This window comes from Azolla caroliniana, unplaced genomic scaffold (assembly GCF_043228905.1).
Source record: "Azolla caroliniana isolate FFs.n. ecotype wild unplaced genomic scaffold, voAzoCaro1.0.p SCAF_13, whole genome shotgun sequence".
In the NCBI taxonomy this organism is placed as follows: Eukaryota; Viridiplantae; Streptophyta; class Polypodiopsida; order Salviniales; family Salviniaceae; genus Azolla; species Azolla caroliniana.
Genome location: NW_028230448.1, coordinates 14615342 through 14675626, shown reverse-complemented (window position 1 = coordinate 14675626; position 60285 = coordinate 14615342). Strand labels below are relative to the sequence as shown.

The following is a 60285-nucleotide window of genomic DNA, read 5'->3' as shown; positions in this document are numbered from 1 at the left end:
CATGACCATATAATATCCCGTGGTGAGAATTTATCGTAGTATTCTATATACATGGATAAGTGTGAGGGTTGAACGAGAACGTAAAGAAGGGGAGGATTACGTATTCAAAAGATGATGAAATGAGGGTAGTTAGGCCTCTTATTTATAGCGATACCCAAGACCCCTAGGCAAGTTCACACTTGGCCTTATGGGTTGTCTCAATCCCGAGGATTAAAAGTAATCCTCCCCTTCTTTACACTCTCGTTTAACCCTTACACTTATCCACATGTATAGAATACTACGGTAAATTCTCACCACAAGATATTATATGGTCATGCCTGTAACATGATGACTACCAAGAGTATTGATTACTCATAGTGAGATTATCATTAATCACATTACCTTGTTTTACAACGTTGATGTTCTTCTAATTGAACTCGAGATAATAGTGATATTACCCACATATTATATTTGCAAGTTCAAACATCTAAGCAAATGAGTGATTCAAACCTTTTTTTTTTGCAACGTGGCTCGATCTTTTGTCGTGTCCACTGGAAAAAAGAAATTTCCTCCACATCAACCCTTTATTTCATTCAAATGCTATGTTTGAACCACGTTTCATTTAATAACAAGTGTTATTTATTAAATTATACACAATAAAGAGGTTAAATATATAGAGCTTTTGTTGTGTGTATCATATATATATATATATATATATATATATCATAGAGAGGTATTTTGCATGCATTTGACTACACCATACCTTTCATTAACAAAGTCTATTTCCTCACGAGTAAAAGGTTGATGTTCTCCACATTTTGCATTGATTCCTTTGGCCTACAAAGACAATCTCAAACTTAGCCATAACTATGAACATACATATTTCGATTAAAAAGGCCATCATGTCATACAATACATAGTTCAAGGTTGAGTGTTTTTTTTCAATTGATACTTAACCTCCTTTTGTTAAAACAACCCCCTTTATTGTCCAATGACCCTTCGCGTCTATTTTAAATCCATAGTTAGGCATGGGGATTAGGAAGTCTTCTTCATCCTTAAGGAATACTTGACAAGAGATAGATTACTTCATTAATAACACTCACAAAGTTGCACCTAAACCCTAAACCCATTAGATGACATGAGAAACATAGAGAACAAACACGTGGGCTATTGAGTGTAAGATAAATAAGTGATGTAGCCCATGTTGAAGTAGGTAATGACTACCCGTTAAAGGGACTAAAGTTGTATTTTGTATGTCATTTTAACTAATGGAGTATATTCTTATTTGGAAAAAAAGAGATAGATTACTTTTATTAAATCAGAAGCCCTATTGTTGAAATAAGCAAGCTCGTTAGTATATTAAAATTCAAATATATTGAGTTTTTATAACTAGGCTATAAGTTTTATTTAAGAAATAAGTAGATATTAGGGGTAGCCTACTATATTATGAAAAATATAATAATATAGTAGTTAATACTAATATTTAATATATGTCATAAAGATTTTATATTAGACATATATCTATGTATTTACTTTAAAAGTAGCGGGCAATAAAAAAATAAAAGAGTATGTAATTCTATGGTGGAGAAAAGCAGTGTGCATGAAGGAAGAAAAAGAGGAGCAAAGCAATGGTCAAAAAAATGCGAAAAAGATGAACCACTCAAATTAGACATCCAATTAGAAAGACACAACCTTTCCTATAAAAGGCAATGCATAGATATAACATAAGTGTGCTAAAAATAGAGAAACACCCTCCTCAAGCTAGAGTTAGCTTATGTTATTCCTCTTCTCTCATAAACCATATAAGCTTCTTCTTCTTCTTCTTCTTCTTTCCAAAAAAATCTCCTTTCATTAGTTATAAAATTTTATAAATGAGACGATTATGTACAAATCCTTGAAGGGACGCGATAGTTCCATCTTATGTGGATGCCCACTGACTCAAGAAAGGGAGAGGACAACCATTGTTGGATGAATGCTATTCGTTGTCTTTCAACTCCCTCGGAGCCGCCCTTAAGGCCATCATATTGGCTCTTCAGAGTAGCTACAATTTCACTCCATATCGCTTGCAGTAACCTTGTTGGATGTGTGGTTTGGTTGGAGAAGACTTGCCTACATCGTTGTTTCCATAGAATCCAAAGAGTTATTGGGCTGACCAATTCCAACACCTCTTGAGATTTGTCATTAAGAGGAGTAAAGTGGACATTACCGTTGGAGGAAAAAAAGACCTCTTGTGCTTTTATCACCAAAGTCATCCCCTCCTCCTTATGCTCGTATCTGCCAATTGCGGCCTGCCATGATAACCAACATATATTTCCCCACTTGATTGAGCCTTGCACATGGCATAATTGCAACAAGCGGCCACCCCCCCGCCATATTTGATGGGACGTTAGGCAATCCCATAGAGCGCGTCGTATTGATTCTACTGCATGTGGGCACTTTACACAATTAGGAGAGCTAAGGTTCCCACGTTGCCATGATCCCACCAGTAGGGACTGTTGGGGATGAACAAGGCCGTTAGTGCGGAAGAGGTCACTCAGTATGAATCTGTGAGGAAGAAATACCTGCGTATGAGAAAAACAAGAACAATATACGCACAGAGAGAGAGAGAGAGAGAGAGAGAGAGAGAGAGAGAGAGAGAGAGAGAGAGAGAGAGAGAGAGAGAATATCTATATTCATAAAAGGGCAACATTTACAACCATGAACAACCAACCTTTACAAAAGGTTACAAAGTCACTTTATATAGTGACTCACTTAGGGCAACTGCCCTTTATGTTATTTACAGAAATCGCCTGAACTTGGGCTCTCTAAGAGGATAGTGTGAATACGTCCATTATACATTTGTATTCGACACTCCCCCGTAATGGGCGTATACATGGGTTATCAAAAAAAATAAAGGTATAGGCATAGGTTCTCGGACGGGTCAGTTTTGTTCGAATCGGCATGATCCGTAGACAGAAGACCGAACTGGTCGAGTCGGAAAGGCTGAAGCCGATCGTCAGTGAACCGATGTTTGTTGTCCGAAACCGTCCTGCACTGTGCCCGGCTTCAACCAGACCGATATGTTGTTACGCCCATCTGTTGCCAAAGAGATCGGAACCGGTCTGCCGAAAGACACTTGGTCATTCCATCTACGACATTATCGGTTGTGGATATCTTCTCTAGACCGATTTTCTCGGAAATGACGCAGTCCCGAACAAAGTGATATCGAACTTCGATATGCTTGGAGGCGTTGTGATGAACCAGATTTTTCAACAAAGCAACAACACTTTGACTGTTGCTGTAGACAACTGGGGCCGAGTCGGAGTTGACTTGCCGAAACGTGTGCGCCAGCCGACCGAGCTATAAAGCTTCTTTTGCTGCGTCAAAGGCAGCTACATATTCTACTTCGGTTGTTGAGGTGGTTGTGCACTCCTGAAGTTTCGACTTCCACGAGATTGCTCCATTGCTGAATTTAAAGCAATATCTGGTTGTTGACTTGCGATTGTCCACACAACCGGCGAAGTCCGAGTCGGTGTAACCGACTACGCCTGAAGTTGAGTTCGGACCGAAAAGGATGCCGTGGTCTTTTGTGCCAGCTAAATATTTGAACACATGCTTGATTGCGTTCCAGTGCGATCAGCCGGGATTGTGCATAAATCTGCTGATGACTCCTACGACGTGAGAAATATCAGGCCGTGTTGCGACCATCGCGTACATCAGAGAGCCTACTGCCGGTGCATACGGTACTGACTTCATATCTTCCCCCTCCGGATCGGATGTCGGGCAGTCTCGCTAAGAAAGCCGAAGATGAATGGGGAGCGGGGTCGAAGCAAACTTGGCCGATTGCATGTTGAAGCGTTCCAAGACACGTCCGATGTAGTCGGTTTGAGACAAAAAAAGTTGTCTTTTGGAGCGATTCCGACTAATCTTCATTTCGAGTATGTGTCTTGCCGGACCGAGGTCCTTCATGGCAAACTTCAATCGCAGTTTCCGAACGAGTTCGGTGAGCTCTCCGGTATGCCGACCGGAGAGTAGCATGTCGTCCACGTAGATGATGAGGAAGACGGGAGAACCGTCTTGAGTTGTTTTGGTGAAGAGGCAGTGGTCCTCATCGCTCTTGGAGAAGCCGACCAACTGGATGAAATCGTCGAACTTCTTGTACCACTGTCGGGGTGCCTGTTTCAGGCCGTAAAGACTCTTCCTAAGTCGGCAGACTAGATGTTCCTGATCGGTGGCCACAAAGCCTTTTGGCTGCTCCATGTAGATGTCCTCCTTTAGATCACCGTGGAGGAATGTCGTTTTCACATCTAGCTGAATCAGCTCCAAATTGTCAGCGGCCACAACACCGAGCAAGAAACGAAGGGTTGTCATTTTCACCACTGGTGAAAAGATTTCATCGAAGTCGACGCCATATTCCTGTCGAAATCCCTTCGCAACTAATCTAGCCTTGTACTTTGGGGTGGTCGAGTCGGACGTCTCCTTTAGTCTATAGACCCACTTGCAAGGAAGAGCACGTCATTCCTTCGGTAAGTCGACCAGATCCCAAGTCTTGTTGGCGCAGATGGAGTGCATTTCCGACTCCATTACCAGATGCCAGGTGGCTGAATCGGCAGTTGCCGATGCTTCTTCATAGGACGTCGGTTCGCCGACGTCGGTGAAGAAAATTCCGGGAGAGTACCTCTCCAGAGATTGCGACAGTCTCTCAGATCTTCGAGGTATGACTGGACTGGTCGCACCGGGTGTCAATGTCGGATGGTTGGAAGCCGAGCCATTCGGCTGTGCCGAATCTGTGGATTCGGTGCGAGAGAAGTCGGTTACTTGTGAAACCGGTCTCGTGTTGTGTGTTGGGCCGTCATGAAGGGTTGGCACTTCGGAAAATATTACCCTTCGGACTTCAATAGGCCTTTCGGCCGTTTTGTGCATAGTCGACTCGTTGAACACGACGTCCGAACTTCAGACGATTTGCCCGTGCTCGGGGTCCCAGAGTCGGTATCCGATCTCGTCGTCGGGTCCGTACCCGAGGAAAACGCATTTCCTTGATCTCGGTTTGAGCTTTCGGCGGTCATCTTTCGGTATGAGGGCGTATGCCTCGCAACTGAAAATCCTCAGCTTATCATAATTCGACTTTCTGCCGGTCCATATTTCCTGAGGTATCTCAAGTCCTAGAGGTCTACTTGGCGACATATTGATTATGTGTACTGTCGTGAGTAGAGCCTCTGCCCAGAAGCCATCCGACAGTCTGGAGTGTTGGAGCATGGATACAACGCGTTCTTGAATCGTCCGATTCATGCGTTTTGCGATTCCGTTCTGCTCCGGACTATATGGTGTCGAATATTCACGTCTAATGCCGCGTTCTCGGCAAAATTTGACGAATTCATCAAATTTGAACTCACCTCCATTGTCAGTTTGGAGACACTTCAGTTTCCGACCGGTTTGGTTTTCGACCATTGCGAGCCAATCTGAGAAGATCGAGAACACCCGATCTTTGGTTCTGATGGGGTAAGCCCACACCTTCCGAGTCGAGTCGTGAATGAAACTGACGAAGTACGAGGCACCACTGAGTGACTGATGTGGCATCAGGCCACAGACGTCCGAGTGGACCAAATCGAGCGGGCTCGACTCTCTTGGTGCTGATGCCGGGTGTGATGCGGCTACCTGTTTGCCGTACTGGCAATGCTCGCAAAACTGATGGTCCGAGAAGGAGAGTTTCGGGATGTATCTGGCTCTGGATAGGTGTGTGATGCCAATCTTGCTGAGGTGTCCAAGTCGTCCATGCCATAAGGATGACACAGGGATATCTACCAAAAATAAGTCACCCTCTCTGAGTGTGACATACAAAGGGTACAATGAGTGTACCTTCGGTCCTCTAGCAAGTAGGAGGTTCCCTCTGTGGAGTGTCCACCCTCCTGATCAGAAACCAACACAGATGCCAGCTTCATCAAGTTGTTCGACTGAGATCAAGGGTCGTGAGAGCTCAGGAACATGTCGGACGTTGTGTAGTACGAGTGTAGAGCCACCCGGAAGGTTGAGCTCTACGGTGCCAATTCCGATGATAGCACAGTGCTGCGAATTTCCGACTCGAACTGAGTCGGAGTGTCGGTCTGAATATTGCCGAAATTGTGATTGGTGAGGTGTCACGTGATGCGACGCGCCCGAGTCCAGAAGCCATGTGCTCGATTCTTCAGTCGTAAGCATAACTTCTGATGCGACTGGATTCTCTATGGACAATATGTTCGGGTTGGTCGTAAGTATCTCGGCTGAAGAGCCGATGTAGTTGACTTCCTCATGTCGGTTACTCCTCTGATTAGCTCTCTGAGCTTTGTCTGTCTTTGACTTGAGTACCTGGTAGTCGGCCTTGATATGTCCCGGTTTCTTGCAGTAGTTGCAGATTCGGGTTTCCCGGGACTTGCTGCGACTTCGCTGATTTGTCGGCGGTCGGGAAGAACTTCTTCCCATGTTGTTCAATCGGTCGGTCGAACCTTGTACTACATAGGCTTCTTTTGCTGAGTCTTTGGTGAAAGACTTTCTCCGAGCTGCTTCAGTCAGGATTGCACTTGTGACTTCGGAGTACTTGATGGCAGTCGTAGAAGCGTTGCACACAGTTGTAACGAAGGTTTCCCAAGAGGAGGGGAGAGTGCTCATGAGTATCATTGCTCTGAGTTCATCCTCGATTGTCGTCCCTTGTGACGAGATTTGGGAGCTCAAACTTTCGTACTCGTTAAGGTGTGCCTGAACCGAATCGGAGTCTTTCATCCGCAGGTTGTAGAGGCGCCGAATCAAATACATCTTCGTTGAGGCGACCTTCTTTTCGTAGGTTTCCGACAGCTTCTTCCAAAGTTCGAAGGCTGTCGTGCACGATTGCACTGTGAAGTACACTGACTCCGACAGGTGCATCCGAATCTTGGCGCAGACGATTCTGTCCAGCTTCTACCACTCATTTGCCTTGTATATTTCTGGAGCAATTTCATTCTCAATCGGATCGATCTGACCCTTGACTATAAGATAGTCCTACATTTGCTCCTTCCAAAAATTGAAGTTCGAACCGTCGAACCTCCTTAGACTCATTTCCGATGAGCCGGATGTTGATGCCATCAGATTCGGTTTCGGTTGACGAAGCTCGGTTCAGAGTTGACTACGAACCTTGTTGGAGTGCAGCCGGTCGGCTCACCCGATATCGTTCTAGTCGGATTTGAACCCAAGTCGGTTCAGTTTCGGATATGTGTATTGTTGAACTTGCTCGAATTGACTCTGGTAACTCAAGGGACAGAACCGACTAGTCTTCCCAAATGTTACCGAGTCGGAGTGAGCCCGGTTCGCTTCCGAATATATATGCCAAATACCGATTATCTGGACCGATTCTGCTTCGGGTGACTGCAACGACGAGAGAGACGGATCCAATTGACCCTCCCGAATGTCGATCAACCGAATGAAGCACGAATTGGGGTTGTTGTCTTTAGACCGATTTGCACCGAGTGGTTACAACGGGCGGCGAGCAACGTTCGGTGACCTGTTTGGATGCAGTTTAACTGAGTGGAGCACGATCGTGTCAATGTTGCACAAGGGGATTTCACCTCGAGCGGTTATGATCATGAGGAATAGAGTACAACCGGTTGGCTTACTCCAAGCGAAGATGATCTAACGCGATGAGATGCAAGCCTCGTTTTTCTTCTTCTTTTCTCTTCTCTGTTTCTTCAAATACAAAACAAAAAGAAACAGAATGTTGTGATCCAAAGATTCGAATGGCGGCCGGCAGTGGGATGAAGGAAATCCAAGCTCTGATACCAAATGTTGGGGATGAACAAGGCTGTCAGTGCGGAAGAGGTCACTTAATATGAATCTGTGAGGAAGAAATACCTGCGTATGAGAAAAACAAGAACAATATAAGCACAGAGAAAGAGAGAGACACACACACACAAAGAATATATCTATATTCATAAAAGGGCAACAATTACAACCATGAACAACCAACCTTTACAAAAGGTTACAAAGTCACTTTATATAGTGACTCACTTAGGGCAACTGCCCTTTATGTTATTTACAGAAATAGCCTGAACTTGGGCTCTCTAAGAGGATAGTGTGAATACGTCCATTATACATTTGTATTCGACAGGGACTTATGTATTAATAGCCATTGGGATGTGGTAATTTGCATCGTGTGTTGTTTCCAGATTTTTTGCCAAAACTTGGTGATTATTGTGGGAGGAACTTGAAATGTGTGCTAGACCTTCGTAGCAGCCGGCTCTCGGGCGGTTTGAGCAGTTAGAATGTGGCGACCCAATCTTGTTGTGAATTAGAAGAAAGGGATGGGTTTGCTTCCTTGCCCCGCGTAAGGATCATGCCATGTCCATTGCAAAGGGTCCCAATTGACCTTACGTAGTCATGTGTTTTCATGAATACATATGTGCCAATCGGGTTGTACTTTGATCGGATCAGGATCTACAATCCATTTATGACCAGTATACGTGAGTACTCGAATTGCGTTATTCTGTGTTGGTGTCTCAATGTCTCGCAATTCAGAGCCTTCGAATATGTTTGGTGGTCCCCTACCTCTCGGGATTAGAGATCCCTCCTCCTCGTGGCCTATCCATTTCTCCATTGTCGTCCTTTGAGTAGTAGATTCCCTAATCAATAGAGTGTTAATGATTTCCGATCTCATAGTCTATCCGCCCCTGATTCCATGGAGTATGTTCGCCTGATCTTGTAGTGGCAGTGACATAAACCGTCGCCAACATTCTATACTTTTTCCTGAACCTTCTGCAATGTATCCCCATGACAACCCCTTACATAATCCCATTAGTTGATTAGATTCATCCTTGATACATGCCAGGTTCGGATCTCGGTTGATCACACTTGAGCCCTCGACGAATGTCACACCATGCCTTCCACATGGATGCATTGAATCTATCCTCCAATTGGCAGGAGAAACTAGGTTTGAGATCCATGTTTAGAATCCATCCCGTTTGCGGGGCCCAATTGACCCCTTTTCGTGGCCTAAAGTAAGCGAAACATAACCTCACTAGCATTTTCCAACAGTCATTTCCTGGTTGGAGTCCTCGCACCACAAATTTGGCAAGTAAGGCTTTCGATTGTGAAAGGGGATCAATAAGACCCAATCCCCCTCTTGACTTAAGCGTTATGAGTATAAGCCACGCCACCTTGGCGCGAGCTACATGGTCTTCCTTACCAGACCAAATGTAGTTGCGAACCAGTCGTTAAATCTGATGTATACTTTCCTTGGAGATTGTCCAACATGATAGACTGTACCATGTTGTTGCGAGTAGTACCTGATTTGTCACTATGATGCGACCTGTTGGCGACAGTTTTTTCGAGCTCCAATGTATCAACTCGAATAGAATGGATAACAGGTGCAATCATAGTCTCTGACGGTATGTTGAAACCAATTTGGAAACCCAAATATTTGGTGCTCGCCCCTTGATTGATTCATTTGAAAGCGGGATCTGGGTGCCACGCCGGATGTGTTTCTTGAGAGAGCCATATTGCGCAGGATTTGTGCTAATTGATCATGACGTTGGATCTCTTGCAAAATACAACTAGCCCACTTTCTAGCTTTTGGAGGTTTTCCAAGTCCCCTTGTAGGTAGACTGTTGTGTCATTTGCAAATTCTATATCCAAGATGCTTTGGTGAGAATGAGGTACTGCGAAGACCATGTAGGTTGAGATGCCGCGAATTGAGAAAGCAAGAGAGTGCTTCGGTGTATAATAGAAATAAGGATGGAGTTAGTGGGCATCCCTGCGGTACAAATCGAGATATTCGGAAAAAGGGGCCCCTTTCACCTACCAGTGAAACGCAACTGTTGCCATTCCTATAAAGTCCTGCAATGCCTTTGATCCATGTCTCTTGAAAGCCGAGTTTCCCCATCACACTTTCTAGAAAGTTCCAACATACCCTGTCATATGCTTTCTCAAAATCTAGTAGCACCACCGCTAACTTGTTGTTGGTACGCTTGGCAAGGGCTATTGCTTCCCAGAATGAGAAGAGGTTGTCTAGGATGCTCCAATTTCTAACGAAACCTGTCTGGGACATATGAATGAGTTGAGGGAGAAGTGGTGTTAAACGGCGTGCCACGATTTTTGCAAGCAACTTATAGACAATATTGAGAAGAATTATGGCCCGCCACTTGCTAATGTTGTTGGCATTCCCACCACTTTTAGGAATAGAGATGTATCATCCCTTGTCCAAATTCCTCCGACATGCTTCCAGAGGTGATGATCTCCTCATATGCCTGGAGGAGGTATTCTTTAATAGTGTCCCAAAGGCATGTGAAAATGTGCGGGTTGAGGCCGGCAATTCTGGGGCAACTATCGACATCTAAATCAGTGAGGGCCTCCCATATCTCGATGATTGATAGGGGACGCACGAGCCATGTATTCATTTCCGGTGTGACTTTCTCGGGTATGCTTTGGAGGATAATATCTTCTCTTATGTCTTCCCCTGTAGCTATAATGTCTTTAGTAAGTAGGCGGCTATAATAACTTGTGGCAATATTCCTCATTTCGTCACCATCCTCTTAGTTGAGGCTGCGCATCACAATTCTAGTGTACCTCGGGCCTTTGGAGCGGAAGAATTCCTTCGTGGTTTTGTCCCCTACTTGAATCCATCGCGCCATGCTTCCATGAAACTCCATGTCATGTATTTCCTTTTCCGCCATGCTAAGTTCATGTTTTGTCGTGGCGACTTGTCCTTCGATCCAAATACAGGACAAGTATCTCTATTAGAGTTGTTGTAAGGCTATTAGTCCCCATTTTGTCCGTTGTCGTTTCTCCTGAGCATCCTTGCTTCTGGTCCTGACAATCTCATGTAGGAGAGTAGAAGTTCTTGTTAATTTAGTTAGAAGTTTGTCAGATGCTGATGAGTCATTGACGGGTAATGACCATTGGTTGGATAGTTGGTCCTTCACGTCTATAAGTGTGTAAATAGTGTGTGGGATGTGAGTCTGGAATGGGCCCCATTTTCGGTGCAATTGAAAATGACCAACTACCGAGTAATGGTCAGAGAAAGTCGTGCCTGGTGTTATGCGGCACCACCCTCCCTTCGTTTCTAGAGCCTCCCCCACATAAATGCGGTCAATGCGAGATAGGGTGGGACCACTATTCCGATCATCTGATCAGGAGAATAAGAGAGAATCCTTTTTTCGTTGGAAGTTGTCAGAATGCCAGATGTCTCGCAGGTTTAGGTGGACACATAGCTTCTCCCATTGTTTACGTTCCCTTCCTTGTAGAACTATGGGGTTGTTGTTGGAGCTATCGTGAATGGATTCGATCATATTAAAATCCCCTCCAATGCACCACTCTTCCGCACCCGCTACTTGTAAGTGGACGCGGTCCCAGAATGTTGCCCTTTTTGTTATGCTATTTGGAGCATAAACATTCATGAAGTTCCATCATTGCCCTTGGATGGCCAACATGCAAAAATGTGCCCTACTAGGTATAAGTGATTCCTGGTGTATTAAGCCTTGGGCTAGATGTTCCTGAATCAAAGTGCAAATACTACCATGATTTCCATCCTCCCCAATTGCTGGCTCCCAAATCGTTCGCCATGATCTCGGTAGAAGGTCTCCGACTTCCTTTAACTACGTGCTATTGAGGTGGTGTTCCTGCAACATGATGATGTCAACACCATTCCCTAGTAAATATTCTTCAGGATCCCTTCTCAGTTGCCATCTGTTTTGCTGGTCTAGTCTACTTCTAAGCCCTTGCATGTTCCATGTTATAATCTTCATACTCATGGAATGGGGTGGGAGATTGCCAGTTGTTCTTGGTGCTTTGCACAACATGTCGTGAGTGGGGAGCACTCACCATTTAGACATCCAGTCATTTCCAGAGATGGAATAGTGGTCCACATCCATGAGTGGAGTTTGTGGGTTATCCTGTGAGCTTCAATCGTCCCTTCATGCTTCTCATAGAAATAGAAAAACCTTGGAGTTAGTTGGGCGTCTATGATTGTCCGCAGGTGGATGTGGCAAAGATGAGTTTCCTCTTCATCCATGGTGCACCAGAATTCAGTGTTATGCCAATGTTGCTTTAGTTCGTTCATGAGCTCTTCATCTCTTATTTTTGCTACAAAGCATGCTGCTTGGCTACATAACGTATCTTTAATCTTGGATTTCGACCAATCTTCTTGTGTCGGAAGCAAGAGTGGAAAGGAGATTGAGGCGTCAAAACTCCGTTATTGTGTACTGCTGATACATGTACCCTTATTTTTTCCACTGTCTTGAGCCCTATACCTAACCATTTCAAGGCATTTTGCAGGTGTGGTTCAAGGTCTTGGCTAGAGGAAGCACACTCATTTGTGTTCCGGAAGACTATGATTTGAGGCGTGACATTCAAACTTTTGCCTTGGTTTGTTGCTTCTACATTGGGTGCCGTTCCACTCAAGCTTCATATTAAGGTCTTAACATGACTTATTCTTCTTCGCTTCCTTGTTTTGTAAGTTTTAACGAGAGCTTTCTATTGTGTGCTTGGTGTCACCTTAGGTCATTCCTTGGGGCTTAAGAAAGAACTAGGGGAATGCTCGTCTGTGGGGGGGGTTACGAGAGTGGGTGCCCAACTACTCGAATTTGTGGTTGGTGGGTTTCACTTGTCAAACTGGGGGGGGGGGGAGTGTCAGTCCCACTCCTCGAACTGCTGGGGGGAGGGGTTTGCCCCACTCCTCGAACTGAGGGGGCGTGGAAACCCTCAGTGCAGGTGAAGCACTCAGTGATCAGGGTGAAGCAGCGACGGCAGGGAGGCTGTGACGACACCGCCTATGGGTCGTTTGTAGGAATGAGCAGCGAGAGGCTACTGTGCCCCACGTCTGCAGATCACCTCCCTATGTTGGCGTGGTTCAAAACCTGTGCTGGCTCCGTTTCTGCACCTCTTGCTCCGTTGCGCCGGGATTTCTATTGACGCCGTAGACCTCCGCCCAAACCTCCACCCTGCACTAGTGCGCTACTCCGCTGCTTCTCCTCCGCCCTGCATTGGCGCGCCGCTCCTCCTCCTTCATTGTTGCGTCGCTCCTCACTCTGGAATAGTCTTCTGTCCATATAAGCTATTCATGTTTATTCTCCACGTATAAGCAATAATTCTCTTCTAATCAAATCTATTTGATGTATATGCTTGTCTAATTACACGAGTTTCTATCACTAATTAAACATATATTATGAATTACAACTGGTCTACTACTCTTCTAGCTATGTGAGAATAACATAAATTCTCACACTTATGTACATAACATCATCCTTTCTCATCGATGGTCTTAAGCATTCGCGAACCAACACGACATACTTATATATACCCTTATTTGTTAATCATCTCCATGACTTGAGAGAGAGCCTAAATGGATGTAGCTCAGTTGGTAAGGTTGCCCAACGGAGACCAGAGGTTATAGGTTCAACCACTACATTCCATAATGTTGAAACGTAGGATGTAGTGCTTGTCATGTAACAATTTACCACTAGGGTAAGCTAATGACGAGAGAAAGAAGGGATGTGGGCTAGTTGGTGAACATAACCGACAAAGACAAGTAAGGTCATGTGCTAACCCCTATTCAATGTATAGAAAACCAAGGTCATCAAGTGAAATAGGGGTGGGTTTTGAACTATATATTACTAGTAAGGTAAGGCATCATGTCGATGCTACCCACCGCATCGTTAGCCATAGACCCAAGATCCAGGTCAAGAGTACATGGGTGCCAAGACACATCAACCTCCATCCATTGATTGATAGCACAAACACGTCGAGAGGGGGGTGGGGTAGTGGCAGAAGATGAAGATGTGGGGAGAGAGATGGAAGCTTTTGGGGGCGATTGGGTAGTCGTGGTGTGCCTCACACTTGATGACCAATTATAGGAATTGGCAATGGCTCGATTCAAGCCTAAACCGAACCGGTAAACCGTTTTAAACAATTTGGCGGTTTGGTTGGGTTCAGTTTAGGTTTGAGCTTTCCTTAATCGGGTTGAGCTCGGTTTTGGGATGACTCAAGCCAAACCAAGACAATTTCCAAAATGGTTAAGGCTTAATCATCTTGGTTAAATCGGTTCAGTTCAAGTTGGAAACTCCCAAACTAGGAAAAGGCTTAACCGATTTGCCAAACCAGTAAAAGCCGAAACCAAGCCATTGCCAATTCCTAAGGTCCAAGTAAAGCAAGCGAGAAGTGAGTGTGTCCAATGGGCCTTCTCTCTTGCTATCATTATTCAACCCGCCACCAATCTTATGGCCGTACCATACATACATACAATAAATACAATACATTGTATACATACATACAATACAATACAATACAATACAATCGACGTGTCTATTATGACACAAATCATAAAGAGGGTTGGTGAGGGAATCGCGGCCATAGACGGTGCAGGTTGCTCAGAGAAGGCACGTGCAATCTGCATCGTCGAATTTCGATAAGGAAGAACGCGCGAAAAAAAAAGTTGTGCAGAGGTCGCCCAACCTTGTCAGAGGTCGCCCAACCGTTGGGTGACCAGTTTAAGCAGGTTGCCCAACTGCTTTAGGGCTTATATTGAGTTGGTCACCCAACCAACTCAATAAAAGATGCAGGTCGCCCAACCATTTATTTTTAAAGCGGTTGGGTGACTTGCAAAAGTAGGTTGCCCAACTGCTTTAGGGTTTATATTGAGTTGGTCACCCAACCAACCCAATAAAAGATGTAGGTCGCCCAACCGATGACTATAAAAGCCTAAAACCTGTCATTATCTCTCATTTTTTCAAACGAGATTGACAGGTTTCTTTTGCCGGGAAAGAGTTGGGCGTTAGGCGGCCTGCAATCAACATACACAACAATCAATCTCCTCCATCACTATTCCCAGGTATGTACTAAACCCTATCACATCACTTTTTCTGTTTTTTTTACATGTGGTAGGAATAGTTGAGGGATTAGGGTTTGGAGTAGTTGAGGGATTTTGTTTCTTGTTGAGGGATTACAAGGATAAGGATTCATTACTAAACTCATGTAGAAGGCTCTACCTCAGACATGAAATCTATGCATTGAATAAGGTAGCAGTATTCGATATTGCATCCTGAGTCTTTTAACTGCATAGTTAAGGTACAAAACATGGATATGCCATCACTATTATCCCCCCAAAACAAATGGAAAAAATAGTAATAATAATCACGAAGTTGCATTTGAATTGTCTCAATCCTTGGTTTGATTGATTCAAAAAGGGGTATTTCAATCTTCCCCCTAAGATCATCCACATCAATTACCACATTTTTTTAATCTTCTTCGAGAATGTGTAACACTTTTCGTTGAGCGGCATGCAAGCAACCTCTACATAACGAAAGGAAAACTATCTTATGTTCTATCAATTACACATTCACTCATCATCATAATCATGGTTCCATACCATCATCAATAGCCTTACCCCCTCTTCATAAACCTTCTTACTTCTTTAATCCTATACTCTCTCTAGTTTACCAACACCAGAGACTCTGGCTTTGATTCAATTAACTCTCTTTTATTGTCAATCCCCAGAGACAGCTTTGTGCCATGTTTAAACTGTCTCAATCCTTGTTTGATTCAGAATGGCATTGATTTAACCCTGAAGTCATTCATATCATTATCATCAAATTTTTTTTGTCATCAACAATGTGTAACAATCTCATTGTCATCTTTTCTTTTCTTCATTTTTTTAGTCATCAATAATGTGTAACAATGGCACTAAAGCATTGCCATTGTTCCATCCTCATCTTTTTTTCTTAGAGGTCACATCAACCACATTCACTGCAACACATGACTTTTCCTTTTAGGACAAACCACATTTACTAAATCATTTAACCTTCATATGTTGTTTTACACACAATCCTTACATACAGGGAGGGTCACCACCATCATCATTATATTCCTCCTCCTCTAATTAGAGATTTGGAACATGATAAGTAGGATATAACATATGGGGAGATTTGGAAGTGAGGGATTAGGGTTTAATGATTTGCTTGCTTAAACTTAATATTGTGTGTGTTTGAGTATTAAATTCAAAAAATGTTTGATTACTTGAATGGTGGTAGATGGCTTCCAAGTCCAAGTACAAAGATTGGTGGGATTTCGATAACAGTGACATATATCCAACTCAAGAGAGGTATGTCACGAACCAATCTCCCCTAATACTGGTTTAGGGTTTGATGCATGTATGTTGACTCGTGATTTGTTAAAGGGTCTTCGTTAGAAGACATTGGCGAAGTTCGTCAGCCGACATGTGTACGAGTGGGGACAGAATGGATCAAACACATACGCCTCAGATCGAGCCCATACAAGCCATGGCAACATTTGACCAAGATGCTCCTCCAAATGGTATGTGGATTTGGTGTCGTTCCAATATGTCAATCTTTATGCCAATCTTTATGTCAATCTTAAATATGTAACACATACAGAAGGAACAGATGCTCCTCGCCCAGACTCGTTGTATAAGGTTGGAAGAGATGCAAATAGAAACAAGGCCCGTGTGTGTATCTATACTGAGTATTGCCGCCTCTCGCCAAGGTGGTATCGCAAAAAAAGTGACATGGAATCACATTTACGCAGGGAACATGGAATAGACATAGTCCTACCACGAGGGATGCGTATAGAGGAGGAGGAGGGTATTCCGGGGGTATGCTTTAATAACTATGAGCGTTAGAGATCACTCAGAAGATTCATGGACCCCGAAATCAAGTACAACAGAAATCGGCAAACATATATCCGGAAGTTGAAGGTTAGGGCTGTTTCGAGGTACCACTCTATTCCGTCTGAACTCCGTCTTGACACAGAGGCAGAGTTCGTGGCGCAATTTATGGACAATGAGATGGCCATATACGACTCCAAAAAGGATGAGTGTTTGGAAATGTTGGCGAAGAAGATATCATCCGGTTTGGATTCTTATGTAAGTATGAGCGAGGATTTCATTTCATATATGTGTTGGAGGGTTTATTGGTAGAATTCAAATAATAACATGTGTCTTATTGTGGTGAAACAGTGTAAAAAGGCGGGGATATCCACCCAACCACAGGGTGTGTCCACGGATGTGGATGAGGCTCTAAACCCATCTGAGGGTGGTGTGTCCACTCCACCGAGACGAAGACGACAAAAGATGCCAGTCCGACGGAAGGAGGTCGAGTCACACACTGATGTTTATTCCCTAACATGAGATTCAGATGACGCTGCACCGAATGTGGCCATAGTTCAAATTCAGCATGGCAAGGGCATAAGGTTATGGATCCAAACACCAAATAAACACTTTTCCAGGTAGGGTTTATGTGAAATATAAACTAGTATCCTACTAACTGACATGGGGTGTGATGTACCTACTCAAACTACATATTTCTATGCATTCAGGTACCAGCTGACCTGCCAACGTCTCGATTTGGCCCTTGACGTTACCGAGTCAAATCTTGAGACCATGTGCAAGTGTCGTGAAATGGCATCGACGTGGACTATGACCTTATTCACGTTGTGGATGGAGTATTCGTTGCCACTCGAGGTGACATAACGCTTCACCGTCGTCGACCCACTCTGGGTGACGCTACACCAACATACGATGAAGGGGCAAGCCATCCTTAGGAAGGTGGCTGAATGTGATTATATGTTCATTCCGATCGTGCTTGACGGGCATTGGGTGTTGTGGACGAAGATGCGACAGAAAGTTTCTAAGCTAACTAGCAAAGTAGTCTTCTGCGATCCATTGAACAACGCAGCGACTGACAACATGCAGAGAATGGCAGAGTTGGCGATTTGGGAAATTTCATCTGAACTGTTAGACCACACCATTGTGCCTGAGGGTCAACATCACGTATTGCACATCCCAACTCAGCCAAATTGTTGGGATTGTGGCTTTTACGTCATGAAGACTATCCAAATGTTGGTGGGGGAGTTCTTACAAGGATGGATATCTCCGACTTTTGTAAGTGTAATTGCAATGCCTTATTCATGTGGATTGTGTATAGATGTGTTCTTATACATATTTGGTGACAGGGCACAGAGATGTGTTTCACCAAACACGAAGTGGATTCACTTCGAAATCATATGGACGAGTGGGCACGAAGGGTACTAGGATTTGCACCTGCGACCGATGGCTCCATATTGTAAATTTTGTGAATGTTGTTTTCAGCACAAATTTTGTATAGCAAGAATCGACTCATTGTAGATCGCGATTACTTATTAATGGAAATGTTGTTTACAACAAGTGTTTATCTCAAGTTGATTTGTTGTTTTAAACCAATCACAAGTTGTGATCTAAAGGTGATTTGTTGTTTTCAACCAATCTAAGTTGTGATCTAAAGTTGATTTGTTGTTTTAAAAGTTTCTCAAGTTGTGATCTCCAATAGATTTGACGTTTTAACCAATCATCTACTTAATCCTTTCTCTATCTTATTGGTAAATTCTAATTTCACACAGCTCCTAGTTCCTAAAAGACTTTCAATTGACTTTAGCAACGTTCCTAGAACCTTCCTCGCGTATGTCTAAAAAAAGGACTTTTTTTATTTCTTTAATGAACTACGATTTTTCATTCAACGGAGAAACCAAGTTGTCCAAACATCTTTAAATTAATTCTCGTTTGATATGGTCACCCAACCAGGTTGCCCAAACCTCTTAAAATTTATTCTCTTTTGATATGGTCACCCAACCAGGTTGCCCAAACCTCTTAAAATTAATTCTCTTTTAATATGGTAACCCAACAAGGTTGCTCAAACCTCTTAAAATTTATTCTATGTTGATATGGTCACCCAACCAGGTAGAGAAATGGAGGGAGATAGTATTGGTGTCACATTGTGGCGCATCGCACCGTTCTTTGACAAGTACTCTGTTAGAGTTAAAGAGACTTTGGTCCAATGACCTTCGTGACCATGGGATCCCTAGTGCGTATGTGAAAGCAGTGATTGACCAATGTGGTTGTCAAGTTGTGTCGAGGTTAACTCCATCTGACATGGAGGGGACAAGTGTCGTGAAATATAAAAAGTCTAGACCCATAGAAGTGATCAAGATAGAGGCACATAGGGTTGATGATACACTCATAGATGTTCAATTGAGGTATCACACACGCTTCCGTATAGGGATCACAAGGGGTGCACATGTGACTAGGTATAATTGTCACCGATGCGGTGTGGCCAACAAGCAATATCCATGCACTCGACGTAGAAAGCATTCATCTCGATGTGGGTGTACTTTTCATGTGAACGCTCGAATGAATGGCGGGGTTGACCATGGGATAGTGACCGTTTCAATATATGGACCTCATACGGGTCATGTACCGGGAAGTAGACCAGATGCGTACTATTTGCCAGTGGCCCCAAATGTTATAAGTTGTTGTAGAGATGACCTTTTTGATCTTGGTTGCGCACGCCATGTGGCACGAATGAGCATGCGTAAGGAAGCATATCATAAGTCCAAGGCTAGTCCATTAGACCTTGTGAGTTATAGGTTCTTTATGATACCAAAGGAGGTCAATAACATGGCCAACAAGTTAAAAATTGGGAGTGCCATGTCAGGGGTTGATTGGTCTTTGATGATGCAAGATGCCTATGCCCTCCGAGATCTTGGGAAGGTGGCTCATGTCCAACCCTACTTGCCTGGTGAATATGGATCTCCCGCAAGGCAACCGTTCATCTTGGTGCTCCAAGATGAATGGATGTTAGAGATGTGTGAGCGATTGTCAATAAACAACTCTTGGGCAATCGACTCCACGTTTAAAACAAACCAATTTGGCTTGCCATTATATGCAGCTGTGGCCCCAAATGCCATGGGAGTTGGTATCCCATTATGGTACATGATATGTAGTTCTGATAAGGGGTCTAACCATGAGCAAGTAGCTTTAGAAACTTGCTTGAGAGTCATATTTGCACGGATGCCCAATGTGAGGCCAAATGTCATAGTCATCGATAAAAGTTGGACATCATATAATGCCATAAGTAATATGATTGCAACAGACCGATTATCTTGGATAGTTACAAATGGGCAAAGGTCGCAAACACATTGCCGACTTTTGTTGTGTCACTTCGACGCAAAAAAAGCATGGTTGGACAATTTGTTGCCAAAGGTAAGTGTAACTAAGAGAAACCATCTTTATAATCGGATGTGCCAACTCATGCAATGCATTACGGAATCCACATTCAATGCCCAATGTGAGGAGTTAAAGGTAGAATATGCAAACAAGCCAGGTGTTTGGCAATATATAGGAGGATGGTGTGGCTTGACATGTGTGTGGAGGAAACTGTGGCCCAAATTTGGTAGAATGTTCAACTACGGACATGTTGACACTACCAATCTCGTGGAGAGACATTGGCAGTTTATCAAATATACTGCCTTAAGAGGGAGGATAAACCGATCAATTACCGATCTTGTGCATGTTTTAATCGGGGACAGTCAAACTGGAACTTACATCGGGGGTACTGTTATTGAATGGTACAAGCAACGACAAGAAATATGTGAGAGTGGTAGATTTGCACCACGTGCAAATTGTAGGGATCAAACAACAAGACTTAAAGAGGCCGAAAGGCTACTAGGGAGGTATGAAACTAATGATGCGACAATGCATATTGTGGATGAGCCCCAATATTGGTTTAAAATATTGAGCTTGACAAAACCGAATGTATGGTATAATGTATCGCTCCAATGTTCATATTGTGATTGCCAAGACCCTACGAGTAAATGTAAGCATATACTCGGCATCAGGATGATTATTGAGAGGCACATGCCACATCTATGTGGGTCATTGCCTTTTATAGATCATGCAACCCATATGCGCAATGACCATTTCACAGAGACGGAAGTGGAGATAGAAGTAGAACCAGTCGAGGAGACAAACCCTATAACATCACAAATGGAGGAATGGGAGTCGAAAATACAAACGGTTGAGGGGGCTATTCAATGTCTTAGGCAAGGGTTACGATCCCTTGACCGTGCAACAATTTTGGCATGTATAGAGTCCATTGAAGAAATAGGTCAGACGCTGGTGTATCACCTAGGTGCACCGAAACCAACCAATGAAGAAGACCGTGGATCCATAGGGCGTAGGCAAGCAATTGGTGCAAAAAGGGGAGCATCAATCAACATTTCACAAGATCTTATTGGTAGCTCCCCAAACACTTGCAAGGCACACACAGGAAAAATGCAAAGAGGCGCAAGTCGAGCTAGGAGGCGGTTGCCAATATGTGCAACAGAGAAGATGCGATGCTTGCATTGCGATGCCTTGACCTTTAGATCAAGGGACTCAAATGTTGATTGTTGCAAGAATTGTGGTCGCATCTTGCCATCATCTCTGGATGAGCCATAAACATAGCTTGGGTGGTTTTGCGGACCGGTGCATTTGGGTTTACAATGTTTCAAGTGGATTTATGTTGATTTATGAGTGCATTTGGGAGTATGTCATATGTTGATTTATGTTTTAAGTTTCCTTATTCAAGTATGTCATCCTTTGATTTGGGTTTACGGTGTTTAAAGTGGATTTACGTTCTCTGTTTTAAGTTTTATGTTTTTTAACTTTTAACTTTTATGTTTTAATATGATTATTTGTTTTAACATAAGTATGGTAAAGATCGTCGATTTTGAATAATTTAAGGTTGGATTTTGTGACTGTTTGATATGTTATTGTAAGTTTTAAGGGTAATGAACAAGCTTATTTGAAGATTTTGGTCGAAATGATACATTTGGTTGGGCGACCTGCAACGGTTGGGCGACCAATCGGTTGGGCAACCTGCAAATGTCAGGGTTGGGTGACCTAAAACGGTTGGGCGACTTGCAACAATCAGAATTGTAACAGTCAGAGTTGGGCGACCAACGACTCAGAGTTGGGCGACCTCTGACAGGGTTGGGCGACCATCGACTCAGAGTTGGGCGACCTCTGACAACTTTTTTTTTCGCGCGTTCTTCCTTATCGAAATCTGACGGTGCAGATCGCACGCGCGTTCCTCTAAGCGACCTACACCGTCTGTGGCCGCGATTCCCTCACCAGCCCTCTTTATGATTTGATGCAGAATAGACACGAGCCAATACAATACATTATATACATACATACATACATACATACATACATACAATATATTATATACATACATTCAATACAATACATTGTATACATACATACAATACATACACACAATACAATACATTATATACATACATACATACATACAATACAATACATTATATACATACATACAGTCTTACATACAAGAAAATACATTATATGGTTAGATACATTACCATACAATATGAATACAGTACAATACAATACATACATACATACTACTACTACTTCTGTGGTAGCTCCTTATGATAATGATGATGCCTTAGAATTAGCCCTGTTTTCATACCTTTCGCCATAGCCATGGCGTCTTTCTTGTCTGCAGCCACAGCTACAGCCACTGCCACAGCCACCTGCAGCAACATAAATAACTCTTTCATCTCTTCTCCTTCGTCTTCTTCCTCGCTCCGAAGGTTCCACTTCGATCTTCCTCACGGTAGACGAAGATTCCATGCTCCTTCTGGCTTTGCCCTCCTCACTGTCCGTGCTAGCTTCCATGACCTCCACTCTGCATCGGAATTCGTTTCTAGAGGTTTTCCCGAGCTGCTCACAAGAGCTGAAGGCCTCCTTTACACCCTCGCGGATGCTGCAGTTTCTGCTACCTCTGATGCTGCAGTCTCTGTTGATGCGCCCCAACAACAGAATCGTGATTGGCTGAGTGGTCTCACCGATGGTATGGAATCTATTCTCAAGGTAGATTTCTTCTTCTTCTTCTTCTTCTTCTTCTTCTATTGGTTTTCGATGTTGCAATCTATCTTCCATCACAAGCATTAACATCATTGGTATTCTTATTTATTTTGATGTTTCAAATGTTCTTACTTTGGAATCATTGAAAAATACATTAACAGTGCGTTAGAAACCATTGTCATTGTAAAAACAATTTCTTCTTATTTTGGTATGGCTTATCTTCCTTTGTAAGCATTATATTTAATGGAATTCATTCAAGTCTTTTTTGGAATTATGTGCCAGTTTTATCTTTTTTAGTAATCATATACATTAATATGTGATATTCAATCATTTCTCAAGTTAGATACTCTTATTCCTCTTATTTTGACCTATTGCGTCTATCTTCCTTTGTAAACAGTAAAATGTGTGTCTTGGAATGATTTCTCAAGCTAGATTCTTCTTCTTCGTATCCTGTTGTTTGAATACATGGGCTGTATCCATTGCAATGGTAGATTACTTATTTTGACGTTTCAGAAAATCTGTCTTCCTTTGTAAGCACTAAAATTCATGAGTTAGAATCCATTCTGAAGCTCTTTTTTTTTATGTTTTAATCTCTCTTCCTTCGTAAGAATTGAAATCTATGAATTATGGTTGGGATCCATTCTTCAGTTAGATTTTTATTTCCTTTTTTTTGTGTTCCTCCCATATGTCTCCTGTTTCCAAAATTAAAATCCTTATACCTTAGCTTTGGAAGGATTTTAACAAAATATTGTTAGGAGAACCTCTCCTAATTGAGTAGGCTGTAATAATCAGCCATCATTATCTAGAAATGAAAAATGATTCCAGAGATATGTATGTGTAGGAAAATTTGAACACAGCAGTTTAAATTTACAACAAATGGAGAACCTCGCTTCCCTTCAAGCCAAGGCCAATAAACGAATATGCATCTTTTATGTGTCATGTACTACGCCCAAAGGAGTCTGAAACTTGGAAGCAGACACATAGGACATATAGCCAACCACCAATACTACTGTACAGGGGATCATACTTTTGATGGATTGGAACCAACTTTTAGTAAAGAGGATCTAGCATAATTGGCAATAATTAACCACAATAAATAAAAGACTATCCACGATTGATTACTAAACCATATAGAAGCTGTAGGTATTTCTGACCAGCTCAACCATTACTCCCATTAGCTGATGCAAATCAGTGAATCAAAAACTTAAACGCATCCCATACTACTTAGAAGTGCGTGTCAAGGACACATCCAACCACTGGACCTATTGTGGAATGGAGCATCCTCTTGATGGATCCAATACAAGATGTTAGAGGGATCTCTCTTAATCATGAGATTAAGCATATTTAGTGAGTAAACAAAATAGATTCTAGACATCCCTAAATCAATCATAGCTAGCTGGTAACACATGTTTTAGAACATAGCCAAGCGGCTTAATGTGGTAGACGGGAGACAAGCATTGATCTCAAAATAGCATGAAGAGAGTAGAATGAATAGTAGGTTCTGCTACAAAACAACTTGTTATATGCAATCCCATGGGTTGTTCAGACCATAGCAAGTCCAGACTGTATCTCAATAGGGATATCTGTGGCCCCGTAATTTCTTGCACGACCTAGTTATATCTATGCATGTACATGTATACTTCCTTTGTGTTTCAAATGGATTTCTTCTTGGAAATCGATTAAGACAGACCCTTGATGTGTATGTTTACATTGTGGGCTCTTGTAGTCATGTCCTTGCTATTCACATGGTTTTGGTGAAAAGAGGGACATGGAAGAGAGAGGAAGGGAAAGAAGATACCCTCTGAAGAATCCTAGAGAGTATCTAGTCAGAATTTAGTTTATGCTAGTTATAAACACTATTTCTTGCATTCATTTGCTGGGTATCTTCAGCCAGTTGTTTATGACTTTCATGTTACAGGTTTTGAAGAATGGCCTCCAAGCAGTGCATGTGCCTTATTCGTACGGGTTTGCAATTATTTTGTTGACGATTCTTGTCAAGCTTGCAACTTTTCCTTTGTCAAAGCAGCAAGTACGAAATTCTATTAAACTTATTTGTTTTTTGTGAGCTTCATTTGGAGGATAGTAATGCCGTTTGTCTAATTCATTGGTACAGCTGGAGTCAAGCTTAGCGATGCAGAGTTTGGCACCAAAAATCAAAGCAATTCAGCAGCGCTATGCTGGAAATCAGGTTTTCTCTATTTTGAAATCTCAATTTAAACATGTTGCAAGTTGAATATGGCTTGGTCCTTTTCACTCATGACCTGGAATGGTATTATAGCTGAAGAAATGCTTTTAGGTTAAATATTGATGCTTAGGGAAAGAGAGGAACACACTCAGGCTAAAGACTGGCAAGTTTCTTTGAGAAGACAATCATTTGTTTATGTTTCAGCTGGATGTCTTTTATTGTTGATCATTTGCATGTGAAGTATCTGATAAGTTGGTGTATGTCTTAGTTGTATTTTATGAAAGATAGTAATATTATGCAGGCACGAGGAAAATATCTAGACCTATAATTTACATCAATTCGAAGAAATGTCCTCTTCAAGATATATCCATGTTGTATTACAGATGTCAAAGTAAAATCAGTAATATATGGGTACTTTAAGCAACCAGAAGTAGTGATTGGCTTGTAATTGGATGTGTTAAAAATAGGTCATGCAACATGAGATCACTGTCGTGTAACAATTCATAATGACCTTCAAAATTTCCTTGTAATTCTGGTATTTCATGGATATATCCATGATAATCTTGAGTGTTGTGCAAATTTGGGTTGCTTATCAAACCGTAAAAAATTTGTAACACTGCACAAGATGTGTCATCTTTTTTAGGAGAAGATACAACTTGAGACAGCACGGCTTTACAAACAAGCAGGCGTGAATCCTCTAGCAGGTAAATAGGCAGCAAGTGTTTGCTAGTGTATTATCGCTTGTGCTATGAATCTTTTTCTCACTGTCACTCTTGTATTTCCAGGCTGCTTACCCACTTTGGCAACTATCCCAGTCTGGATAGGGCTTTATCGAGCCTTATCAAATGTTGCAAATGAGGTGTAATGAACTAGATTCTTTTGTGCTCAAGTATTTGTGATAGAAATATAGATGGTTTCATACCATTTTTTTAGCCTTAAAACTTCTTACCATCATATTGACGGTGTATCCTTTTGTCATTTAATTTATATTAATGATTATTTTCATCAGGGATTGTTAACAGAAGGTTTCTTCTGGATTCCATCCCTAGCTGGGCCAACAACTATTTCAGCCCGCCAAAGTGGAAGTGGCATTTCATGGCTCTTCCCTTTTGTTGTAAATTCTTTTCCAACATCTTGAATATTTTGATAATGTTCTAATATTCACGTGTGCACGTGCCATGGAACTTTAAGTGACTCTTACTCTCTGATGTAGGATGGTGCTCCACCTCTTGGCTGGGGTGATACTATCGCATACCTTGTACTGCCTGTGTTGCTGATAATCTCACAGTACGTTTCAATGCAAATAATGCAACCTCCACAGGTAGATGCTTCTACGTGCATCTTGTGCTACGTTCTCCTTTTGATTTTCGTTGTTAAGATTCTAATACTTCGGTTTCTTATCCAGTCTGATGATCCCAGCCAGAAGAATACACAAGTTATCCTGAAGTTTCTTCCTTTGATGATTGGCTACTTTGCTCTTTCAGTACCATCTGGTCTCAGTCTTTATTGGTAACGTTCTGTTTTTTTCTGCTGGTTCTTAGGCTGTTGAGAGACGGAAAGATTGTATTGACATCGCTAAGGAGGCCAAAAGGTCCAATGGAATCAGAAGGCCGCATATGATTTCAGCTCATAAATAAATCATTGTTGCAATAAAAAAAAGAAACGTTGAGAGCTGAGACCGATTCAGTAAGATTACCTCTTACTGACTTCCTAGTAACAAGATGCTGATTTGTGGACAGGAAAAGAAAAACTGATATTGCCTTCGTATAAAGCAATTTTGATAAAGGGAGATATAAGTAATTGGATACACCAAATAGGAATGAAAAAGAGAGATCTAGATAAAGACAGTCCACGAACCGTGAAGAAAAGAGTCATTTCAGCACAGTGTGCTACTGCTCACTCGTTATGTTAAATCCTTACAAGAAATGATCTAGAATGCATCAATAACTGATAGTCATTCTTGTGTACTCTCCTATATTCAACACTTGTTAGTCTAAATAAATTCTTATACCTAGATGGAAGCAAATGTTGGCTTGTGATGCAATTATGGTTATAGATATTGTTGGACTTGCCACATGCAGAAGATGATTTTCTATAGTTAGAACATATTTTGGTGACAATGTAATTCTGTCACTTTGGTCTGTGATTTAACCTGTCTCGCTGACAAATAATATTCTAATTACATTATGATTTTCTTTTGGGTTAGGTTGACAAATAATATCCTAAGTACAGGACAACAAGTATTTTTACGGAAATTGGTTGGTGCAAAACCTCCTACAAGTGTGGATGGGGAGGATATTATAAGTGCTGGTCAAGCATTGAGATCCAGTAGTCCTCCTCCGCTCCTTGAGAAAAAGGATACTCGTGGGGAAAGGTATTTGTACATCATCATTACGTTACCAATGTTTTTTTTATCTACCTTTTTTTTGTTCACCGTCTGAGATTTGCCTTCCTCTGAACTTCTGATGCATTTTTATATGGTTTCACTGACTTTCTTTACCTTTACATCCCATAAAATAGCCAAGCACGTTTTGTGGCAGGTTTCGGCAACTGAAGATGGAGGAAGCACGGAAGAAGGCAGAACGAGCTGAAGCTGCCAAAAAGGCAGCTGAGGCAGCTGAGTCAACCTCAGGTGATGAGGAGGATGTAAGTGACGATGATGAAGCAGAAGATGACACTGCAGATCTGTCAAATGCCAAGGTATCACGAGAAAAGATGAATTTAATTTGGGGTGTAATTCTTGGTTTAAGTAACTTCTGAAGTCACCTAGCTGGCTGAAAATAAATATTCTTATGCTCTATTCTACTACTCATTCAGTTCGATTTATACAGAAGGCCCACTTAAATATATCTACAAGTTTCTTAATTAGCTAAATTGCAAATTTGACACGCCAATTTACAATAATTGTTTGAGTGTCGTTTATATAATGATTATAAACAATGATAGGTTTTTCTTGCTCATATTTTGGATGGATTGTTATTTCTTACCAGTAGATACACATGTGAACATATGGTGTAGTGATGATTTATCTGTTTTTATCCTCTCTTGTATGTACTAAACAAACTGCTTCTTGTAGCAGGACTCTTTGGAGGAAATTTACAACCTTGGCCAATCAGAAGATTCAGCAAAAAAAGGCAAACGCTCAAAGAGGAAACGGACTGTGTAAATTATAATTGAGGTTAAGTATGAGCTCATGGAGACTAGATGATGGAAGAGTGAAAACTTCCTTCTTGTGGGTTGAAAAGATTCTGAGATGTATACCAAATTCCAGAAGTGAAGCCACTTTTCATGCTTGCTTTTTGAGGTATTTTGGAAGCAATATCCTCGATTGGCTTTTGCAAAGTAAGAGGCAACCATGTATTTAAAGAGATTATTGGATTGATGGGAAGATTCATTCTCTTAAGATCACACCCTTGGTATACTATACTATAATATACTCAACAATATAAGCTATTTTGAAATAATTACCTCTAGAATTTGTTTAGAGTTTTCCTATGTTTCCTTTTTGAGAGGGATTTTGCAGTGAATCACATGCTTTTAATCAGAAACTATAGCAAATTTTATATTAGATAATCAAAAGCTCCATTTATAAAGTGCAACGTTTTCTGTCCCCTGAGGGCTCTATTACCAATTGCAGTAACCAAACGTAGGTGCAGTTATAGGACAAGTTCATATTCACATTTTGCAACTTTATATGCTCGTTACATTATTGTTGCATCAAAATATGCTGTATATGGTGAACTCTTTTAAGTAACTACTTAGCTAATTCTAGATTTATGGTTTGCTTTCCATATTATCATGTATCTGCATAGAAAGTACATGTGACATCATTTTTAATGACAATAATCTATTGTGTGCATATCTTCTATTTGTAGGTTCCACAAAATTTTCCTTAAGATGTCTGTTAGTTTGAAATTTCAAAAAATAGTGAGCAAGTGAAGCTTGCAAGGTAGTCATGGTTACATAAACTTGTTTCATTTATATCAGGTGTTGCAATAGCTATCTTGATGTTTTCAAGAATGTCAGTGCTAGTGCTTTTATCATTACATAAGAACTATGAGGATAGTGAATACTCTTTAATTAAGGTATTCATTACGATTTCCCTTGCACCGCGTTTACCTATCAAGACTAAAACCTTCAACCCATGAGAGACTAGTGCAAAATGCCATTTACTACAGAACAAAATAATTTAGTCTGGCAGTAGAGTACAATTTATGATAATTTTATGACATTTTAAGAGGATGTGAAATCAGAATCCTGAGCTATGTACAGCAGTTGATATGAAGAGGTATTCATAGTGGTATGAAATCCAGTACACGCCCCAAATCAATAACAATAATTTACAAGATACATTTATAACGTTATAATAGTAACTGAGCTAAACACAGTACAAGCACTGCGCTTCAAAACTTCTTGATTCCTTCAATATTTGGTGAAAAAATACAAAGAATACAGAAGAAATTTCTAGGATGTCTCAGCAAATTTCTTTTTATGTAATAGTCAAAGCTGAACGACTCCAAGTAAAAAAGTTCTTTTCTGCTGAGATCACCATCCACCCCCACAATAATAAGTCGTTGAAAGCAATCACTATTTATGTTACAATGAAGATTCGCTTCCCCTTCTTCTCTGGAAGGAAGTATGCGTTATCCAATGATACCACCATCCTTTGAATGTGAAATTTGTCTTAATGTAAAAGCACAAAGAAAGATATCCTTCTGCATATCTTTGGCAGCAATGAAAAATTTGATTAAATACTCATCAAAAACACCAAAATCATGGTTAGAGTTAGTTGTGGGACACAAGGAGAAAAAACATTAGGATGTTGAGAAGTACAATGATTGCTGAGGGGGGAAAAAACTCAATATATGTATATTGACCTTTTTATTAATGATTATCTTCATTTCTGAAGAATGTAATGAACAGTCACCCTAGATCTGCAAATCAAGGATGGAGACAGAATCTGGCTGTACAACTGTTAACAGTTTACATTCATGTGGCCAGAAATCAGTTATCCAAACCAAACCTTGATCAAGGGCAGAGAAACCCCTGTATCCTTGAAGAGAGCCACAAGCAATCATGCTCTTGAGGGGATTGTCCCCCCACAAAAAGGAAATAAAATCACAATTGGTATAGCATTATGATGCTGCACACTTCTGCACCGGATAGAAGTAGGGATGATTCTGCAAATAAATCACATCATGTTTTTTTACTTGAGGTTTACGGAAAATATTTAATACTACAAAACTTGTCCACATACCATGGCCTCTCCTGCTGTTAACCTCTCATGATGATCATAACGCAAAAGTCTGTCTAATAGATCTTCAGCCTGCACATGTCATCATGTCAATTTATATATCTTTTGAATGCCAATGTTCCTTCAGATATTCCAAACACTTGCCTCTGGAGTGATCAAATGCTCATTAGAGGATGTTTTGAAACTTGACCATGAGGTTTTGCTTTGTCTGCCTATACATGCAGTAATCATTCATAAATAAAATTAATATTAACATTCAAGCAGAGTGATGATATTTTATTACTTCTCTAGATATTGATGGATAATCAAGGACAGAAAGAGATCAGTTTTCTACTAACCATATACAAAAATATGTAAAAGTGCATTTTCAACAGTGTATGTAGATGAGCTAATCAATGAATATATAAAAAAAATGCTTGAACCAAAACTAATCCCCTTCCCCATATTTAATCAAAGTTTAAAATCCGGCTAATAATAAATTAGAACAATGTCTCACAGGGAATTCTGTTTCTCTTCATGCTAAACATTACATGAATAACCTCTTCGGCATAAAAAATGATCTAGATTATGATACTAAAAGCTGTTATATTTAGGATACAAGACAACCTAAACATTAACATCTCAATCTAAATGTTTCTATATACAAATAAAATTCAATCACATTTAAAAAAATTCTCAGTAGATTAATGAATGTCACAAAACCTTCTACTCTAAGAGAGATGATATACATGATCCTATTGTATACATTGATAATGAAACATTGAATATGAGAGTACTAAGTTATTGTCACCTTCTATCAGAGAGTTTAGGTCCATCTCTAGCCTAATATGATATTTCTGAAGATATGCATTCAAATCATCAGTTCCAAGCACCTGCAAGATAAATTAGGAGTTGGTGGATAATTTAATTTACACCTAAATGCCCATATCATAATCATGCTATAGTTTAGATGTTGATTATATTTAATAATAGTGTATTAAAAGAAGTGAACTTGGAAATTACTTTCACAATCTGTGCAAGTTGATCTTCATTGTCCTTTCCACGAAAGAAGATGTCCATTCGGAATATCTGAAAATAATTATGAGTTCACGCTTGAAAAACTTAAAAGGCACAAACAAGGTGCTTTCCAACATTCTGATGAATACAAGGCTTACCATTCCTGCAAACATGCAACCCAAACTCCACATATCCAAAGAGTAGTCATAATGATGTAAGCCTACTAGAAGTTCTGGTCCTTTAAAAAACCTGAATTGCTTAAAGAAATATTAAAAATTGTTGCTTAGAAATATATATTATAAATTTCGGAAAGCCAGAATGCCATAATTCGCACCTTGATGCTACGCGAACGTTATAATCCTGGTTTGGATGATAAAAATCTGCAAGGCCCCAATCAATGAGCCTTAATTTGCGCTGTTTGTGATCAATCATCACATTGTTGGGCTTAACATCGCGGTGCATGATCCCTCTTGAGTGACTGAAGTCCAAAGCCTGTGAAGCAAAAGCAAACAAAATGCAAGATGTGTAACACAATGCATAAACATTGATAATCTGAATATCATAGATCAGTAGTAGGTTTTTTGAATCTTGATAGCCATGCTCGAGCATTTTATTAAGGCACATGGGACTGGAGATGATAACACATGATCTTTCATTAAGTTTCTTACCATGAATAGAATGGACTAAACCCAACTTTCATTCCCCCTCTATCTACTAAAATATAAAATGCTTAAAGCTCAAGAATTCTATAGTTTCAACCAGGCTAAGAACACCTTGGTTCCTTACAAAAAATCCGAACTCAAAGCTAGTTTAATAAAATAAGGTTATTATTTTATTAGAGCAATATTAGTACCTTTAACAACTCCAGCATATAATAGCGGATGTCGAAATCGGTTAAAGTTGGATAAAGAACCTTAAAATCCGTGTTATCAATATATTCAAAGACAAGGCTTGGAGTCCTGCTTTGTTCATCACGAACAACATCCAAAAGTTTAACAATATTTGGGCCTCCTGCAAGATTTTGAAGGATTTTGATCTCCCTTTTAATCTGCCAAATTAAAATAATACCAGTTAACTTCAAACTACCAAGAGGAAGTCTGACTATTATCCATCCACTAAAGCCATGAACAATGACCATTTAAATCAAGCGCAATCTTTCTTGGCTCACCATTTATTGCTTCCAAAGACCTCTATATTGGAGCAACTACACAACTGTGATTTAATGTCTGATATCCCAAGTTTCTCAAGAACTCAACAAACGTAAAAAACAATCAGACTTTATCTATAGATAAAAATGATACTCCTATTTCTACTTGAAGCTTGAACCATAACTGCGCATAGGTTGAATGCACATGTGCTCTGCAGGCTAGTTACTGGCTTCTACCATTGTAAGGACACAGGTTGCAAAATTTTGGACTTCGAAGGATAGTTGAAATGTTGATCCTACTATATGCCAACAGTGCAGATGTACAAGTCCAAAAGTTCACTAAACCATGGAACTTCAAGTCCACATGAAAGAATCCAAAGCACACATAATAAATCACCCAGAAAAATAATTAATCTTCAAGACAATAGACCTACCTGATTTAAATAACAACAATAAGTTTATTTAAGTTTAAATATATTCCAAAATATAAAAAGCATAGAAAATAGAGAAACACATCATATGATAATATTGCAGCATCTGAGACATTTCATTGAGCACACATTTATTTCTAACATCTATTAGATTCATACCTTTCTTCTCTTAATTGGTTTCAAGATCTTGATGGTGCATGATCTTCTATTGGAAACATTCACACCTTGAAAAACTTCACTATACTTTCCACGCCCAACCTTTCTCAGAACTTCATAGTCATCCTGATCCCTACAAGGAAATCAAAACAATGGTCCTTACTTTTGATTTCATGAGTCACAAATGTCTTGAACATGCATACAAATTTGGAAGAGAACTAGGCAATTTTGATGACAAAAGAAAGTAAGATCATGATCCCTAGACATAATTCAAGGTGGGCTCCAGAAGTTTTTTGCAATGTATGAACTATAAATACTTTCTTCAAGAGCTCTCCTCTTTGTTCTCTGTGCTTCCTAGTGCAGCATTATAATTTAGGAGTAATTTCAAAATTGACTGTTTGTTAACGATCTAATTAGCAACAAAATTTAGAAATAGATCAACGAAGTCAAATTTTATATTTAATGCCCATAACTTTGTCATCTAAACCTGAAATCTAAGTACCATCATCAAGATCCTTTATATTAGTGGTAATACCATAATGCTGTCATTGCAGTGTACAAAACTACAAAATCCTTCTCCGTTCTTCCTTCATAATTGGCTCTCATGCACGCTAAAGAAACTGGGAGAATTAATGTTAACTCTATGCCGAAAGGTCATTCAGGTTGATCTTCATTAACCAAGGTGCCAATGCTATTCATTCCAAGGTACTTTCATTTCCCAATTTTGGCTCCAATGAATGGCAATTGCTTATTTAGTCCCACCAACAGAGATTAAGTTTCTTTATCTTTTCAGTGGCAAACCCACTAACCCATTAAATAGCATTACCGCTTGTACAGGAAGTATGGAAAATTCGGTAAAATATTGACAATGGCCCCAAAGTGTTCTGAGGTCATTTCCATATCGATCATAATGTAATCAATTCTGCTAACCAATGTACTACATTGCCTTCTTCTTCCCTGCCAAAGGTCTCTTCAAGAGGCAATCCATCATCCCCAGACTGATTCGGTTCGTCTAAAGTGCTGCCAGTGCAATTTGCATCATGTTCTTACATGATGTCACCGGAACAAAGGATTCTAAAAGAAGAAAGATGATATCATATCTACAGTCAAACATTGAGAAGATTTTATCCTACTTTGACTTTGTGGACTCTCCAGAAGTTTCTAGTCTTGCTTGTTCAGTTCTTTAATATCTAGAAGGTTATAACAACTAAATTTGTATGATTGCCTTACATACTTGTTTTTTCTTTATTTAATCAAATCTAAACAAAGTTTCTTTTTGAATTACAATCACAACCACGTCTTACTGTCTGTTGTCAAATAGGCATATTAGCTGTTACTCAAGAGGAACACATCTACAAGATTCCTTTGATTTTGAACTTTCTAGAGGCTTCCAAATATTCTTTGCCTAGATATTTGACTTTTAGGAGTGTTCTACATCATATCATATATAAATAAGAGTTTCATAGTTCATATTTTATTCACACACTACATGAAAATATTTCTGTTTGGTCTCATAACTCATACTTTTCCTCGAGGAAGATATTTCATTACATTGTTGACCGCTGGACTGCGGAAATTCAAAATCTCAACATTGACACTGGGACAAATATAGAAATTAGACCTAAACACATATAAGACCTCTGGGGATGAAAATGCTCAATCTACCTCGGAAAGAAAAAGAAAAAGACGAGATTGCTTACTCCTATCGAATATTTGAACCTTTAGGGTGACAATGATCAATCTTTCTCAGAGAGAAGAAGGAAAAGAAAAAGAAGATGTTGCTTACCCCCATCGAAGGACAAGTGACTCATAGTCCCAGTACTCTCTCGGGCGGAGGACGTTAGCATCAGCGTAGACTCGGGAGCTCGTGATCCAACGGGGTGCGAGGGTGGACATGGAGGATTCCTCGACAAACTGCGTGGAGGAGGCGGACCTTGCATCCAACCTGAGAGCAGGAGGAACAGGGGAAGAGTAGAAAGAGGGAAGCAGGGGATGATGACCACGATGATAAGACCTGTATGAAGAAGAGGAGGAGGAGGAAGAAGAAGAGATATGGCGCCATGTGAAAAGAGCCAAGAGACGTTTGGCCATGGTGGGCGTCTCCTCTGTGAGAGGCACAGAAGAAACAGAGCAGGCGAATCCTGGTCTGGTCTTGTGACTGTGGTATAGTATAGGAGAGTTCCGGGGGGTTAGTCAAGTCAAGTCAAGTCAAGCCAAGCCAAGTCAATGAGTCATGAAGTAAAAGAAAGAAATATCTATTGGCAAGGAGGCCAAGGAAATGAGACAAGATGAAGGATCCAATGGCTCTCTCCATAGATCTCTTGAAGCAGAAGAAGAAGAAGAAGAAGAAGAAGATGAAGAAGAACCCTTCTTCACCCGTAATAATGTCCTCAACAGAAGACTCTAGAGCTCTCTTTCTCTGATGTACTTGAGCGTGGCGCACTCCCGTCCCGTGTGTGTGTGGCCTACTTGGTTGTATGCATGCCCCCCCCATTGGACCAATTTCAGCGCCCTAGCCCCATCGGATGGTGCTTCTGCCTGTCTTGAGGAAAAACTGTCTCCTTATTGATTGTCGAGGCAGGAAATGAAGCCCGATGAACCTCGTGAACAAGTACAGACTCTCATCAGAGGACTTTGAAGCTCCATGCTGATGGTCATACAATATTCGTGCGTTTTTTCCATTCATTGTGGTCACATTAACATCATTGATTGGAAGTGTGTTCACATGTATATTTGTGTGGTTTTCTTAATCAAGGACTACTAAAGGATCTAATTGTGTGGTGCATGTGTGTGTGTGTGTGAGAGAGAGAGAGAGAGAGAGAGAGTAATATATACATATTCTTTTCCAAGCTATAAACTAATGGGTCTGATTTGCTAAAACTAACCCTTCTAGTATTATTCTTCTCAAAGTCAAGAGTGATATTGAGGCATTAGGAGCTTTGAGGAAATGTGTAATGTTTGCATTATTGCTTCATTGTGGTCATACAACATCACTGGTTGGGGGTACGTGTTTGTATAGAAGTTCCTTTTAAATTTCAAGACATTAGGGGAGGGGTTCTTAATTGTCTAACACTAGCCCTTCAAGTTTGAGTAAACCCTTGTCTTATGTGTAGGAAATCTCTAAAAGCATGGTAGGGAACACAATACTTACTTGTGCAAGACATATAAGTGGACACATGGCCTCAAAAGACCACATGAATGAGCATCTATTGTTGTCAAGTTGAGACAGGAAATACAATGTGCATTTGACTCGGCTACATGGTTATATTTCTAGTCCATATATCACAACCTTGCTGCGTTAAGTTCACACATAGAATGTTCCTCAAGGGATCCTTACCATCCTCACAGACAATGCGTGAAGTAAGAAGACCTTTATGTAAATGATAACTCACTAGCATTTGGAAATATCGATGAGTTGGATTTAGTAACGATAGTTTTGTTGGGCTTGAAGATTAAGATACTGCTCACCGATGTAGACCATAATACCTAATCCCGACTAGGATGTTTTCCCTAACATTTTAGGCCTTTGGAAATATTGATGAGTCGAGATAAATTGCAAAATTACATATCATTTTGGGTAGGGTGATGTTGTACTTTGCTTGGGGAAGCAACACATTCCAGGTTCATTTTCATTGTTCTTTGTTGTGATCTTTGGGGATTTCACTGACATTAACAGGCCCTACATGTTGGTATCATCGGCGAAGATTTTCCAATTCAAGTCATAGGAGTACTCATATTGTGTTCTTCTTCATCTTGCTAATTTGGAGAATGTTATGGCTTGGTTATACTTTCTTTACTAGTCTAGTACTTTACGAGGATTTTTATAGTTATCTTTACCTATAAAGTTTGGCTATGGTCATTCGGCATTGTTTCACAGTTACATTGCTTGTAACATTTGACTACTTTGTATATTGACTCTGGCCACTTTGCTTTTCATACGAATGGAGGATATTTCTCTTGAAACAAAAAACTTTGTACTAACAATAAACAAAGCCCCACAATCTCTACATTAAACAAAGTCTTCCTAACCATCCAACTCTCTTATATCTATTGACCTAACTTTTGTTAGCCCTTAACCTCCATAGTTGCTCCTTCAACCTTCACATCTCTATAGTTCAGCCTAGGTAAGCGGAGAATACTCCTCACACCTTTGATGTTTTCCTTTAGCTCTTTTTCAACACTTGACCTAGGACTCCTCATGATGGACTAATAATTTGGATCTTACTTCACAAGATCAAAAGCTTACCATACTCAAGATTGCCTCAGTTACCTTTTTTGAGAAGTCGTTATGTTTCTATTGGACATTGGCCTCATTCGCCACTAATTATACATCCCACGTAGCCACGACTTTTGATTTTTTAATTTATCAAGATCAATCAATGGATTGATGACACTACACCACCAACGTTATGTGATTAGAGCTCCTAGTGTTAGATTGGTAGAAGCCTAAAACCTTGACCTTCCCTTGTTGGCTCATTGTCCTGTTCCCCATTGCCACACCAACTCAAGAATGCTTTGTCTTACCCAAAAACACCACCCCCTTCACTACCTGCTTCCATTAGAATCAACAATCACGTCCATCGCTATAAGCCTAACATTATAAACCAACTGCATAGTTAGTTTTAATGGGTTGAGGGTAGGATGGTAAGGAAACCAAATATCCTAGAAATTGGGACAAATCCATAAGGACCTAGGACACATGGGAACACATGGTGGTATGGGAGCACTTAGTTACGATTCATAGTGATAGTTATACGTGTCACGATCAAGGATATGTGAGATTCTTTACCTATTTGAGTCTATTCGCGGCATCCATGTTAGGATAGGTATTCAGCCCCAACTTAGTACAAATTCATGCGTTTTGGGAATTAGTGGGGATGTGTTCCTACTTGCTTATCAATTTTTGGTTCTCACGACCAAACGCCGCCAATGCTTGTCAGAAAGCCTTCGTCACTAACCCTATGGGAGATTTCGGGTTGTTGCTGGGTATATTAGGTATCTATCGGATAACTGGAAGTTTTGAAATTTGTGAACTATGTCAACGATTCGTCGAATTGATCGATACTCGTAGTGTCAATCCCATTCTTGCTAATATCGTGGCTCTTTTACTCTTTTTAGGCCCTATATATTATAGATCTTGGTACTAAAGTAAGCTTAAGATAAGGATAAAGAAATGAAAGATAGAAAGGAGAAAGAGAAAGAAGGGTGCCGATCCACCCGATCACCCCCGAGCGAAGGGATCGAGACGGACTCGAGCCTCGATCGGCGTCCCATACCACCGCCGTGGCGTCGAGTCGTACCTGGTGCTGGCGCGCTCGCTACAAGAGTTGACCCACCACACGAGCAGAGTCTCGATGTAGTCAAAAGATGATCAAATGAGGGTAGCTAGGCCTCTTATTTATAGCGAAACCCAAGGCCCCCAGGCAAGTTCACACTTGACCTAATGGGTTGTCTCAATCCCGAGGATTAAAAGTAATCCTCCCCTTCTTTACACTCTCATTTAACCCTCACACTTATCCACGTGTATAGAATACTACGGTAAATTCTTACCACGGGATATTATATGGTCATGCCCGTAACATACTCCCCCTCTTTAAAACATTGCACTCTTGCAATGGAAAGTTAGGGAAGTTAGTTCTAAGAGTATTTTTGCGTTCCCATGTGGCATCTTTTATTGATTTATCCATCCATTTTATTTTGAATTCTCGGATTTCTTTAGTACATAATTTTTTTGTTTTAACATCGAGAATTCTTTCTGGTACATGTGGTTTAGAAGATAATTCTTCAGAAGTAACCAGAGTTTCAGTCGTAACTGTATTGTCGCCAGAACCTAGAAGTTCTTTTAGACGACTCACATGAAAGACTGGATGAATTCCGACACCATCGGGAAGAGCGAGACGATAGGCTGATGACCCAATTCGTTTGAGGACTGTAAAAGGTCCACAAAACCGTGGGGCTAACTTAGCGCACTTACCTGTAGACAATGTCTTAGAATTGTGAGGTACACGTAAAAATACCTTCTGTCCAGGGTTGAATACACGAGGTTGCCTATGATGATCGGCATAAAAACGCGCTCTATCTTGAGCTGTTTTTATATTATCTCGTGCAATATGCAACATATCTTGCATATCCCGAAGAAAGTTTTGCGTACTTCGCAACTCATCATGATGTATAGTAACATCAATCGGGGCTCGTGGCTGAAAACCATACATCAACATAAAAGGACTATATCCCGTCGACGTATGCTTGGAGCTGTTATAAGCAAACTCCAAAATTGGGAGATAACGTTCCCATTTTGTTGGTTTTGCACCAACGTATGCTCGAAGCATGTCCTCAATAATTTGATTTACTCGTTCTGTCTGTCCATCGGATTGAGGATGATCCGTGGAGCTCATGCTCAACGTAGTTTCTAACTTCTTAAAGACTTGTGTCCAGAAGTCACTAGTAAACTTTGGATCTCGATCACTCACGATATCCATCGGTAACCCATAAAAACGAAACAATTCGTCAACGAATTGGTAAGCCAATTCAGGAGCTGTTACCGTGGTTTTAGTAGCAATAAATCTGGCCATTTTAGTTAGTCGATCAACGACAACCCAGATGGAATCATGACCTTTTTGGGTGTGAGGAAGGCTAACAATAAAATCCATGGATATACTTTCCCACTTATTATTGGGAATGTCCAGGGGATGTAAAAGTCCTGCGGCTTTAAGTCGCTCGGCTTTGTTAACCTGACACTGGTGACATTTAGTCACATAGCTATGTATGTCAGGACGCATCTTAGGCCAATAAAATTGAGTGGAGATGAGAACGAGTGTACGATGTATTCCAGGGTGCCCTGCTGAGGGTGCATCATGGCATTCAAAAAGAATCCTCTTTTTGACCTCGGGTAAATCTGGAACACAAACCTTCCCATTACGGTAGAGCAAACCGTTAGCAATGTGGAAGTATTCCTTCAAGGATGTGGTGGTGTTTGTTCCAGACTCAACTCTAGCCCAGTATTTTGCGAAATAACTGTCATCAGGATACTTTCCTCGAAGGTGATCATAAAGATCTGATGATATTTCAGTGAAGCTAAGCGTGTTAACTTCATGGATGCGACTTAGTGCATCAGCGACAATGTTCATGGAACCTTTACGATATCGTATGGAAAAATCAAAGTCCTGGATGAGATCAGCCCATCGTGCCTTACGACCTTTCAGGTCTTGTTGGTCACAAAAATATTTCAAGGACTCGTGGTCCGTAGTTACCACAAAGTGATTTCCATAAAGATAATGGCGCCATGTTTTGAGCGCATGTATAACTGCAAATAATTCCTTTTCTTGAACGGTATACCGACATTGAGCAGAATCAAGTTTCTTACTCTCGAATGCTATTGGTTTACCATCTTGATACAAGACAACACCTATAGCATAATCGCTTGCATCGGTTTCAACCTCAAAAGGTTTTGAAGGATCGGGTAAAAGAAGTGAAGGAGCCTTGCAAACCAGGTCCTTGAGTTCCTTAAAGGCAAGGTCTAGTGTAGCATTCCACACAATAGGTTTTGTAGACTTACACGTTTGACCTTTTAAAAGATCAGTAAACGGCGTCGTCAATTGGGAGTAATTACGAAGAGACTTTCGCAAAAACCCCACAAAACCAAGGAATGATCGAACTTCTCGAATATTCCGAAGAGTGGGCCAAAGCTTGATTTTCTCAATGCGAGAAGGATCAATTTCAACTCCTCGTTCGGTTATGAGATGTCCTAGATAAGTAATTGATTTCTTGAAGAACTCACATTTTGAGATCTTCGCATAAAACTGTTTGTCACGCAATGTTTGTAAAACAAAGTGGACATGTCTAGCATGTTCTTGTAATGTACGACTATAAACTAAAATATCATCCAAGAAAATAACGACAAATTTTCCAAGTTGTTCTCGGAAAATGTCATTCATTTCTTGTTGAAAAGTAGCCGGAGCATTGGTCAAACCAAAAGGCATAACCAAAAACTCGTAATGGCCATAACGCGTACGAAAGGCCGTTTTAGGAACATCGTCCTCACTTATTCGTATTTGATGGTAGCCAGTACGGAGATCAAGTTTCGTAAAATACCGAGCTCCCTGGAGACGGTCAATTAGATCGTCAGCCCGGGGCAATGGATACGAATTCTTGATCGTCACTTTATTCAAGCGTCGGTAATTAATACACATACGCCATGTGCCCTCTTTCTTTTTAACCAAGAGAACTGGTGCACCCCATGGAGATTTACTATAACGTATATAACCCATTCGTAAATAGTCCTTGAGTTGCTTAGATACCTCATCTTCTTCGGATCGACTTAAGCGATACGGAGGTATACTTATTGGTGCAACACCAGGTACAATATCTATACGATGGTCTATATTACGTTTAGGAGGTAACCCATCAGGTAGTTCACTTGGAAAAACATCATGAAAATCATTTAAGATTTCATCAAGTTGTTGTTGTTCAAAATATGTTAATTGAATCGGGACATTATCGATATTGTAAACGTGAATGTCCGGATCAAGTACACAATAAAATAACGTAGAACAAGACAACTCGGATATTGATGGACACGAGGAAACAATCGAGAGGGATTGTTTTTTTACACATTGAATAAAATGCGTACAATCGTTCAGTACAAAAGAAATGGAATGACGAACCCAATCAATAAATAAAGAAGAGTTTTTATTATAAAACCAAGGATAACCCAGTATTACATCGGTGGTACAAAGATTCATTACATGGAAGTCTACTTCCTCTATATAAGTATCAATAGAAATTCCTAATGAATGAATCGCCCCGTTGATGTATTGTACTCTTCCATCAGCCAAGTGCACCGTGTAGGTGTGATCACTTACGGTGGGTTGGATTCCCCATATCTGAACCAAACGATCATTCACAAAATTGTGTGAGCTTCCCGAATCAAATAAAAACTGTACGGGAGATCCATTGATATACCCGTTTGCACGTAGTAAATCATTGGGACCCAATACATAGTGAGGGAAAGAACATTGACAATTACTTAAATGATGTGTATAGACCTGAAGGACATTAGGAATCTGACCTTTATGGTCTGCAGCTTTAGCTTTGTTGTCGTGCTCTTTCCGTTGGAGCTTTCGACATTGATCTTTTGTATGACCCTTCTTTTTGCAGAATACACAAAAAGGATGTTGTCGCTTACAATCGCGATCCAGGAATTCGTTGGGTGTCTTGCGTTTCCCAACAAATTGCGACTGCTTAGTCCCGAGCGCTTCGTTGGGTTTGTTATGGTCCTTCTTCGAAGTGCGTTGATAGCGAAGAACTATTTCAACGGCCTCTTCGAAGGATTTTGGATCCTTATCGTGCACTATCCAGTGATAGTCCGAATTGGGGATGCCATTGACAAAACAATCTATCAACCAATTGTCCCCTTCTAGACCCGATTTTTGGATTTGGGTTCTAGCATGGTGAACATAGTCTTCTAGCGAGGAAAATTTCCTGCTAGAGAGGTTCATTAAAGCTTGTGCTGCCTCGGTTCGAGAGGGAGGTTGCAGAAATTGGCCCTTAAAAACCGTGACAAAATCTGTCCAGGTATCGGGCAATTTCCCCATAGTACGGAGGCCACGCCACCAGGCGGCGGCCTTACCCCTGAGTTCTCGGCCGACATATGCAATCTTCGTACTATCTGGCGTGGGATAGAGCTCAAAATGAGACTCCCATCGTCCCAGCCATGTGCAGATTGCTTCTTCGGTTCTTTCCTTTTTGTCTCCCGTAAATGGCTTAACGACAAATGATGGTTCACCTTGTCGCTCATCAGGTCTATTAGTCTCACGTTGTAGACTAATGACACGTGCCTCAAGAGCACTCTGAGATTGCCGAAGTTCGGTCATCTGTTGAGCGGTGAAACTAAGGTATTGGGTTATTTGTGCCAAATACATCTCAGTGGACATTTGTCCAGGAGGATTCCCTTGAGTTCCTTCCGCTTGAGCGGATGACATCGGGTCGTTAATTTGAGCCATTAAAGATTATTTCTGGAAAAGAAATAGGATAAGGTCAGAGATATAGTCATAACATCATGTCGTGATGTAAACATATCATGGGCGAGCATTAATCGATATCATTATCTCACGTCAATACCCCTCTAGACGTATGAGATGAGGTTCAAGATCAGGTTACTATGGTAACACAAAGGTGTTTTAAAAACCATGGGGGTGACAAATAAATGTCTTTCCCTGATCTCTATATCAATTTTTTCATGGTGGCTCCCCGAGGCTCAACCATGTATGTTCGCGTCATGAATAGTTTATACACGAAAAAAATGTTAACAATAAACTATGTTTCGGTGCCCACATAAGTGGTTTCGGCTCTTTAAGTCCTATTACGAGGACCCCGAGGTGCACTTAGACCTTAAGTCTAAACATGTGTTATAGTCATATGTATCAAGGGTGTTGTATGGTCTTGGTCATATTTGAACTCGAGACCTCGAGAACAAATACATTAAACACTTGAGCCAACCAAGTAAGTTGCTCTTCTCGAATGCTTAATGTTTGATGCGTATAAGAGATATGCGAGGCAATTGATCATATATGTTTTTTTAAAAGAACATATATGTCAAGGGTCCTTATTTCGCCCTCATTTACCAAAACTATGTTGGTACGTTACCTAACCTCAAGTCTCGTAATTACGATGGCATACGCCAAAGTGCAACCTAATGGTCAAGCCAAATGAGCCCTCGTTTCGTAGTAGGCTCACGTGGGCCATCACATGGTCACGTCATTACGAATGCCTCTCGTAAGAACGAGCTCATGGTGGCATCGTATCCATGTAACGAGGGAGGGATGTTGGATACGTGCGTCATTGGAGCGACCTCACTTGAAGTGGGTCAAGCCCTACGTACTCAACATCATTTTGGCTATTGGCGTTTCCTTACGTAACGAAATCGAGGTCGTCAACGGGGTTATCAACAATAAAAAAATGTTGAAAAAGGGATGGTGACAACGCCATTCTCACAAAAATGTGAGGACGGCCACCAACATCGTTTTCCCGACCATGACAACTTTCGATATAATCACGTAATAACGAATATACACATATGTTTACTTATCACATATATACGATCAAATACGTATATATGTGACCACATATGCCTATATTAAACATATCGTTATAGTAAATAGCCACAAATGATGTGATCGAGATACGTAATCGAGGTATATACCTCTACGCACACGAAACATCCACAAATAAGAGATCATCGTAATACGCAATGGAGGTATTGACCTCTTACGCATACGAGACCAAACGCATATCGTTTACAACAAATCAAGGTATTAAACTCATACGCAAACGTAACATATGTTCGTGAACGTAATACGTAATTGAGGTATTAACCTCGTACGCATACGACACTCATCACATATTATTAATATGTCAAACGAGGTATTGACCTCGTGCACATATGTAAACGTTTTAGATAATCAATTAAAGACCACTACAACATCATTGCCTTAATGAAAAAAAATTACATATAAACTAAACACATGATTAGATGGGAGAAGAGAGAATAGAAAGAAAAATTATGGAAAGAGTTACCGAAGTTCTTTGTTGATCGTTGTCTGGATCAAGGCCAACCGCACAACGATCGATCAACATCAATCAAAAGACAAATGAAAAACAAAGAAACATTAGTACAAAAATCTGATACCAAATATTATAGATCTTGGTACTAAAGTAAGCTTAAGATAAGGATAAAGAAATGAAAGATAGAAAGGAGAAAGAGAAAGAAGGGTGCCGATCCACCCGACCACCCCCGAGCGAAGGGATCGAGACAGACTCGAGCCTCAATCGGCGTCCCATACCACCGCCGTGGCGTCGAGTCGTACCTGGTGCTGGCGCGCTCGCTACAAGAGTTGACCCACCACACGAGCAGAGTCTCGATGTAGTCAAAAGATGATCAAATGAGGTTAGCTAGGCCTCTTATTTATAGCGAAACCCAAGGCCCCCATGCAAGTTCACACTTGACCTAATGGGTTGTCTCAATCCCGAGGATTAAAAGTAATCCTCCCCTTCTTTACACTCTCATTTAACCCTCACACTTATCCACGTGTATAGAATACTACGGTAAATTCTTACCACGGGATATTATATGGTCATGCCCGTAACACTATAGCTAAGTTTGCGCAATTTCCACCGCATGTATGGTTGCCTGACGCAATGGAAGGACCCACAGTTTGCTCAATGTAGCCATTGTGAACTAGGACTGATACAATGAATCAAGGCTCAACCCTAGGGGAATGAAACATTTTCTTGTTCATTGACTTATAACGAAAGGAATGGGAGATAAAAAACAAAGGTAATGACATCAATTTCCAACATTCAAATAAATTTGGCACTTGTTAGTGCCTTTGCAACAAGCATTTTAGCTGCAAGGTTAGTTGTTGCACTATATCGTTGATTGATCCAGTTTTTTTGTAGGCGACTCACTTAATTAGTCCCACCCAGACTGTGATAAGTTCTTGAGGGGGGCCAACGAGGAACCCCCACCCAATCTAGTATTCCTTTTGGACCTGATTACCAAAGCATAGGTTTTTTTATTTCGTCAATGGAGTTTTGTTTAAACTACTATTCAAACAAGTTCATGTTAAAGTCCAAAAGATCCTTTTGCTTGGAGAGATGACCGAGAGGTTTAATGCGTCGTATTGCTAATCCGGTGTATAGTTCATATGTACCGAGGGTTTGAATCCCTCTCTCTACTTCAATATTTGATAAAATCATTAACCTATCGATGGAGCAACTAAAATCGTGGGTTCAGTCAGGAAACGTACGTCTGTGTGTCAGATACAATTTTTTTTTATTCTAATAAAAGAGAAGCTGACGTGGAAAGGCCTTTTTTCTATTTGCTATCCCCTAATTTGCGTAAGTGTCGACTTGTTAATCAACTGGATCAATGGGCTTATCATAAAATATAGACATCAACATCAATTCGATCATTTATTTGGTTGAGATTATCGAAACTTCGGTAATCTCAACCAAGTATTCGACATATGAATGGATTCGTCTTGAATGGCTGAGCCCTAAAAGAAAACCATTCCTCAATCAATATGAGTAATGGATCTGTACCTAGCAAAAAAATCCTAAGAAATCGAAGCATAAGAGGCAATTTGCTACCCCTTGCATTACAAAATCTTAAGATCAACTAATATCTCTTCTTTGGACTTGCTACTCCTTTCTATATGGAGGGGACTTGTCGAGATCCTTTTTTAAATTTTGGCATAATGTAATTCTCCAAGATTGGATCGGGTTGATCTCCCTACCATTGGGCTATCCACCTAATTAACCTATTGTTGGGTGTTATGTGCATAACCATAACTCATCATGAGATAGGTTTTTTGTAATTTTCCGTAATCTTATGATGAGTACTTATGGGTTAATTGTAAAAGGAATGAGGGTATGCATTTTTTAACGTTCAATTCTATTCTATGGTGTGGGATAACTATTAAGTGTGTTATCACGAGACCACTTCATATAAAGTAGTAAAGTGTGAACTCACTAGGGCCTATGGGATTTGCCTATATAAGAAGACTAGTTACCTTCTTATAAGGAGACTTGATTTATGTTGAGGCTATGTCAGTGTGGTTATGGCTCTTGTTAGCTAAGCACGTGCAATCCTCGCGGAACCCAAGGTACAACTCACATCAATGCTCGGTGGTATGGGACATTGAGGAGGTTTAGGTTTGTCTCATGTCGTTGCTAGGGAGACAATTATTAAGTGTGTTATCATTAGACCACTTCACATAAAGTAGTCAAGTGTTAACTCACTAGGGCCTATGGAATCTGCCTATATTAAAAGACTAGCTACCTTCTTATAAGGAGATTTGATTTATGTTGAGACTATGTCAGTGTGGCTATGGTTCTTGTTAGCTAAGCACGTGCGATTCTTGCGGAACCCAAGGTATGACTCGCATCAATGCTCAATAGTATGGGACATGAGGAGGTTTAGGTTTAGTTGTTGGTGGTATACGATACATTTTGTGATCATTTGCCGTTTGGGAGGAGTAGAGCATAGTAATCTTGGAGATATGGTATACAAACCTGTTTGGCTATTGTATATACACATCAAAGCGGCCATGATGTGGGTCTAAGGGATTCATATGTTATCTCCGTTTCTCCAAAACAACTTATGTACCTCTTTCTTGTGATCTTATAATACCAAGGCGTATTTGTCAACAAAAAAAGAGAGAGGTGTATACCTCGGTGTTAGACCAATCGGTTGCAATCCAATTGCTCATTCATTCACCTCGTTGATGGCCTATTCTTCCTCAACAATTGGATTAAGCAAATATTCAAAGCTATTGATAGGAATCAAGTGTGAATTATTGCACAATCAATGCAAGCTCAACAATTGCCAAACTGTGTAGCTTTATGATAGAGCAAAAGGTAACAACCTAGTTAAAAGTAGAAACAAACCAATGCATGAGCAAGGAGGTTTTGAAATACAGTTTATAAAGTTTATGCTAAGAAAGTTTCTCTTATCCTTAGCTTTGCCTAAAAGCAACTGCTTAAGTTCAAGTAAAGCTCGAAAAACATTAGATAACTTATCATGAGCAAAGACACTAAACCAAAGAGAAGCAACGATATCCTTAATGGAAACATCCTTCAGAATCCACATAGGGATCTAAACGTGATCGTGGAATGCAATAAACCGCAATTTCAAAGTTACATTTACTTGTGTATGATCCAGAAAGGTTGTACCCGGTACAATCCCTAGAGATCCACCTAAATCCCCAAAAAATGGATCTGCATGAAACCAGTCAATCCTAGACAGTTTGACACCGAATACACGTCTGTTAGAGCTAGAAAATTACAATGAGTCAACCCTTCTTACAAAACATTGAATAAACTAACAGGAACACACGCTCCCGATGAACAACGCTCGGCCACAACCGAGCTTAGAATCAAAACACAGAAAAACGGGAATGAATGCACGAGACAATGGAGAGAAGAGAACACAGGATGTTAACGTGGAAAACCCAAACTAGGGAAAAAACCACGGCAGCCCATAGACTGCAAACTATCACTATGTCAGAATGTACAAATGGTAAAGCACCAAAGCAATGACCTCGAGCTTTCTATCTTCGCCACAGGCGGCGGTTACAACAGAGGCAACGACCTCTTCCTCTCTCTCTCTCTCTCTCTCTCTGTACACAGTTACGCGCTCTCTAGTCTTGCGCCAATAAGAATGACATCATCTCTACCTTTACTGTTTGCCCTAAGTCATATTTATACTAATATGACTTTTCGGCTATTTACAAATATAGCCCCGATGGACTCTCAAAAACATATTTACAAATATGTCCCTTCATCCGGTGAGCACTTCTCACCGGGCCTTCACCATCCAGCTCTTGCCGGGTAATCCTCATCCGGTTCTCACCAGGTCTTCCGTAGCTGGGTACTCTTCTTCCGGTTCTCACCGGGTCTTCCGTAGCCGGGTACTCTTCATCCGGTTCTCACCGGGTCTTCCGTAGTCGGGTACTCTTCACTTCCCATCCGAAGAGACCTGTTTCCTAACATAAACCACAATTCCGATAAGTTAAATTTAAAACATAATTTCTCCAATTCAACACGTGAAATTGTAACTATATTCCCACCCACACGATCAGAAGGGACTTCAAGCATATTAAAGTCTCCAGCAATGCACCAATGATCCATTACCAAGAGATAATTCCACAACTGGTACAAAAAATGTGCCCTTCCCATCGTTGAATTCGGGGCATAAACATTCAAGAAACCATTTCCCCCCCCCTAATAGTTTAAAAACTATGAAATGAGCATGACCACGATGCAAAGAAACCTTTATCTACAATCAAAGAAGCCCATTTTTCAGAACATGCAATAGCACGTCCCTTGTGTGTTCTAGTTGACCCAAAAGCTGGAATCCAATCATAAAACCACTTTCCTTTCAAGAACTTACGAATTTTAGACACCCTACTCTACGATAAAAGATGCCCTTGCATTGATAAAACATCAAATTCACCCACCCACATATTGAGATGATAACTCCAGATTAAATAGACGTTTAACTTTATGAAATTTATCACCTCCTAACCCCTACACATTCAAAGAAAGTAAAGTCAAAGAATCCATATCAAGAGGAAGGAGGCAACGACCTTTTATCCTTCAAAATACCACTCTGTTCCTTTTGAGCTAAGGAGTCCGAACGAGTAATTCTCTTTTCCATATTAGAATTCCTAGTATCTTTGTGTACTCTATTCATATTATTCCCTGCGGTGTCGTGAAGATTTTTGTCCATAGGTGGAAACTGGGGTGGAAAGGGCAAGTCGGTGGTGTGCAACATGTGCACATGTATACTAGGATATGGTGTATAGAAAGAGAGGGGAAATTTTTATCCCACATTGTAAGGTCCCTCCCTCCTTGGGCTATAAAAGGAAGGGAGGGGTCACTTGTGAAGGGTTGCCTATTTTGGGTATGAAAGGTATACCACTTAGTCTAGAGTTCTTATCGTTTTAGGGTTAGGGTTTCGTTTAGGGTTTCCTTATTCGTCCTCAGTTAGGGTTTCCTCATAGTCGTTTGGTGCGGCCTATGCGGCCACCATGGTTTGCTCAATATTCTGATTCCAGAAATTGAACACCTTCAGTGTTGTTCGTAATGGTTCACGAATTGCTTAAAGGAATACATCCTTCAATTCATCGTCCGGAATAGGCCTAGAAATTTGCAGTTGCAAATTCTGAAAACGAATCACGAATTGAGACATTGTTTCCTGCTGCTCCTGATACAATGCATAAATTTGGGCTATCAAATCTTTTTGAGGTATTTGACGATGAAATAACTGCAGAAATTTGCCATTCAATTGTTTGAATGTTTCGAACCCACGGAGACCATTTTGCGCAAACCAATTAGCGGAATAACACTCCAATGACAAAACAAACTCAACAATCTTAGACTTATCTTCGGTTGTCGCCGACAGACTCTGAGCTCCATGGTTTATCTCCCATGTTGTTAGAAAATCCCTCACATGCGCTTCTGCATCAGCTCCCTCATGGAACTTCGAGTATGGATAAGGCATATTGTCCTCACTCCAGATATTGTAAAATGATACCTCTTCCGGCTGATTTTCGTCGGAAGTTTGGCGATCAGTTAAATCAGGAATCCCTCAGCCGATTTTGTCTCTAGCATCTTCGTAACAGAACGCGTACGAGGATGTTTACAACCAACTGGTGTATTCGGACCATACGACATCCATTCGTCTTGTTCTCTAATATGTGTAGATTTAACCGGGCGTGCCAAAATTATACTGTGTTGTTCGGTCGACAATTGCTATTTTGCCGACACAGTATAAGACGAATGTTCGTACCGTACGTTCTATCAAGAAGTTGTGGTTAAACAAATAGATACTAATTATCTGTAAGCTTATCGATGATAACAGACACCGAGATCGTGACTTATGTAATATTGTTTAGACAGGAAGAAATAGATGGCAAAAAGTAATCAGTACACAGAGATTTTCTAACCAAACTTTATATTACTAATTACAATGATAACTCTTTACAATGCCTTTGGTTTCCTTTTATAGGTAACCTGAAGGTCTTTTCTCATCAAGAAATCCTAATGCCTATAATTACCAAGAATTACAAAACTTCGTAACTAACTATGTCCTATTCGGCTATCTGTTGAGTCATTGATCCAAACTGTCGATTCGACTCCGACTTCGACTCCGAACATCGTTCTGACTCCGACATATCTATACTTGTCTGGGTAACACCGGGGCAAATATTTCGTCGAAATCCACGCCCTTCTTTTGTTGAAACCCTTTTACCATAATTTGTGCTTTGTATCTGGGTGGTTTTCGGCCATCTCCCGGTTTCAACTTGTATACCCACTTATTTCGAAGGGCCTTCTTCCCCTTCGGCAACTTGGTTAGTTCGTATGTGTGGTTCTCATGCAAGGAATCCATCTCCTCTTGCATGGCACGTAACCAATCTCGGTTGTGGGTATCTTTCTTAGCTTCTTCGTAGCTTTCCGGATCCCCCTCATCGGTTAGCAGTATGCGTTCTTCATCCGGAAATCTTTGGGGGGCTCTTCGCTCTCTAAGGGGGTATCTTCGGCCTACATTCGGTATGGTTAGTTCGTCTTCAACCTCTTTGTCCGAGTCGATTTCGGTTCCTTTTTCGGCCGACTCCCCTTGATCATCAGTCGTTTCTCGATTTTGCCGAGTATTAGATCAATCGACTAGTACGGGTTCAATTTCGATTGAACCGTCATCTACACGATCCAACTGAGCATTGACTCGGCTCGATTCAATGGTTGAAGACTTTTTCTCGTTCTCCCAATCAATCATTGTCTTCTCTTCCATGAAGACAATGTCTCGGCTCCTAATCACCTTCTTCTCGGCTAAGTCCCATAGCCGATAGCCAAACTCATCATCGCCATAACCGAGAAATATGCACGACCGAGATTTCGGGTCTAATTTCCCCCTTTGGTCCTTTGCCACATGCACAAAAGCAAGACAACCGAACACCCTCAAATGTCGGTACGACACGTCTTTGCCACTCCACACCCGTTGTGGAATATCACCATCCAAGGGTACTGAGGGTGATCGGTTTATCACATATGCTGCTGTCATTAGCGCCTCAGCCCAGAATGTTTTTGGTAATTTCGCACGTGCAAGCATGCTTCAGACTCTCTCCATTATGGTCCGATTCATTCTCTTGGCCAACCCATTCAGCTTTGGCGTTTTTGGCACAATATACTCAAGTCGTATTCCTTCTTTTCGGCAATATTCTTCGAACGGTCCGTGGTACTCTCCGCCATTGTCCGCTTGGATTGCCTTCAATTTACGACTGATTTCTCTCTTGGCCCTCGCCTGGAACTCTTTGAAGACGGACAACACTTGATCCTTCGACTTCAGCACAGAAGCCCACAACTTCCGTCTATAGTCCTCTATAAAGGTCACGAAATATTGTGAACCACTATGTGACTTCGTGTCCACGTAGCATACATCTGTATGCACGAGTTCTAGCGGTATTTTCTTCCTCATTGGGGGCCTTGTTCGGAAGGATGTTCGATTTTGCTTATCGGCCAAGCAATCTGTTGTCGCGTTGTTACGCATGTGCGTGGAGAAAGGCGGGACGACGGGGGTCTTGGACTAGGGAGTGACGGAGCGTAGGAAATCGTGCTTCACCTTTCCCAGGAGCACACTGGAAGCAACCGAAGGGAGAGAGAGAGAGAGCAGGCACGCAACATTGACTCTCGTACGAACATGTACATAAGCTAGAAAGAAACACTAAGACACACACACGCACACCAACAGAGACCCGAATATGCACAACCAAATGTATATGTATTTACAAGACAACGAGATTCAACACCGAATTCTAGCCGGACCTAGGCCGCATGAGATACAACCGTTGTCTACTGCCAAGCAGCTGGTCGGGGAGCTCTCGGGCTTGTTGCGCCGAGCGGGGTCTTGCACAGAGTACATGATAGAAAACTGGAACGCTAGATGCCAAGGCTCGACGCACAGAAGGACGAAGAAGAAGAAGAAGCAAAGGAGAGCAAGAAGAAGAAACCCTAAAACAAGAGAGAGAGAGAGAGAGAGAGAGAGAGAGAGAGAGAGAGAGAGAGAGAGAGAGAGAGAGAGAGAGAGAGAGAAAGAGAGAACATCTCTCCGTCTAATGGTATACCCTACGAATACAAAATGGGCAACCCTTCTACAAGGGACCATCCCTTCCTTTTATAGAACAAGGAGAGGGATGCGTTGCAATGTGGGATAAATCCCGATTTACATGGGATTCTTCGTCCCGACTTAACTCCTATTATTCACACAATCACACGAGGGTGAGTGCACATGGTGCACCCCGCCGATGTAGCCAATATTTCCCAGTTTCCGCCTCTGGACGAAATTCTTCACGACACCGTGCATTTCTCAAGTTGCACGTTCTTCACCTCCGGAATGAGGTTATCCTCGGCAAGCTTCCGCATCCCCTTTTGGCTCATGTGGCACAACCTCCTATGCCACAGTTCATCGACTATTTCAACTGCCACATTAACTTCCGCACAGGATAATCGAGCATTCATTACGTACAGTGTGTTGGTTATCCGTGCTCGAGCCACGATTAGGATCCCCTTGCAGAACTTCATGACACCATTCCGGATGCTACCCGTGTAGCCTTCAATGTCCAGCCGACCAACTGATATCAGGTTCAATTGAACCTCCGGAACGTGTCGAACATCTCTCAGCATGAGTCTATAGCCAGTTGAGGTCACCAAACACACGTTTGCAATGCCGACGATTTGACATGCTCCTTCATTTCCCATCTTTACGGATCCGAGATCATCGGCCCTGTACGATGAGAAGCATTTCCGGTCAGGGGTTAGGTGAAATGATGCACCCAAATCGACCACCCATGTCGATTCATCGCTGACAAGGTTCACTTCGTTCTGCTCGCTAATGAGCAGCAACTCCTCCTCGCTTGTCTTGATCGCCGAGGTGTTCCTGCTTTCTGAATTTTTTTTCAGTTGCACACCATCGGCTCCCCCTTTTTCCTTTTGGAAATGTCGGAAATTCTTTTGAAAGTGCCCCGGCTTCTTGCAATAGAAGCACCTGGGCCTTCCTTTCAACTTCGACCTCGTCCTCGATATGTCCCGGTTTTGGGGACTTCGATACCGGCCTCTTCCCCGGTTGTGGTCATCTTCCGTAACCAAGGCCTTCGGATCGGTTCCGGATTCACGGTCCTTTCGGCAAGCTTCTTCATCTAGTAAGCTAGATTTGACTCTTGCTACGGACAACTATTTTCCTTCTGGCCCGACGTTACCCAACGTGACAACTAGCGTCTCCCAACTATCCGGGAGGGAACCGAGTAGGAGTAATGCGAGTACCTCATCGGCGAGAGGTGCTTCAAATGAGGTTGCCTGGTTTATCAGTCCTTGGAAGGCATTCATGTGCTCTGCCATACTAGAGTTGTCTTGGTACCAGAGTCTCACTAGCTTCCTGAATACCGAAACCTGATTAATAACATTCTTGTTCTGGAACATGATGCCGATCTTCTCCCAGAGTTCATGAGCCTTACTTTCTTCATTGAAGTTGTTGTACAGGCTCATGTCGATGAAGCATTGGATGTATGCCGTCGTCTTCATGTGCATCACCTCCCACACTCTGGCGTCGATCTTATCCGGTCTCTTGTCCCCGAACTGAACCGGCAACCAAAGATCTTTAGCCACCAGCATATCCCTCATCTTCAACTTCCACACTGAGTAGTTGGAGCCGGTGAGCTTGAACATGCCGCCGAATGATTCTTCCATTTCCTGTGTTGTTCGCTCTGATACCACTTTGTCGAGAATCGCGACTTCTCGTTCGGATGTTCGGGTGCAGGGAACGTAAAATAGAATGCGCTCAGACAAAGTACGAAAACAGAAGTAACACAAGAGACAAAAACACACAATTTTAATGTTGAAACCCGAAATGGGAAAAACCACGGGGGTCCACAAAACCTCGAGAAATAGAATCACTATGCGAAAAGGAGGAGTACAACTAGAAGCTCCGAGGCAACAACCTCGAGATTCTACTTCGTCAACAGATGGCTACAGAGTTACACATGCTCTCACTCTCACTCACTTACTGTTACACAGTTATAGAGGCCACAACCTTCTAAGTAACCTTTTTGACAATCACTCACCTTCCTATTATGATTGCCCTAAGTACATATATACTAGTACACCTTTTGGGTTATTTACAAGTGGAGCCCATAAGAGCATATTTAGACTATTTACAAGTATAGTCTTCTAAGTTGGTTGTCTACACGATTTCAGTTTTGGCCTCAACCAAGTTCCTCATAAACTCGGCTCTTCTCTTCCCATCCGGAGGGACTTGTTTCATAACACAACCACCCGGATTAGAGTTTAGTACTCACCCACATGAGGTATGCCGACTCAAAAAGCCTCTCTATGCCCTTAAGCACGCACCACAGGCTTGACATTTAAAGATAACACAATATCTTGACTGAATCGGCTTTTGGATTTCCAAGTCCGATAACTTATTATTTGTCTGAAACGGTGCGAATGGTCAGATATTCATCATCATATATGTGGACGACCTCGTGATTGGAGGAGCATAATTAGCCGACATCAGCAACATTAAGATGCTCCTCTCCGGCAAATTCGAGATGACGGACATGAAAGAGCTCCATTACTTTCTGGGCATTGAAGTAATTTGAACCTCTAACAACGTTATGATCTCCCAACACTATCTCCTCAATCTACTCTTCAAGATTGGGATGACAAAGTGTAAGGTTGTTGCCACCCCTCTTGACCGAAACCTCAAACTGGATGCCGACTCCCGCACCACATAGTGTGAGCCGACACACTATCGGCAACTTGTTGGAAGTCTTATCTACCTCACGATCACTCAACCTGACCTCAGTTATCTGGTCAGCCTCCTTAGTCAATTCATGCAAACTCCACGTGATATTCATTTAGATTGTGCTAAGCAAGTGTTATGATACGTGAGTGGAATGATGGACTACAACATTCTCTATAAGTCGGCCATGCAAATTCAACTCAAAGGATATACGGATGTCGATTGGGCCGGCTACAAAGCTGATTGACGATCGACTTCGGGCTCCGTATTTTCAATCAATAGCGGAGCCATATCATGGAACAGTAAGAAGCAACTGGCCGTGACATTGTCAAGCACAAAAGCCAAATACATGGACGTGACTGTTGTTGTATTCGAACAATTACCACCTTCATCATAAAGACATAGTGATATACCATACAGTCATTGTAGCCGAATCGCTTAAGGGGGGGGATTGAACCTGTGACCTTATGTTACACCTTCATCATAAAGACGTAGTGATATACCATATACCATATAGTCATTGTAACACTCGTTGCTTAAGGGAGGGATTGAACCCGTGACCTTATGTTACACGATTTGAGGCCATACCAGTAGGATAACAATTACAATATAAAAAATATTATTTTCATTTGTTATTTCATTATAGAAAATTATGTATACTCTAGATTACTCTGGAACATTCTAGAAACTTTAGGAATACTCCTAATCATACTATAAATAGAGGGATATGGCATTATTCAGAACCAATTCGGTTCAACGCCATTCATTAAGCCTCTTAAATATCCTTGAACTCTTTCCATATAATATATTCTTTGTTATCATACTTCTCTCTTCCATTTTATCTCTCTCGTGATTCTCCCATAATCTCTCTCCCTTCTCTCTATATCTCGTACAAATACTGATCGTACTCTCTCTCTCCCTCTCTCTCTCGTTTACTCTATCTCTAGTACTAATCCTCCCAGTCTCTAGTACTACTCTTGATAGTATTCATGATGGTTGATGCAGATTTCCTTCTTCTTCTTCTTCTTCTCTCTTGGACACGAGCTACGTAGTGGCACTAGGATAGCGATGAGCTAGTTCTTCTTGAATCGTCGGCGTAGAACACAACACATGAGGATGGGCTAGATCGAGCTACCAAATTGCTCTGATACCATGTAAAGAATAGAGTGTGGTTTTGTGCAACGTAATAGATTAGAGATTTGTGTTATGTGTGTGTGAACCAAGGAGAGAGGAGAGACACAAGATAGATAGGAAAATAGAATACTCAAGATGTATATTAACAAGAAGTAGAGAATAACAACTGCATAGGAATAACAAACATTATAGGGGAGATTAAACAACAACTACAAAGCAACAAGAGGGTGCTTTCCCGGGGGCTCCACTATATATAAAGAGGTTGTATCACGTGCGTTCAAGATATATTTTATAAACCCCTTATACATATGTTTTTTTACTATTTTAAAACCCTTTTGTAAAAAAACGGTTAATAAAAATACCCCTTATTGTCAATATATATTTTGACAACAACTATTTTAAATACCCTTACATAGAAAAACACATGTATATTCTATAATGTATATAAATATATATTGCATTATTTGAATGTGTTGGGCATATTTTATGCATGGCTATATGTATATATGTATATGTTATGTGTGTGTATGTATTGTGTTGTATTCCATGTTTATGTATACATGTACTATATTGTATTCCATGTTTATGTATGTATGTATTGTATTGTATTGCATTATGTATTGTATTATGCCATGTGTCTATGTGTCTATGTTCAGTGTGTCTATGAATGTATGTATATATGTGTTCTATATATGTGCATGTTAGATTCTATACATGTCACAATAAAATAGGTTGGTAGTGATGCCAAAACTCATCACTATTGGCATCACTCACATACTATCATTTTGCAACATGTTTAATTTTTGTTTTTACTTTTTTTAACAAGTATTTATTTATTTTGTTCTTCATTTTGTATTTTTTGTTTTTCTTTTGTTTAGAATGTGTTTGTTTGTATGTATGGATGTATGTATGTTTGCTTGTTTGTATATATATTTGCATGTATGTGAGCGTGGAGAGTATGTGCGTCTTCACACCACCTTCATTCAAAGAATAGGATCACCTTCAATGCCATCTTCTTTGACATGCCTATGTAACATTGCATGTATCGTGGTTTCATGGAAGTGAAAAATGATATATCTAACAGAAGATATATCATAACAAGAATATAATAGGATTGCCTTCAATACCATCTTCTTTGACATGCCTATGTAACATTGCATATATCGTGGTTTCATGGAAGTGAAAAACGATATATCTAACAGAAGATATATCATAACAAGAATATAATAGGATTGCCTTCAATGCCATCTTCTTTGACATGCCTATGTAACATTGCATATATCGTGGTTTCATGGAAGTGAAAAACGATATATCTAACAGAAGATATATCATAACAAGAATAGAATAAGATCACCTTCAATGCCATCTTCTTTGACATGCCTATGTAACATTGCATATATCGTGGTTTCATGGAAGTGAAAAACGATATATCTAACAGAAGATATATCATAACAAGAATATAATAGGATTGCCTTCAATGCCATCTTCTTTGACATGCCTATGTAACATTGCATATATCGTGGTTTCATGGAAGTGAAAAACGATATATCTAACAGAAGATATATCATAACAAGAATATAATAGGATTGCCTTCAATGCCATCTTCTTTGACATGCCTATGTAACATTGCATATATCGTGGTTTCATGGAAGTGAAAAACGATATATCTAACAGAAGATATATCATAACAAGAATAGAATAAGATCACCTTCAATGCCATCTTCTTTGACATGCCTATGTAACATTGCATATCTCGTGGTTTCATGGAAGTGTTAGTCATGGATAAATATTGGATACACATTTTTTGGTGATATAAAATCATTGTTCAAAAAATAGATAACATTTTTTGGTATACTCTCCTCCCTTTAATTCTCTTCATTTCCCCCCTTATTTTTTGCTAAAACAAGAATGTAATTCCCCCTCCCCCCTTTTTCTGAAACAATTAGCGTCACTCTGCCACACGTTTTAAAAATAATGTTGGTGTGTGTGTGTGTGTGTGTGTGTGTGTGTATTTATGTATACATGTGCCTTATGTATGTATGTATATTTGGTGTGTGTGCATATGTATGTATTATATTGCATGTGTTGTATGTATGCCATGTGTGTGTGTATGTATCTACTACATGGATAATTGTGTATGTTCTATGCATGTGTTTATGTATGTATTGTGTATATGGCATGTGTGTGTATGTATGTATTGTACGTACAACATGTGTGTGTATATGGGTGTGTGTGTGTGTGTGTGTGCGCACACGTGTTCTATAGATGTGCTTATATATGTATTGTAAATTTGTATGTATAGCATGTGTCTATGTATGTATGTGTTAATGTTTGTGTGTGTGTGTATTTTCTATATATGCATATGTATGTATGTATCATATGTGTAGCATGTGTCTATGTACGTATGTGTTATGTGTGTGTTTGCGTGTGTTCTATATTTCTACATATGTATTATGTATTGTATATATAGCATGTGTCTATGTATGTATGTGTTATGTGTGTGTATTTTCTATTGATGTACATAATGTATGTATGTATGTGAATGTATATATGTACTATTATAGTGTGTATGACCATGTGTGTGTTTGTGTTTGTGTATGTGGTGATATGTATGTACATATGTAATGTATGTATGTATGTGTATGTAATATACATATATAATGTATGTATGTTTGTAACATGTACGTAATATGCACTCATATATATGATGTGTGTATCATGTATGTATGTAAATATTTAAGTATCGTAGTTTGTATGGTCCCATATAACGTATATATATATATATATATATAATAATGTATGTATATATGTAATGCATCTATGTATGTATGTGTATGTAAATTTGTATATTGTGTAATATGAATGGATATATGATATGTAGTATGTACATAATTTATTTATGTGCGTGTGTGTGGGTATACATACATACATACATATAATATATATATGTAATGCATCTATGTATGTATATAAATAATGTATGTATGTGTATGTAAATTTGTATATGTTGTAATATGAATGGATTATATGATATGTAGACAACAGTATGTACATAATTTATTTATGTGTGTGTGTATGTATAACTGTTTGTATGTATGTAGATTTGTAATACATATAATATATCACTATATGTATTTATGTGTATGTGTATGTGTATGTGTGTGTGTATATATAATATGTAATTTATTTATGTATGTATATTTTTTGTGTTTGGTATGTATATATGTATTTGTATATAATTGTGTGCATAATAATATATGTGTGTAATATGTATCAGTTAGTCTACGAGCTGTTGATATACCACCGAGATTGTCAGAAATAGGATGATTGTGTACAATAGTTGCCTTTTTAATAGTCCACTGTCCCGTTTTCTTCGAGAAGTTTGCTCTAATGAAGAATGGGCAGTCCATTGGACGAGTCCCTGTTTGTCTTTTGCGAGTATCGTCAGTCAAGCCTAGAGGGTTGCGATATTTTCCCCCATAGTAGCACTTGAAAGTGACTTTTCTATTGTCACTATGCTTATCCACCACAACAATTATATTTTGAGCACGGAAATGGTCCTTGATAAAACTGATTAGAGCCCCTCTCTCAGTGAAGGTTCTATTGATAATTGAAGCTGAAGACGGTTGGGGAGACATGTTGTGAAGCCAAAATGGGGGATTAGCAAAACTACCAGAAATTTGGGGAGCAAAATAGCCAAAATGTTGAGAAGTACCAAAAATTTGGGGGGCAAAATAACCAAAATGTTGAGGACTACCAGAAATTTGGGGGGCAAAATAGCCAAATTGTTGAGAACGACCAGAAAATTGAGGGGCAAAATAGCCAAAATGTTGAGAACTACTAGAAATTTGGGGGGCAAAATGGAGGGGACAACTATGTGTTGAGCTACGAAGTGAGAGCTATCAGAGAGCTATCAAAATGTTTTTTTTTTTGTGAGGGAGAGAGAGCTATCAAAATGTTTTTTTTTGGGTGAGGGA

General features: G+C 40.6%; 2 protein-coding genes across 3 annotated transcripts; one reads left to right on the top strand and one right to left on the bottom strand.

Moving 5' to 3' along the window:
* Positions 1 to 22196: 22196 nt before the first annotated feature.
* LOC147856270 (inner membrane protein PPF-1, chloroplastic-like) lies at positions 22197 to 28322 on the top strand. 2 transcript variants are annotated; one of them, XM_087329716.1, is made up of 11 exons: positions 22197 to 22657; positions 24570 to 24680; positions 24765 to 24839; positions 25480 to 25540; positions 25622 to 25695; positions 25846 to 25950; positions 26050 to 26157; positions 26242 to 26345; positions 27043 to 27210; positions 27377 to 27536; positions 27913 to 28322. In XM_087329716.1, the coding sequence occupies exons 1-11, from the start codon at positions 22268 to 22270 to the stop codon at positions 28000 to 28002; spliced, it is 1446 nt and encodes a 481-aa protein (XP_087185842.1). In that variant the 5' UTR covers positions 22197 to 22267; the 3' UTR covers positions 28003 to 28322. The 2 variants fall into 2 exon arrangements, with proteins under 2 accessions (XP_087185842.1, XP_087185843.1); XM_087329717.1 differs by having other exon boundaries at positions 22198 to 22657; positions 27916 to 28322.
* Positions 28323 to 29528: 1206 nt separating this feature from the next.
* LOC147856269 (casein kinase II subunit alpha-2-like) lies at positions 29529 to 34948 on the bottom strand. Its single transcript, XM_087329718.1, has 10 exons — positions 34607 to 34948; positions 32824 to 32953; positions 31940 to 32134; positions 31421 to 31578; positions 31245 to 31335; positions 31093 to 31158; positions 30881 to 30962; positions 30235 to 30302; positions 30094 to 30162; positions 29529 to 30016 (listed from the first exon to the last, which is right to left on the bottom strand). Exons 1-10 carry the CDS (start codon positions 34909 to 34911, stop codon positions 29972 to 29974), a joined length of 1209 nt encoding a protein of 402 aa, XP_087185844.1. The 5' UTR covers positions 34912 to 34948; the 3' UTR covers positions 29529 to 29971.
* Positions 34949 to 60285: the final 25337 nt, after the last annotated feature.

What these genes read in the sequence shown, in the direction of transcription:
- LOC147856269 (XM_087329718.1), bottom strand. Translation starts at nt 34,911, where the DNA reads ATGGCCAAACGTCTCTTGGCTCTTTTCACATGGCGCCATATCTCTTCT. An exon ending in ATATGCTGGAGTTGTTAAAG is followed by an intron (nt 31,579 to 31,939) that starts GTACTAATATTG and finishes TTTGCTTCACAG; the next exon opens with GCTTTGGACTTCAGTCACTC. An exon ending in AACTTGCACAGATTGTGAAA is followed by an intron (nt 30,963 to 31,092) that starts GTAATTTCCAAG and finishes TTTATCTTGCAG; the next exon opens with GTGCTTGGAACTGATGATTT.
- LOC147856270 (XM_087329716.1), top strand. Translation starts at nt 22,268, where the DNA reads ATGGCGTCTTTCTTGTCTGCAGCCACAGCTACAGCCACTGCCACAGCC. An exon ending in TATCAAATGTTGCAAATGAG is followed by an intron (nt 25,696 to 25,845) that starts GTGTAATGAACT and finishes TATTTTCATCAG; the next exon opens with GGATTGTTAACAGAAGGTTT. An exon ending in CATGGCTCTTCCCTTTTGTT is followed by an intron (nt 25,951 to 26,049) that starts GTAAATTCTTTT and finishes TCTCTGATGTAG; the next exon opens with GATGGTGCTCCACCTCTTGG.